General features: G+C 44.3%; 1 protein-coding gene across 1 annotated transcript; it reads right to left on the bottom strand.

The window, feature by feature from the left end:
- Positions 1-4,886: 4,886 nt before the first annotated feature.
- MYLIP (myosin regulatory light chain interacting protein) lies at positions 4,887-26,997 on the bottom strand. Its single transcript, XM_027040340.2, has 7 exons — positions 26,732-26,997; positions 25,409-25,599; positions 13,817-14,002; positions 11,891-12,088; positions 11,232-11,396; positions 9,884-10,304; positions 4,887-7,931 (listed from the first exon to the last, which is right to left on the bottom strand). The coding sequence occupies exons 1-7, from the start codon at positions 26,816-26,818 to the stop codon at positions 7,842-7,844; spliced, it is 1,338 nt and encodes a 445-aa protein (XP_026896141.1). The 5' UTR covers positions 26,819-26,997; the 3' UTR covers positions 4,887-7,841.
- Between the last annotated feature and the right edge of the window lie 33,951 nt (positions 26,998-60,948).

Raw genomic sequence — 60,948 nt, 5'->3', positions numbered from 1 at the left:
GGCCAGCTACAAACTGGCGGTTCCAACGACCCCCTCCAATTAGGGATGCCAATTGTGAGCCCAGGCTGTGACTGTGCTTCTGCCTGACTGGTTGTAAACCAGTGGTTCCTGTAACTCCTTCTTCAGGTTTAATTTGCTACAGCAGCTCACAGAACTCAGAGGAGCATTCTACTTACTAGATTAGTGGTTTATTATAAAAGGATAGAACTCAGATGCTTAGGGCAAGGTGTGGGGTAGGACGCAGAGCCTCCAAGCCCTCCCAAGCACACCATGCTCCCCACGTCTGCCTGTTTTCACCAGCCCAGCAGCTCTGTGAACCCTGTCCTTCTGGGATTCTATAGAGACTTCATTATAATAGGCATCATTGATTAACTCATTGGCTATCGGTGATTGACTCACCCTCTTGTCCTACTCTTTTTCCACCCCCTCCCACCCCCCGGAGTTCAGAGTGTAGGAATCACAAGCTTGGGTCACCTGGCAACCAGCCCCCCATTCTTAGGTGCTTTCCAAAGGTCGCCATTAACATGACAAAAGACACCCTGGTCAGTCTCATCTCTCAGGAAAAATTCCAAGGGCTTTAGGAGCCCTGTGGCAGAAACAGGACGAAGACCATATATGTATTTCTCATGATAAATCACAGCCTCACAATTACACTCCTGGTTCTCCCTTTTCCTAGCTCCGTGGCCTTGAGAAGTCACTTCATCTTTCTGGTCCTAATGTATAAAGAAGGTCCCAAAGAGCACCTGCTTCACGGGTATGGGGTGGGGATGGAAGAGACCGATTCCTGGAAGGGTAGAGGAACTGCCTAGCATCTAGTGTTGGGCCTTTATTCCCCTTGTGCATGCTGAGCGGGACCCTACCGAAGATTCTCAAGTTCTGTCTGTAAATATTAGAAAGCTGTCGGGAGGCTTGGCTTCTTCTCCAAAGGAAAAGAGCTTTCAAACATCACGGTGATATGGAGACAGGAAAGGCTTTCTAGAATCAGTTACAGGCATACCTCGTTTTGTTTTGGGTTTTTGGGTTTTTTTGCTTTGCTTTATTGCGCATCACGGGTATCGCGTTTTTTTTTTTACAAATGGAACGTTTGTGGCAACCAGTCCACTGACATCACTTGCCCACAGCATTTGCTCACTTTGTCTCCGTCACATTCTGGCAAGTCTCACAATATTTCCAACTTCTCATCATTCTTATGTTTGAATGGCTGCAATCTCATAATAAAACTCGAACAGCTGAGGAAGTGTGTGTTAGGGACGAGCAAAGAAAGTGGCTTCTGGAGATGGAGCGACTCCTGGTGACGATGCTGTGAAGACGGTTGAAATGGCAACAAAAGGTTTAGAATATTATAGAAATGTAGTTGAGAAAGCGGCGTCAGGGTTTGAAAGCAGGGATGGAGTCCAATTCTGAACGAAGTTCTACTTGTGGGTCAAATGCTATCAAATGGCATCGCATGCTACAGAGAAATCACTACGGAAAAAAAGAATCGACATGGCAAACTTCACAGCTATATTAAGAAATGGCCACAGCCACCCCATCTGTCAGCAGCCATCAATGTGAAGTCCAGACCCACCACCAGCAAAAAGATGGCATCTTGTCAAAAGCTCAGGTAATAGCTAGCAAATTTTAGTGGTAATTTTTTTTTTTAGTGTTTATATATTTTGAGAGAGCATGAGAGCAAGTGGGGAAGGGGCAGACAGAGAGAGGGAGAGAGAGAATTCCAAGCAGGCTCCATGCTGCCCGCGCAGAGCCCAACTCCGGGCTCGAGCGTGGGAACGGTGAGATCAAGAGTTGGAACCTGAGCCACCCAGGCGCCCCCCCCAGTGGTGTTTTAAAATGAAGGTAGGTACGTTTTTTTTTAGACATGTGCTATTGTACACTTAACAGACCACAGTAGGGTGTTAATAGAACTTCTATATGGGAAACCAAAACGTTCATCTGACTCACTTGATTGTGATATTCTCTTTCTTGTGCAGTGGTCTGGAACCAAACCCAGGTGAGGGGAGGTCATGGCTCCCTCAGACTAGATACTATGTTCTATACCTTACGTACGTACACCTTACACGTTCTCCTACAAAGAGGGGAAAGAGGAGGCACTGAGGTTTATAATTCTGCTTCCAGTTTCCTTTTCCAGTGTAACTGGTTCATTTGTGGAGGTTACACTTGCTTTGGTAGAGCTTATAGAACACCTAAAACCCAGGAAGGCCATGGTCAGACACGGTAGGGAGTTGGACTCAAATAGATAACCTGAGTACCATTCCGGAAGGTGCTGCCTTGACTCTAAGGGCCGTACCCGCCCAGCATGCGTGAGCATCGTTCCACACGTGTAGGAACGGCCCTTGAAGAAGCTTTCAAATGGTAGCCTTGCTGCTCTCCTCCACCCCGTACCGCTCACTCGCACGCCCTCCTGGCCATATGCAGCAGCGGAGCCCTGGTTTTGAACACAAAGGACATTTGTTGCGTGTAATCTTTTTACAAAGCCGGCCTACTTCCATTATGCATAATCATGAAATTGGGGGTGAAGGAGAAAGGTAACTCCACATTTGAAGCCACAAAAGGGCCGTGATTCCTTTTCGGTCTCTTTATTACGAGGCCTCGTCTGAGTTAGATAATTTGCAGTAAAGTTTTACCCTGGAGCAGGCTTCGTCAGTCATGTTAAATTCATGGGGGAAAATCCTCCTAGGATTTAGAACGGAGAAATAGACAGCTTTAATAACGGAAACGCTGAGGTAAAGAGCAGGGAAAGGCAGCATGTTCTAACCATTTAGGGGGAAAATGGGTAAGGCGGTGCTAATAAGCCCTGCTGTATTTTTATCTTACCATTTTCTTCATCTGAAGGAATATTGAAATGAGGTTTTAAATTCTGAATGATTATCTGACAGCTTCCATCTCTAGGGCAAATTATTAGCGAGAGCTCTATTCTGCTATTACCTTTACTCAAAGCTCAGAGGACGCACACTTACCAGAGCCCAGATGCGGAAATAAAACCTGCAGACGAGAGTGGTGTGACCAGAATCCCAGAACCCAGCTACTTTTAGGTTCCTTTGTGTGACCTTTGCGGACATTGACCTTCTTATCAAGTAGGGCTGGGGCAGGGATGGGCGGGGCCCATAGCACCCTCCTGGATGTGGTATGCCCCAACCTAACGTCATCTCTCACCATTGGGCCTCAATCCATCCCCCCACAGACCTGGAATCCCAATTACACCAAGCCACCCGCTGGGTCCCAAACAGGCCACCTTTTTGAACAACCTCCTCCCACCCACCTTTCCCGTCCGGGAAACCAACCTTGAACTCATCTTTGAAGGTTCATCTCCAATGTGACCTTCTTCCAGAAATCTTTCCAACCCCAAACAGAATTGATGGCATAGTGTCCTGCCCTTTCAAAATAACCCAGTACTCTTTTCACTGTGGACCTTAGTGTGCTGGAATTATTAGCTTACGGTGTCCCCTCCCCCTGGTAACCCTAGAGGGCAAGGACTTTCTCTCTGACATTTGTACCTTCTAGCCCAGGGTTTCTCAACAGCAGCACCATTGACATCCGGGGCTGGAAAATTCCTTGTTGTGGGAATCACCCCTGACCCCCACTCCCTAAATGCAAGCAGCACCCCGTCTCCAGTGTGACAATTAAAACCATCTCCAGACAGTGCCCGTGGCCTCCTGGGGGGAGAGAAAAGGGCCCCTGGTTGAGAACCACCGCTCCAGGCCTGTAAGAGAGAGCTTGATCTATCCTAGGTGCTTAATAAATATTTGCCGAGCTGATACATCAATGTCCAAGTTAATGAATAAAGAGCTGGGCGAATCAACAGAGGAAGAAAGACCTCACTACAGCTTTTACACACTTACCAATCAAACTTAAAACCTTTATCCCAGCAAGTCAAGGCTCTTCATGAACTGGCTCCACTTCTCCCTCTCTGTTCCTTGTCCCCCGTGCTTCTCGCCCATGGGCTCTTCCCCATTCTTGAGCTTTATTTTCCTTCCCGCCAACCTAAATTCTGTACCCACTTCAACACAAAGAACAACCTACCTACTTCAAAAAGCCTTCCCCAACTCACCCAGCCTACAACGATCTAAGTATTCAGCAGGATCAGGGAGGAAAAATGGTGAGAATACACATATATGTAATATACGTGTAACAGAGGTCTATACACACATATGCCTACGGGTTATTATTTTTGGTCTTAGAACCATTCATCTGTTTCACAAACACGTGTAGGAATTTTCGTCTCAACTAGAAGAATCGCTCCCTGATAGCGTCCTCACGCCTTCAAGGTTTTTCTCCTCCACAGCGTTCGTGCAAGCTTTATGAACAGCGGGTGTTCAGCGTTTGCTTGGAATGAATTTTTTCTTTAAGCCACGAGCACGTGTGTTAAATGTGTGTCGTTTGGGTGCTCCTGACGCAGTTTCGGTTTTAAAAGGCATAGGGCTAACTCTTTAATATCTTGCAGTCTTTAAACAAACCCATTTCAAAGAGCCTCTGCAAACATGAATAAAAGTCATCTGTGGTGTTTTAGAAGTTCTGCGAGAAGGCACTCGTGATAAGCAAGGAGAAAGACAAAAACGGCTGCGTTTTGTCTTAGATGGTGATTATACTCAAACTCCATCGAGGCTTTCTTCCACTGCTTGGAAGAACTGTACTAAAGCTTTGGCCTGAGGTGCCTGGGTGGCTCAGGCGGTTAAGTGACTGACTCTTGGTTTCAGCTCAGGTCATGATCTCGTGGTTCGTGGGTTCAGGACCTGCCTTGGGCTCCTCACTGACAGCGCTGGGTGGACTTGTAACCCTTGTAACTTGTGTCTTTTGACAGAACAGCCTCTTGAGGCTTCAGTCTCTCCATTTATTCCTCTCTGCCGTTTCATTTTTATTTGAGAGAGAGAGAGAGAAAGAGAGAGAGAGAGAGAGAGAGAGAATCTTAAGCAGGCTTCACGCTCAGTGCAGAGCCCAACGTGAGACTCGATCCCACGACTGTGAGATTGTGACCTGAACCGAAATCAAGAGGTGGACGCTCCACCAACTGAGCCACAGCGACGCCCTTCTGCCATATTGTTTAACTCAGCCTCTCCATGGCCGTCTCCTCTATGCCTACCCATGCCCTCCCACTGAAAATACAAGACCACAATGCTTCTCTGACCCAGCCTCCTCCTCCAGCACCATCCTGTTATTTCACTCGCCACCCAACGTGCGTTGGCCTCCACCTATAAGGTCCACATGCTTGTCTCACACGTGTCCACGGCTCACTATGGTCTGGGAACTTGTAGCATCTCCTCACTTCTCAAAATAGACCCACTCTTTCCCAGAACCCTGGACCTCCTATTGACTGCCACGTTTTATGCCCCCTTCTAGCTACTCCAGCGCCTTGACCCTGCCACAGCTCCTCCTCATAGTCTTATGATTTTGAGTATTTAACCTATGTGAAGTAGTGACAGATGAATCACGTCTTGATCCTCGTTAAATTTCCAGCATGCAAGAATAACTTACGTACTCAGTGAACGAAGGATTGCTAGAAATCGACGGAAGACTGAATCAGGTACAGGAATCGTAGAAAATGCATGCCCATCTCTCAATTTTTAAAAGGTTCTTTTCTGGAAATGATCGTACTTGTGCCAGACTGAACTTCTGTTGCAGTTGAAATCACATCCTTCAACTGCTACAGCTAATCATCAGTTACATATATAACGTGCCGCGTTCTAGACGACACCCAGCAGCACAAATGAGCACACCTGGGCATACTTACAGCAGATCCCAGCAGCAGCAGCGAGGCATCCCACAAAGTATATTCCCAGAGTCTGTCCCCTGAGACCGTTACTGTTCAGACCCCGACAGGTACTCATCTGTCCAGGCAACTAACTAGCTGCATCATCTGGGTCTAAATCGTTACCTTCCAGGGGCGCCTGGGTGGCTCAGTCGGTTAATCGTCTGACTTTGGCTCAGGTCATAATCTCACAGTTCTTGGGTTTGAGCCCTGCCTCGGGCTCTGTGCTGAGAGCTCGGAGCCTGGAGCCTGCTTCGGGTTCTGTGTCTCCCTCGCTCTCTGCCCCCACTCGTGCTCTCTCTCCAAAATAAACATTAAAAAATTAAATTGTTACCTTCCACTTCTGCCATTCCTCTCCTCCAACACCTTCTGGTCCCATCCCCAATTTTTACTTTGCATCTGCTTACATAGATTATTCCGTTTTCGCCTACATTTCAACCCTAGACCAGAAAGCAGAGGAGTGAATAAGTGGATGAATGTTCTCGATTAGAGCCAATACCCCCAACGTTTTCAAGTTTTCCATATATGACCACAATAGATACCAAGCGTGATGTCACCAATGCTTTTTTTTTTAGTGAACACAACTGGCTTCAATGACAAAAACTGTGATGACTCCAACAGCCATGTTTGCTTTAAAGTCTTTATTATCCTGAATACAAAAGACAGAAGTCCTTGAGGATATAACAGAGTTCTTTATGTGGAAACATTATTTTTTTTTACAAGTGAAAAAATAAATACCTCTTGGAATAAAGGCTTATATGCTAATATGTGCCATAAAAAAGTAGAGTTTTAATATTTGACAAAATGTCTGTGCAAAGAAACAAATGCATAAACACATTACTGCTACATTAAGGCAATATGAAAAGTATACTCGGAAATCTCAGTAAAGTGACAGTGTAGGTTCCTAGCTTTAACTTAGCTAGTATTGCACCCAATAAGGTCATCTAGGTGTCCCGACGTCCTAGAAAACCCACAAGCTGACCAGCGTCCAAAATGCCCAAGTGGGAGTGGATAACTTGATTCAGAACAAAGAAACGAAGAAGCTCCAAACCCCTCTGAGACGTAGGGAGGGGACAACTGAACGTTAATACGTAAGCACTTACAAAAAAAAAAAAAAAAAAAAACAGAAACAAAAAGCATACAATCTCTAAGATACCTATGATAAGGCTGTAAAGGCTCGATGGCTCAAGCAAAAGCGACCCCACCGGATGAAGCTGGAGTTTTGGGGAGAAGTGGAGAACCCCCCAGTTTGTACACCGGGAAGCTTCATCTCCGCGAGCAACACTTGGCTTTCCGAGGAACGTGGGTTCCCTCTTCAACTTAAATAATCTACTCCACCAACTCAAGAGCCCAAGGAGTGAGGACTGCTCCACAGAAATCTTCTTACCAGACCGGTAGCGTCTTATAAATCGCAAGACGTGGGGGTGAGGAGACGGGGAGGGAAGAGGAAGCCGTGCACACTGAGTGACGGGTTTTCTACCAGCCAGACCGGTTTACATCGGGCAACCTGGTGATCAACCTCTTACAAGTTGCAGAATTGATCTTTGCGCCTGTTTGCCTTCCAATCATTCTCGACCAAGTTATAAAAACAGAAATGACATTAAAATGACGGTTTCCTTAAGAAAAATTTCCTATTAAAATGTTCAGAGCTCCATGACCGTACAAAAAGAACCAAGTAAATTCTTAAAACGAATTCTTACAAAATTTGCTGCGAGTAGGAAACTTACCTTGGGATACATTAAGGAGACTTAACAATATCCTTTCCTAAAGGGTACCCAACTTTTTGGCTATGCTGCCACTTAACTGACATCAAAGATTTGACTTATTCCTTTACTTGATCATAAGAAGAATGAGCCCAAGGAACATGTCTGTGTCCCAGAACCCTTCCTGGTCCCCACCACTGCAGGTGCGGATTCTACGCACGGTTTGTTTTGATGGGGAGGAATATTCTTTTGAGTCTTCCTTTTTTTTTTTTTCTTTTTTAAACACCGCATGGCAGATGGGTGTCAGAGTACTTATTTTCTCCACGATCGTTTTTTAGTTTAAGTAATAGTGCAGTTCACAGAAACGTGGCTTGTCCAGTTAAGTGCACGACACGTCAGATCACGGTGAGGTTGAGGAGACTGGTGTGGGTCGGTAGGTAGACGTGTTGCACGTGTTCCACCCGCGACCTGCAGACCGGACAGGACTGGAAAAGAGAAGCCAACAGTATTTGTTAGGACACCTTCAAGGATGGGTCTTCAGTTTCACGTGTGGCGCCTACTCTGTTCCGTTTGCTAGTAAGTGGTGGTCACAGTTATTTCTAGCTCTCCACTGGTAGAGATCTTTGTTTTCTAACGGGCTTGAAATTCTACACCTTACAAGGGGCTCAGAATATTGGGGAAAAGTATGAAGTGCAGGCAATTAGTTAGGTTTGCAGTCACGCGCTGAACCAGGCACAACGAGTGGCTGCCGAAGAACTACTGCCATGCAAGAAGGCTGTGGTCCCTCCAGGGGCCGAATGTAACCCCTTCTGGCAGTGACGCAGGAAATCTGAGACCTTTCCGGAGTCTGGGCAGCTGGCTGACTCAGACCAGCGTCACTGGGTTAATGCCATGTGGCCAGTGAACATGGCTCTGCTCCAAGTCGCAGGTCACAGCGCCACATCCCCGGCTGGCTTCTCAGCAAGCACTGTCCCTCCCTCCCCCACCTTTCCCCCCTACCTCCGCCCCCCCAACCCCCCCCCCACGCCACAGGGGAGCCTTAGGCATGGGGATCAGACCAAGTAGGTGGAAAAAGGCAAATCTGTGACCGCTTCTGGAGAAATAACTCCTTGTAGTAGAACGATCTACTCTTCAGAAAGACAAAGGCATCCTGATGGCTCATTATAGGACCCTAAAAATAGTTCTGACATTAGCAGCTTTTGAAGGACTGGATATCTAGGGCTTTTTTAAATTTATATTTTTAAAACTGTTTTATTTATCTTTGAGAGGGAGACAGAGCATGAGTCGGGGAGGGGCAGAGAGAGAGGGAGACACAGAATCCGAAGCAGGCTCCAGGCTCCGAGCTGTCCGCACAGAGCCTGATGCGGGGCTTGAACCCGTGAACTGTGAGATCGTGACCTGAGATGAAGTCAGACGCTTAACTGACTGAGCCACCCAGGCACCTCCCCTCCTACTATTTAAAAATTTTTAAATGTATTGAGGGCTTCTTTTAAATAAAACCACACTGACATTAAGCAAACAGTTCTTAGAAATGAAAACGAACAGAAAAAATTATTGTAAGAGGAAATGTAAGGTGCAAGAAAGGAAAACATACATGACTTTTATTTTTTGTACTGATATTAAAATTAGTTTGACTTACTAAAGGCCAATCCAAGATGCCCCCTAGAGGCAATATGGAGCCATCAAAGAAAATTAATCACAGATAATCACAGAGCAAACAATCCACCCATGGATAACTACAAGGTAGCTATAACTAAAACCTCTTAAGTATTCTTTTTCAAGTATTTCAAGTAAATAATAAAGACCATCCTCCTGAGGAGGCTGGGTGGCCCAGTCTTAACCAACTTCTGACTCTGGATTTCGGCTCAGGTCATGATCTCACAGTTTGTGGGTTGGAGCCCTGTGTTGGGCCCTGTGCTGACAGCACAGAGCCCGCTTGGGATTCTCTCTCTCCCTCTCTCCGCCCCTCAACTCTCCCTCTCTCAAAATAAATAAATGAACTTAAAAAAATTTTTTTTAATTAAAAAAATAAGAATAAACAAACTTAAAAAACGAAACAAAACAAAAACCATCCTAAGCGTTGGGAAGCGGGAAGAGACACAAATGGAAGCTGCAAGTCCTGAACCAGTGGTCGGGAGGCCTGGGTTCTAGCCCCCGGTCACCCCACTGACTAAGACGCACTGCCCTGTGAATCTGAGCCTCGTTCCCAGAACCTGAAAAAAGCCTACGGTTTACGGCAGTTTCACTGTGGCAAATACTACGGCGATCCAAAATGTCCCCTTAGAGCAACACCTCTGGGGTCCCCGAACGCGGGGGCCCTAGCCGGGCGTGGCGGGGCCCTCCGGCTTGCACCTGGCACACAGCAGGCGCTCAGGAACCCCGGTCACAGCCGGGAGAGAGCCCGCCCGCCAGGGGAGGGCCGCCGAGCACCCCTCACCTGCAGCTGGGCGGCGCAGCCCTCACAGCACACAGTGTGGCCGCAGGGGCAGAAGGCGGAGTTGATCTCCTCCTCGCAGCACACCATGCACAGCATGGCCTCCTTCAGCTTCCGCAGCTTCTCCTGGAGCGCCCTGGTCTGCTGGCAGCTGAGGCCCTCACAGCTGGTGCAGTTCAGGCCGCTGTCCGAGGACTTGAGCGGGGAGTTCGGAGGGCTGGGGTCGCTTCTCGAAACGAGGTCCACGATGCCGGCGTTGTACAGGGCTCTCCTGGCGTGGTCGTACACCTCCTTAGACGTTCTTTTGATATCGAAGACGTACTTCTTGCCGAGGTTGATATTCTCATTCAGAAACAGAGACGCCAAGTGGCCCTTCAGGTCTCGGCTGTACTGCATCATGACGGCGCTGGTCACCGTGTCGCACCTGCAGGGAGACGCGGCACGTCAATACCTACAAGCCCGGGCACTTCTGTGACTCAGACCTTCAAATGCTGCCGTGAATGAGAATATTCTGTGGCAGCAGACATTTATATTCTTGTGTGCATGCCTGCAAGTAAATTCTTCCAGTGGTATCTGTGCTAAACATTTTCATGATTCTACCTCCGGGTTTCTCCAGTGTCCCCAAAGGACCTTGACGAAGGAGTGATAAACGCAGAAACAGTGAGCGCGCGCCCTCACCTCCGGGGACACAAGCAGTCGTCAAAAACAGCTTGTGGCGAGGAAAAAAGGACATTTTCTTCTTTCAAGTCCTGGCTTTTATGTTAAAAATTTCTACAAATTTTCCATTCTGCTCCAAGATTTGTGTGTCTACCTTAACATAAAAAAAGGTTAAGATGGCAATTAAATTTCTTAGCTTCAATTTCTCAAATATTTGGGTCAAATCACAAGTCTACCTTAAAGCACCTTCTGAAACGAGGGTATTGCTACTGTCAGTAAAAAAAAAAAAAAAAAATCCTTGTACTACGGAGTGAGGAATCGGGATAGCGGCTCCCCCACAAGGACGGTTAGGTCATCCTGTGGGGATGCGTTAAAGCCGTCGTGGGACGGGTCCAACCACTCAGAGCTCCCGGGAGAGGAGCTGCCGTGAGGAAAGAAGGCAAGAGAAGCGGGGGGAAGGGGTCTGTGCAGCTCACTCCCACGCACGTTCTGTGGTAAAAGCCGCACCACGTTGAGAAGGCCCCCACCGCCACGCAGAACAGAACGAACAAAATGTTCGAGAGCGGTGGATTTCTTGAATTCTGAACAAGATTCGTGGACACGGCGATACCAGAAACCGTAGGTCCCTTGGTGGCACCTGAAAACTTAGAGCTGCAGACAGACGCTCGGGCTGTGGGGACGGAGCGCTACGTGCCTGTAGAAAGCGTGCGTCTCCGTTATCGCTCGGTAGAGCCCGCTGGCGGCCCTGGTGCTGATCATCTTGAACAAGAGCACGACGCTGTTTCCGGACTCCTTGGTGACGGTCAAGTACACGTTCTTCCCCGACTGGGTGGCCATCTGGACCACCGGGTAAGCAATCCTGAAACACGGGACGAGAAGGTGAGCAAGCCCGGAAGGAGAGGCCCGTCATGGTGTGTGCCCTTTCGTAGGACTCTCCTGTGCTCAGGACCCCGCAGTAGAATCAGATCGCTCTAGGACTCCTAGTAAGCACTTGGCTCCCTAGTCATAGAGGCGCGTTGGAAACCACTTGTGGAGAGAAGTGTTGGGAGTGATGCGCGTGTGTGTGCACGTGTGTGTAGGTGGAAACGCGAGTTTTATAGCAGTGAACGTACTTAAAAAATATTAACTCTGCCACATCAATATACTTGAGTTTGTAGTTTAAAGAGTAATTCAATGGTTATCGAGGCCTGACTCAAATTAATATACATACCCAAAATGAAACATTTCATCCCCAAAGGATAACTAATTGTCTAGCAAATCCCTTTCCAGTTTTATCTATTTTAATAATCAGAGCTACAAAGGGATTTATGCACATTCGGGGCTGAAACAAAATGGAAGACGTAGGTACGTTACCTATTAATTGGGCAAAAGTCGTCTTTGCAAATGGAGATTCCTTCAGGTCCAACCCCGATGAGGAGTTTCTGCCCTTCACTGTCCCTCACGGAATGCCACTCTATGCCATAGTTTTCCATCGTGGACACGATTTGCAACACCTGGTATTCGGCAGAAGCCTGGCTGGTCCCCTCCAGCTCCTTATGCTTTGACACAATGCTGCAGGATGCCAAAAGGGCAGAGAGGCGTGGGCAGATTAACGCATGTGGTCCTTAGAGAGGAAATCTGTATCATTTTCCCTAGTGAATCATACAGACACTGCCATTTATGTGTAACACTTAAAGTGATATAGCAATGACATTTCATTTGTTTAGCAAATTTGTAATAATATACTTCTAAGACACTGCTCCAGATCTCAACTATTAGACATTTTAGTAAAAAAGCAAGTGGAGAGGCCGGATAGGGGTGAATTGGAAGAATTATGGAAAATCTCTAAAAATATACATGAGATGTTTTGTATGTAGGTACTTTTCGTGCAAGGGTCTACTTTGTAAGTTTCATTATAATATAGCATTTTAGGGGCGTCTGGGTGGCACAGTCGGGTCAGTTAAGTGTCCAGCTTTGGTTCAGGTCATGATCTCGCGGTTTGTGAGTTCAAGCCCTGCACTGGGCTCTGTGCTGATGGCTCAGAGCCTGGAACCTGCTTCTAATTCTGTGTCTCCTTCTTTCTCTCTGTCCCTCCCCCACTCATTCTCCCCACCCTCCTCAAAAATAAACAAACATTAAAAATATATATATAGCATTCTAAGGGGTTGATTAGATCATCAGTAGGATTTATTCTGTCTACTGCGGCAGACAGCCTCCAACATAGTCCTTGAAGATCCCCACCTCCTGGTATTCACACTCTTGTGCGAATCCCTTCACCTGAGTGCTGAGTGCCTGTTGTGTTGATCACTGGCTGGATTCATAACTTGCTTCTAATGAACAGAATATGGCAAAAGTGGTGAGATGTCACTTCTGAGATAAGTTCTAAAAAGACATTGACCTCTGTCTTGGGTGTTCTCTCTTGCTCTGACTTGGACTGCTGGTCCTGGGGGGAGCCAGCCACCTTGTTATGAAACAGCCCCTTCGAGAGGCCCATGCGGTGAGGGAATAAGGCCCTGCCAACACACCACAAGAATCAACGTGGAAGGGGACCCCTCCTTCGGCTGAGCCTTCAGATGACACTGAACTCTACCAACAGCCTGCCTGCAGCCTCGTGAAAGGTCTTGATCCAGAGAACCCAGTCAAGCCATGGCCAGATTCCTGACCCACAGGAGTGTGATATATAGTTATTAAGCCACTAAGTTTTGGGGTAACTTGTCCCCCAAGAACAGATAACTAAGATAACACCTATTTTGGCCTCTTTGTTTAGTCTTTGCTGGGATGAAGAAAATACTAATAGACATGACAGACTTTTGAAGAGACCTGCATTTTTAGATTTTTTTTTAATGTTTATTTTTGGGAGAGAGAGCAGGAGCAGGGGAGGGGCAGAGAGAGAGGGAGACACAGAATGGGAAGCAGGCTCCAGGCTCTGAGCTGTCAGCACAAAGCCCAACTTGGGGCTCGAACACACGAACCATGAGATCATGACCTGAGCAGAAGTCGGCCACTTAACCGACTGAGCCACCCAGAGATTTGCATTCTTAAGAGTTCAGAGATTTAAAAAATTCCCGTTCCATAGCATTTTATATAAGGGCATAGATTTAGGTGGATTGTTTTGTGCCTGTAAATCTCTCAGAAGGAAGGCTGAGACTCTTTAGAAAACAACTTGGCTAAACTGGGTAATGGCCTAGTCTTAACCTTACCAAATATCTGTATATATACCGTAGATTCATATTCTTTGGGAAATATGTATAAATTCACTAGATGTAGGAATGTAAACAGTCACCTCCACAGCAGCCTCACCTGTTCAAGGTGGCACTGGAGAGTTCCTTTGCACAGAGCTCCTCGTAGCTGTACTTGGCAGTGTTCTGATTATAGTCTCCGAACTTGGTTTGGGCCAGGAGGGCGCTGAGTTCCACTGCCTGCTCCGGGGAACACTGGAGGTGGCCGGCCAGGAGGGTCTCCTTGATATGCAAGAAAAAGATATGCCTGCAAAGCAATGTGACAATGAGGTTACCCTGGGGACTAGCCTAATGTCAAGCTCAACCGGGGGACTAGCTTGATGTGCAATCTCACAATCCCTTTTCGGTAAGGAACACACAGTCACTTAAAAAGCCACCCTGAAAACGCTCACCACTAAAAAACATTTTTTTTTTTTTTGTTTTTAGTATGAAGGCAAAATAAATCTAAGGACTTTCGTTTCTCCGGAATAAAAAGCGTAACTCAGACAAAACAAATGTGAGACAAGCTCAGGAATATTCAATTTAGCACATACAAAATAATCTCACAGAGGTTTCCGCATTTCATTTTTTTTAAAAGAAATTCTGTTCACATAAACTTGATCTTGACATGGACTTGGTATCTTAGATCCTCACCTTTATTCAAATGACCCCCAAATCTCTAGTCTTTGCCCCAACCTCTGTAAGCATCATATTCAGATGTCCAACTGCTTACAGACGTCTCCACTTGGATGTTCAGTATCCTAATTTCACTGTTCAAAACCAAACTCACTGTTTTCCCTCCCAAACCCACTTTTCTCCCAGTGAAAACCAGAGACTCGTTTATTATTTTACCCCAAGACCCACTTTTGATTCTTCATTTTATTCCCATCTACTTTCTGTCTCTGAAAACTCCTTAAATCCAGTTATACTCTTCCCATTTTTACCTCAGATGTCCTACTTGTGGCTCTCAACTGTCAGAGAATTTACAATCTCCCCAAAGCTGATCTCTCTCGACTCTGCTAATCTACCTTCCAAGCTACTTTCTTCTGGGATAAGCTTGCCATCTCTCCGCTCAAAATCCTTCAAGGGAGGGGTACCTGGGTTAAGCGCCCCACTTCAGCTCAGGTCATAATCTCACGGTTCGTGAGTTCTAGCCCCGCGTCGGGCTCTGTGCCGACAGCTCAGAGCCTGAAATCTGCTTTGGATTCTGTGTCTCCCCCTCTCTCTCTGCCCCTCCCCTGCTCGTGCCGTCTCTCTCAAAAATAAACATTAAAATAAATAAAAAATCCTTCGAGGGATCCCGACTGTTTGCCGAAGAAGCGTGCTGTTGGCATGTACCCAAGCTTCTGTGGGTGTGGCCCCCAATGTCCAGCCACACAATCCACCATTCCCTCCAGCCACTGTGCTCTGGGAAAGGGACAATTCCTCTTCCTGGAAAGGCCAAGCACGCTCACGTCTCCACGACTCTCGTCTTGGCTGTTCCCTGTGTCCTGCGGTGTATTCTTTTTGTCCCCTCACTTAGATACCTTTTTGTCCACATCACCTGCAAGCTGTTTATTCCTCTCTTACAGTATTTGACATATTCTGATTTTCTACCACAGTTAGCTGCACATAAGTGGATGTCTTAAGTGTCCCTGGCACCACAGAGCTCTACGAATGGACGTAAAACTGCACATTGCCTGTGGTCAGTTTCTTTCCCTACCTAAGTTGCAGTCCTTGTGTGCCTGCCCCAGTCGCCTATGATACTACGCTCCGTTCACTATGAGGTACGTCAGACTTAGAAACTCCTAGGAAACTCCACGTAGGTTGCCTGCCAATCCAGCTCCGCCAAGATTCTCAACGGAGTATCCAAACTGCGACAGGCCAGTCTAGATTATAAAATTGGTCTCTGGCAAACGTACAGGTATAACCTTCCTTTGATGACTTGTTATAGCCTCTCAAACTTGCTTAAATGCCACAATATTCCTTCCACTAACAACTGAATTACGACCAGCAGTAAAGCCCTAACACTGTTCTGAATAGGGCTCGTAAGCCCAGCTTCCCGCTTGAGCTGGGTATCCTTAACACTGCTTTTATGCTTTTATTTATACTCTCGTCTTAACGTCTGACATCCCCGGTGGAGGGAACAACATGAGCAGTGAAAGAAAAGCCAAGGGAAGAGGGGCTGAGACACACAAGGAAGGGCTCTACGGACAGTCTCACAATGTCAGGCAGGCAAGAGCCGTTAATCTTCCTTGAAGAGATGTTTGAATTCAATGTTTTGTGTGTTCTAGAATGATAAAGAAATATTTAAAATGATCACACTCCGCCAAATACTGCAGGGTTGTCTTTATCGAGAGCCCCGATGAAGAAATCACGGTAAGAATGCATAACAGCACTGAAAGGAGAGAAGCATGGTTTTTATTAACCCAAACATCTGTTAGTCTTTAAAGTATTTCTGACACGCTGCTAAACTGAGGAGGGGGTCCCTACTGGGGCAAAGAAATAAGCACGAAAATAACTCGTTCTGAAACAGCTATCTGAGCAGCGGAGGGCGGGCATTCCCCACGGGATGTCGGCGTCACGATGCGGCTTTGGCCTTCGAAAGCCTTTTTTAGATGACCATTTGGTAAACTTCATCTTGGTGAACGGATCTGTCTCTCTTCGCTGGGGCTGTGTTTGTAGGAGACACAAATCTGAATACGTGCTTAAAGAAGAAATGGTGTGCTGTAGGATTTTAAGGGGGAATCCAAAAAACAAGTCTTCTAAATCTGATCTCTGCTCGTGTGGAAAGGTCTTTTCACGTATTGCCCCACGATCAACCTAGAGACTAGTCTTCTGCTTTATGAAAGAGTTGTGTGTAGCCTGCAACAGAAGGCTTGCTAAGTCTATCCGATTTCTTTTTCCAAACTGTCCACACCCGCTTCTGGAGAGGCAGCGGCCGAAATCAGGCAAAAAAGCAGTAACAGAGTATTCACAGGTGGTCAGCAGGGTGAGACCGAACGCCAATCTTTTCTAGGCCTGTGGGTCAGAATTTTTTAAACGGAGGAGAACAACCGGCCTTTTGTACGTACTCCACATTCTAGGCCGAAATGCAATCGATACCCTGTGAGTGGAAGAATCCTCCCCTTTACTATTTACGTCAACTCTCCGATACGGTTCTTCCTGCATTTTGCCAATTTCATGGCTATAAAACAACCTTTTCGTTTTGAGTCAACAAATATTTGTCATTCATTGCCTCTGTGCCAAGCCCTACCCTGGGGTTACAGTATGAACATATCTGATAGATCCTTTTTTAGATGGAACTTACAGCTTTTTCGTGTGAAGGTGCATATCCCTATCACAGTTAACTCCAGACACAAACTGGTTTTTGGGTGACAAATTTTTATGTTCTCTAGGAGAACGTCACCATGGAGCAGTGACAGCAAAGGTCACCAGCTGTGGTGAGCCATCAGCAGACTCTATTTAACGTGCTCTTTCTAACAGGGAAGATGACAGAGCTTGGAGACGTTCCAATAAGGAATCCAGGGATGGCTCAACAGTTAGTGGGGTGATTTTTTTTTTAAATGTTTATTTATTTTTGAGAGACAGAGACACCATGGGGCGGGGGGCAGAGAGAGAGAGGGAGACACAGAATCCGAAGCAGGATCCAGGCTCTGAGCCACCAGCACAGAGCCCGACGCGGGGCTAAATCTCGTGAACTGTGAGATCATGACCTGAGCTGAAGTCGGACGCTTAACCAACTGAGCCACCCAGGGGCCCCTGGGGTGATTTTGAAACAAGTATTTTTTTCCCCATTTTCTCTTGAACCATCTGCTCTGTAACTTGTCTGGTTCATGGATTCTTCCCCATCCCTTTTTTTTTTTTTGTAAAGTGGGTGAAAGGTTACTGATAATATCAAAACAAGCAGATGTGGACAAAGAGGTCTTGCCTGCAGTGAATTTTTTTTAGTTTTTTTATCTAAAGATCAAAAGCGGTAGACCTATCTAATTCACTTGAGGCTACATGCTAGAATCACAAACAGAAGGCCTTTGGGGAAAAAAACTTCTCTGTCTTAAGTAAATGTCTGTGAATATGTCCTGCAGACATAGGCTCAAACTGCATTTTCTATTCTGGCTGCCTGGTTGTTCAAGGTTTTACTCAGTTACTAAGAAAGTGGATACTGTCCATGAGTGGATTGGTTGGAGGCCCAAAGTGAAACATTCTGGCTAACTTTGCATCATGGGTAGAAATGAACTCCCACGTGTTGTAGCCTTATGGAAGATTTGAAAACAAACAGTATGACGGAAACACCCCAGTCTCATTAAAAAAAAAAAGTCACATATCCTTAATTCATTTGTTTCAGAGTACCTCAAATTTCCTCTACTGTAAAAATTAATTCCTTTCCATAGTTTTAAGGAATACAGTTAGGTCATTTATGTTTTAACGACTGTAAGCAGAGAACTGTCCCCTGAACACTGATTTGTCTCATAAAGAAATCATCTGATAATCAAAGCAGAACCTTCTGCAAACCAACGGGAGTCACTGACCTGTCCACCATAGGCAGTTATGCCCAATCACTGCCCTCCAGTATCTTCCCAGTGACATCATTTTGAAGAACTTTCTTGTGACACAAATGTAAATCAACTATATCCACATTCACTATTAGACTCCGCATTTAAGTAACTAACCTAAAACATCTTTCAAATGGCTAAGAATCTATGAACAGCATTTCTTCCCGAGACCTGACTCACTGAACCTGGCCATCCCATCCGTTGGTGATGGCTGGTGTGTTCCCCACCCAGTTAGACCCCCTCTGAGATCATCCCGGAGTGTGTCTGCCTCAGTCCAATGAGCCATTTAACCACATCAGTTTGTTTTAAACCAAACTAACTGCGAAATCACACTTAAAAACTATCGAATAGAAAAAGGGGACACCTGGCTGGCTCAGTTGGTAGAGCATGTGACTCTTGATCTTGGGATCATGAATCTGAGCCCTACACTGGGTGTAGAGATTACTGGATAAAAACCTAAAAAAAACTATCAAATAAGAAAAAATTACTATACATGTTTTTGTTTTGTATCTTAAATTCCACCGAAACAAAAAGCAGTTCCTGATGCCCTGTAGGCCTAAACGTAAAAGTTAAAACCGTTAACACTTTGAGGACACACTGGAGAATAGCTCCATGACTTGGGGGGAGGAAGGTAGGCCAAGGTTTCTCAGGACACAGCAAGAATCATAAGGGGGAAAAGCTGATACATCAGACTTGACCAACATCAAACATTTCTACTCATCAAAAGGCATTAAGAAAACAGGCAAGCCCCAGGAGAAAATACATTTACAAGACGTATCTCTGACAAAGAGCTGGTATATATAAAGAATAGGTATGGCTCAAAAACAAAGGTAACAACTCAGTAAAAATGGGTAAATGACCTGAATAGATACTTCACAAAAGAAGATGTAGGAAAGGTCAATAAGCACGTGACAAAAGTGTTTGACGTTATTGATCAAGAGAGACAAATCCAGCGCACCTGGGTGGCTCAGTCGGTTAAGCGTCCGACTTCAGCTCAGGTCATGATCTCATGGTTCATGGGTTTGAGCCCCGCGTCGGACTCTGTGCTGACAGCTCAGAGACTGGAGTCTGCTTTGGATTCTGTGTCTCCCTCTCTCTCTGCTCCTCCCTCACTCACACTCTTGCACTCACTCTCTCTCTCAAAAATAAACATTAAAAAAAAGTTAAAAACAAAACTAAACAACCACCTCCTCTGCGATCCAGCTTTCCCATTCTTAGATTTACTCAAGAGAAATGAAGATACAGGTCTACAAAAGATTGTACTTGCAATGTTCACAGCAGCTTTACTCACAATAGCTGGAAAACAGGTGTTCATCAATAGAAGGACGGGTCAACAAACAGTAGTATATTCGTAGGGTGAAATACTATCTAGCAATGAACAAGCCATCGATATACATCAGTATGATGAATCTCTAAAAAATACATAATGAACAAAAGAAGCCAGACACTGCGTGATTCCATGGGTGTGAAGTAGATCTATGCTGGAAAAACAAACCCTGTTTGTGGAGGGGCGGGAGGGAAGGCGGGGGGCGAGGACTGACTGCAGATGGGCCTGAGGGAACTTTCTGGAGTGCCGGTAATATTCTACATCTTAATAAGGATTTTGTTTAAACAGACACATCTGTTTGTTAAAACTCAGCAAACTGTATAATTAGGATTCGTGCATTTCATCATATGTAAATATTTTATCAAAAGAAAAAAAAGAACTGTAGACAAATATGGAGCTCTACTTAATGATATGCATACTGAAGTATTTAGGGGGAAGTGTATGTATCCACAACTTATTTTGAAAAGCATCAGAAATAAACGTGTGATAAAGCAAGTATATTAAACTGATTAAGTGGTTAACAGTAGAATCTAGATGGGGGTATTGGTGTTCACTGCGAAAATCTTCAACTTACCTGCATGTTTGGAAATTTTCATAAGAGGTTGAGGAAATAACACTAGTGAAAATCCTTAGGGTCAAGGTTAAGAATTCAAATGAATAGCTTCTTACACCTCAAATGAACTATCAGATCTCTTCCACTCCATGGAAGGCTTGCAACTGAGAAAGAGTCATGGCCAAGTAATGACCAACCCAAGTCTCTATTCAGCTTAAGGGAATCCTTCTCAAAGCCCCAAATGCAAAATGGGAACCAGGGACAAATTCGCTTTTCCTAAGGTTCCAAAGCATTTAAAAGATACAGGAGTGGGGGGGTAAGGGAAATCCCCAACATCAAAAGCGATGACAACCCACACCAGAAGCACTTGGAAAAAAACAGGATTACTCGCTCACAACAGATACCTGACCCAGGCAAGCAACAATCCAGCAATCGTGTAGTTTAAAAGTGTTAGCTACAATCTCTCCCAAGGGTCTAGATTGTGGTGAGTGCCATTCTAGATTGAGGAGAGGTCTGGAGGCAGGCTACAGTGGGGGCAGGACTCAGAGAATAAGTGTGCCTGGTGCCCCTGGAGTCTGACCCTATGTGCCATCTAAAGAGTCAAGTTTTATTTAAAACTACATATTTAAAATTAAAAGTTCACTTGGGTTGCATGAAAAATCAATAATGTTCTTTGGATCCTTCATACAAATATACAAGTACGAGACATTGATGAAGATACTGAATGTGCCCAGATGGGAGATCTGTGGCTAACATAAACAGACAATAATGCAAACAGCTTACACTCTGAGCAAAAAGAAAGAGTTAATAGATAAATTAGAATTCAGAAATCTAATCAATTCTTTCTGGAAACAATATACAAGTTTGTCTTACTTTCCTGGGGCCTATTTTGAGTTTGGTCATTAAAAAAAAACAAAAAAAACAAAGGGAATGTGCCATTCTACTCTTAGGCACAGAGTTGATATGTAAAACACAGTGACACCTTTATAGCAGATAAATATTGTTGTGACATCCTACCCATCGTGAATCCTAAAAGGTAAATTATGTTAAGCAACCTTTACCAACAGTGACAATGTGTTGAAAGATCTCAAACATCATTGCAGGCCCTGGCTGAGATCCGTATGATTCGGTCGGAACACATTCAAGATTACCACCTCAAATCTGCCCATGGTTGCATGTGGCATTTGCTCTGTGGATTTCAACGATGCTATCTTCTCTAGATCTTGACATCTAAGTGATTTTTGTTGCAAGAAAGGGAAAAATTGGGTTTAGGAAGTGCTTAGAACCTATAAATTGGTTGAAAATTAGATTTAAGAGAGCCTCTAGCTTGAAAACTATCTGAACTTCACAGAAGGTCCAGGCAAGTGGTAGTTTATTTTAGATGAGAACTAACAGCCACAAGAAACAAATGGCTTGGGGTGAAGTGGAGAGGCCGAAGGAAGGAAGCAAAAGAATGCCAAGCACTGAGCAAATCCTTAACAGAGAATAATCCCTACAATACATTTTTTAATGGTGAGACGTCTCTCAGATAGTCTTAAACTTTTCAGTTCATAGAAGCAAACTGGCGAACATCAGTTCACTAAGAAAACTCATATTATCTGTGTCCGTTAACTCCATCTCTATTTATCTCTAATTTCTTAATTCATTGTTCACCAAATGTTTATGCACCAGGCACTTGCTAGACTCTGGAGATACGATGTTGATCAGTCCCCTGCTTCATGAATTTAAATTATTAGAGTAGCTGACAATAAACAAATTGTCACATAGGTAAACAGTAGCATTATACGCTCATTAGATGCTATAAAGGAAAGCTACGTGATGCCTTGGGACACTTCAGTCTCCTGAGCAGGGCCCAGCGGATGCTTTTCAAAGGAGTGATGAATGAGTGGAGCCTGGGAGACGGCAGGATTTAACAAGGGACAAGTCAAACTCAACACCCCTCGCTCGCATCACTGAAATCTTGATGAGACTCAACGCTCAGCATTACAGCATCTCCCTGAACAGTTAGTTCAGGACTCATGGAACCCTTGTATTGAGGCTGATTTCTGGGAAAGAATTCGGGTGTCGTTGAGTCTTAACGAAGCCCGAGTGCAAAGACCACAGAACTCTGCTAAAATGCGGCAAAGTTCCGGAGAAACAGATTTTATTGGCCGTGGATGGTATGATCACCATCTCTGAAGATGAAGCATATAATTCTCTAACCTCTGGCTGTGAAAATGTTGACAAAATCTGGTCTGAATTGCTGTGACTAACTGAGAGCCTCTGAAAGGCAAGAATTTCAAAGATCATTATTATTTCAGATCTACTTCCAGAATACATTAGTTTCACTTTTAGTTTCAATGCACAGCATGGCAAACATCTGCTGGATATACCTGCTTGCCTCTGTCTCTCAAATGTGCCAGCTGAGTCTGGACAAGACTCTCTGGTTACTTTCCAGACCCTCATTCAAAGGCAAACGTAATAATCTGGGTAAAGAATCTAAAATTAGGCCAAATCAGAGCCCAGATTAACTGTATCAATCTAAACAGACATGTGATACAGTTGGGTGTTTTTTGTTTTTTGTTTTCGGAAAAATATACTTAGGGAAACATGAAGGAAAATAGAGGGGAAGCAGAAGCAAAGGAAAAAAAATTACTGCTAGAGGGGATTTTAGAGACAAGCTCTTCTTGGCCTTTTAAGAGAAATGAAGTGGGGTGGGAGGGGGGTACTCAGTCTTGGAAGTCTGTATACCCTGGTAGTTGGGGGCTGGGCTGCACTGAGAATGCAGGGCCTCTGCCGCCCCCCACCTCGGCTCCCCCCTCCACCGCCGCCCTCCCCCCCAGTCTCCAGTTACAAACAGGCCCTCCAGCCTATTCCCCAGCAGCCTCCCTAGTCTCTTGCAAACTAACAGATTCACTGCCCCCACTTAGACCAGCTCTACTGTGAGTACATTGCTTTAATTCTCCACAGAGGCCAATTTGGCCAGGATATTTCAGCCCCATTTAATAAACTGTCCAGACACTTTTCAGTATACTAAACGTACCCTCATGACTTGACTTTGAGATGGTACAAAATCACCACTCATAACCGAACTGGCAAAGCTGGGCTTACGGACAACACACGCAGATCTATTTTATTTTCACGGCATTTTACATAAATATTTTATAATGAACTGTTAAACATCAAAAAGTTTACCAGCCAGCTTTATGTGGCTAACATGACGCTAGGGAAAATAAGTAATTGTGCTCTGTCATATCATGTACATAAAAACAACGCTAATTGTGACTTTTTTGGACCCAGGACAACTTCTCATCCTAATGAAAAGGCACAAATGCTAATTACAAATCGCTTTAGCTATTAAAAGCACAATGCTGTATAAACTTGAGGAGGCATTTTTCTTCAAATTCTGCATTTTGGGCAAACCTCCTGAAAACAAGTAATATTCGCCAATATTTTAAAAGCAAGTCAAATGCTTAGATCACACTGATTTTTCAGTAAGATTTCAAAAGGAACTAAGATCAATTAAAATTACCTGGGCTAACTAGGTATGTGCCTTCTCAGAGTGCTATGAGGCATGAGTCTCAGGAGTTAAAGTCAATTGAGTCAATGTAACAGGAAATTTTATTTCAATTCTAATTCACAGAATATCTTGCATAAATAAAATGGACTTGATAGTGGTTATTAACTCACTTGCAAAAAAAGCACAGGTAAAGACCATCTAGTGGCAAATTTTAAAGTCTGTAACCATTCATAATATAAATGTATCATACTATTATGACCGCAGCCTTTGTTTAAATGATGTATTTGGTCCTCTAAGCCTCTGCAGGTTTAAAAAATAAATTTGTATCATCAAAATGGATTTGCCTCTGGAGGCTCAGAAATTATTGCGAAATCATGACAGAACCACACAATGAAAACTCCAATATGTTATAATATATACGTGTGTTTCTGTATCCTTTTACTCTATTCCAATTTATCACACTGAAGGGCACAGTGGAAACTTTCACAAATCAGCTTTAAGTTAGACAAATACCCAAAACCAAACAACCCCCCCCCAAAACCAACTTATTCTGATTAATATACACAGCTAAGACATCCTTAAACATGCAATCATGTGAATATTTTTCAAGACATTTTCAGGAGCACTGAGAATTCAATACACTAGCTTGTCTCAGAAAACAAAAAAAAAATTGAACATCTCCTTCACCTTTGAAAGTGCAGCAACAAGGAGAGATTTCCAATTCAAATAGTATCTCAAAAGATGTTTCTATCAGTTCTTAAGTAAACAAACAAACCACATGCTAACAACTCTTAAAGGGTTTTGCTCACTTACCATTACTCAAGATTGTCACACTCACATTTCTCATGTGTAAGGGCAACTTTCCAAACCAAAGGATTATGAAAAATACTAGAATTTAGACCCAGAGTTTGTTGTGTTTAAAAGTCATTTTTTTTTCTTTTTGGTCATTGTTTGTTTGTTTGTTTACATGCCACTCTAAGATTTAGGTCTCTTGCATTTCAGCAATAAATACTGAACACTACTTTCCTAATTTGGCTCATCCTTGAGAAGTATTACAGTCAGTCCAGGAGAGAAAACATTTCTGTTGGAAAAAGGAAACCATATGCCCTAGTTGCCTACCACTACTGGTGGTTTTCTAGAAGATAAACTTAACAGTCTAAACAATCACGTGTAAACATGTTTGTGGGCTGGAGATTGGCTACACCTTACAAAGTTTTCTTACTAAGTTTTCAAGAAATGTAAAAAGTTAAAAAAAGAAATCTGCATTAAGTGGGACAGAGCTCTTTGCTGCATATTGTAATCTGACACTAGGCTGAAGTTGACTAAGTTTAAGTAACCCAAGAGGAACTGTTTCCTGCTTTCTGTTAGAACAGTCTACAATGACCTGTATTAACACTGCCGAGACAGAGGTTACTATCGGGCATTAGATGCTGCTATCAGGAAGTCAGTTGGGTTTCTAATTTTTTTCCCTCCTGTGCCGTGGCACTGATCCTGAGTGTTAGTAAGACTTCAACCCTGCTCCCTCGTTGTTTATAAAGACAAGAAAAACCACAGGAAGAGCTAGAAAATGCACCCCAGGCCAACTAGGCGGCTCCCTGTTCACCTCGACAAAAGGGCTGTGCCGTGCAAAACTTCTCAGTTATGAACCAACTCACTCTGCAGCAAACAAATTTGCCTGTGAACATCTCTGGGGAGGTGCAACGGCCCTTTCTCAACGGAATCAAAGGTCTGGTTGACATTGGTTTAGTTCAGCATCACTTTACCTAGTCTGCTCCTGTAAGATGAGATGAGGTTCCACGAAGAACTTGACTCTCAGTTTGAGCCGGTAAGGGGCTAGCCCATCCATCTGCTGGGAGATCCGATTTCTCAGATTTAGCCATAAACTTTCACCTTTGCTACCCGTAAACTGCAGTCCAAAATAATCAACTTCTATAATTCCCAACCGCCTGCACACCTAAAACAAAAATGAATGCAGCATGGATGAGCAAACAGTCCATGTAGTCAAAGCAAAACTCAAGGACTCCATCTGGGTCTAAGATCCCTGCCTACTTTTTGCAAAGTTCAAGGAAGGTGTTACAATTCCTGCCTTAAAGCTGTAACAACAAAGTTCTAAGCTTCCAGTGTTCCTACACTAATAGTGACGCTTGTGCTTCGGTTAACACCGAGGAGATGGTCGATTGCAGTAGAGAAAAAGGAGTCCTTAAAACCAGCCTTCCAGAAAGGCTGAGGAAAGGAATCTACGGGGTATTTTCCCTCTTATTCCCATCACGGGAATTCCCTCCACCAGCACAATCTGCACAGCTGATCTGGCAGATTATCTGGACAATTTTAACCATCTGGACTCCAAAAAAACAAACACGCCGAGGAAACACGCCACAAGTGTCAGCGAAGCTTGTTAAAAGAGGTTTTCCAAACATCTCAGGTCTGGGGGGGTTTTCAGGGCATGGCGTCCCACTGGAGATCAAATTTGCTGTCTGTCATACCCATATGCACTGTTTGGAACCATTCTTCTTTACTCCTTAGGAAACACGAGCTTTAAAGACAACGGAGGGGTGGATGACCAAAAACCCAAGGTCCTCTCGAGCCCCGAAAACCGGCAGGTGCAGGTGAACGGTCCATTTCAGAAGCAGCAAGAGACAAGGGCCGGGCTTGTCTGCCAAGCAACCCCAGGGACCAGCGCCGGCCAGCAGCCACCTCATCTCGGGACTCGGGTGGCGCTGCCAGGCCCCGCGGGGACCCGAAAGGCGGCATCATGCACACACCTGCGGCAGGTGGGCTGGACCGCCTTCTTCCGGGAAAGTGCGGGACTGGGAGTGGGGCGGGGGGCAGCGTGGGAGCTTCCTCCCCCCCCACCACCACGCGCTCCCAGCGTGCGGGGACCGCGTGCCCCACGGCCACGGGGAGGAACGGGGGGCGGGCCGGGCGCCTGGGGCGCGCTCCCCCCCCCCCCAAGCCGCCCCCCCCCGGCCGCCGCCGCAGCGCCGCCCGCCCCCTGGCAGGCGGCGAGCCCCGGAGCCCGGCGCCGCCGCGAGGCCCCTCCGCCTCGGGGGACCGGCCGGGGCCCCCGCCTGGCCCCTCGTCGTCACCTGGTTGAGGCAGTCCTCGCCGTTGGCTTTCGCCTCCACCTCCACCTCCATCAGCACCGCGTCCGGCCTCGTCACATAGCACAGCATGGCTGGGGCCGCCGCTGCCGCCACAGCCGCCTCCTCTTTGGTGTGCGCGGGGCTGCCGCCTCGCCACCGCTCAGACCCAGCCCCGGGCTCGGCGAGGCTGGCCCTCGGGAGGCTGCAGCGCCGCAGACCCGTGCTCCGCGCCCCCCGCGCCCTCCCCGCCACCCCCTCGCCAGCCCGCCCGCCCGCCGGCTGCCCGGGTCTCCGCGGCGGCGCCGCACTCCAGCAGCCCGACTGCCTGCGGCGCTACAGGGACTCCTCTGATATAGTGGCCCCGCCCCCCTCTGGCTGGGGCTCCCGCCAATCACGGCGGCCCCGCCCCTCCTCCGCCGCCCCGCCGGCCAATAGCGGCGTCCGCTCGGCCGCGGCCCGACCTGCCAGCGCCGGCCGAGTTTCCCCGGGCCGCCTGGGGAGGTGGCAGCTTGCGGACGCCGAGGGCTTGCGGGAGGAGGGCGGCCCCGGGACGGGAAGGGACGTATCCGCCGCCTCTGCCCGCTGGGCGACGCTGCTCGGAGCGGGCGGCCGCCCGGCGCGCGGAGGCGGGGGCGCCTCTCTTTCGGGCTGGAATGTATGGCGATGCGCCGCCTCCGAGCTGCCGCTGTTTTTCAGAAGCCTTGGGTCGATCGCGGAACGCATTTCGGGAGGTGAACATAAAAAGGAAAGCGAGCAACCCCAACGCCAAAAGCAAACCGTCTTCCCCTGGGGTTTGCCACGGTGGGTTGTTGGAAGGCGGAATGGCTGCTCCTCATTTTAGACCTCGTCCGTGGAAAAACAAAACCTGAGCCTGAAAGTTTTTGCAGTGGACCAATGAGCCAGGGAACTTGATCTAGTGCTTCTGTATAAATCCTCCCTGGAGGCTTCTATTTACTGGTTGTGCTCAATCAAAACACCTTACAGGGCTCTAAGGCCCTCTCTCGGGGTAGCGCATCGTGTCTCATGTGTTATTCATTCATTAAACGTTAATTGATCACTTGCTGTGCTGCCAGTCCCTTTTCTCAGGCAACCAGATGTTATCCCCATCTTGAAGGTTAGGGACTTATCTCAGAACCGAACAGGTGGTATAACCTCAGTAGTAGCCATTAACAATTTAAGGCCTACAGCTCTTCACTCGCTCCTCTTTGCCAGTGCATTAGTTAGCCTACCTCTTTGGTTTCTTTATAGGAGAAATGAAAAGATGGGGTTTCAGCCCTGGACCCTTGAAAAACCTACTTCATCTCTCTGAAGTTCAGTGTTCTCAACAGTAAAGTAGAAACCCCAATATCTGCTCTGCCCTCCCCTGCCCAGCATTGCTATGAAGAACTGCAGAGACATGTCCAGGAGGGCATTTGAATGACCCTGTATTTGCAGGGAGATCTATAATGTCAGCTGTTATTGCCTGCCAATGGCTTCTGTCCTTACCTCTTTTCCTGAGTCTCCATGATCTCTGTCCCAGTGGCCTTAATTGCTAAAGAAATAGGAAGGGCATCATAGCAGAAGGCTCCAGGGAAGGATCCTATCACAGTCTTTCACTAACACCAACTATGGGTAAACCTGTAAGGAGTCAAAGGTTACCCCCAGTACCCCCACCAGTGCTGCAGGCAGACAGGTGCACTGACGCTGCTTTCTTTGTGTCTTACGAACACACTTCGCTACACTGTGCTGTTGAAATATTCTCCTCTTGTGTCAACTCCTGTTCCTCATTTCCTTAATTCCAGTTTACTGACTGGGAAATTTATAAGAGAGACCATATTTGGATCATTGTTATCTCATCTATGCTTAATCACTACCAACTTTAGGACAGGAAGAAGAGTGAGGACCAAGATGGGATCCAGGTGTATTGGGTAATAGTTTTATTTATAGGCAATTAGCTGGCTCACCCAAAGCCAGCTAACCAAAAGTTGGCTCACTTAAGCAAAAGGCAATCGAGTGCACAGATTTTGGAAGCTCACAAAATCAATGCGGACAAGGTGCGGAAATGAATAGAAAGGGAGAAATATTGGTCGAAAACAAAGATACAAAACAAAAAATTTAAAAAAAACAGAAATAAAATAAAAACAACAACAACAACAACAACAACAAACAAAACCCAAGTAAGCAAAACCCAAAGCCAAATACTTGTTTTGTTGAGAAACTAGTTTAAAAATAACTTATATGTTTGGTTTTGGCAGGGATATATCTAATCCAAACCCAGCTTATGTCCTGCAGTGGATGGTTGATAAAGATTCCAATTGTTTTTGAAATTAAGAATCATTGGGGCGCCGGGGGGGTGCAATCGGTTAAGCGTCCGACTTCAGCCAGGTCACGATCTCGCGGTCCGTGAGTTCGAGCCCCGCGTCAGGCTCTGGGCTGACGGCTCGGAGCCTGGAGCCTGTTTCCGATTCTGTGCCTCCCTCTCTCTCTGCCCCTCCCCCGTTCATGCTCTGTCTCTCTTTGTCTCAAAAATAAATAAACGTTAAAAAAAAAAAAGAGTCATCAGGAAGGTGGGTGGGGGCATGGGTGAAATAGATAAAGGGGATTAAGGGCACTTTTGTCGTGATGAGCACTTCATAATGTATAGAATTGTTGAATCACTATATTGTACTCTTGAAACAAATATAACACTGTATGCTAATTATATTTCAATAAGAATAAAAGAATCACCAGATAAGACTGAGGAAGAGAAATATTTCTTAGAACTAAACAAAGCTAAAAACATGAAAATGTACTTGAGGAGGTGGAAGAAATCCTGACGACTGAGAAGAAAAATAATATAGGCTACTAGTATACGCAGAAAATATGAGACCATAATTTCCCCTTTCCCTTTTCCTCTCTCCCTCCCCCCTTCTCTTTTCTCTGTCTCTGGTCCCTCTCTTTCTTTCCTAATTTCTTCCTAGAGTAGAGATAGGGACAGACTGGTTAGTTAGGGAACAAGAAGGCTGGAGTTTGCTGGTGACTGGGTGGGAACGCACATTATGTTCAAAGACCTGGTTAGGGAATAGAAAGCCTACAGAATTACTTCCTAAGAGGATCCCACCATCTGGTAATGCTACTAAACGTCTGGAGCCAGTTTCAAGCCCCAGCTGGGTCTAACTGCAAAATAAGAGACGCTGAATACCTCGGCCTGGGGGTGGTAACTGCATTGGGTGATGCAGTGACTGAAGCCGATCTGAATTACCCAGAGAGGTGCTACCTCTTATCTGTGTCTGCTTTCTTTTGCTAGCCATTGGCTATCACCTTTTAAAGGATTAAAATTAACCAGCAAAGTAAAAGGATCATCTGCACGAAGGTAGAATTTTGATTTTTTTTAATGTTTATTCATTTTTGAGACAGAGAGGAGGGACAGATAGAGAGGGAGACACAGAATCTGAAACAGGTTCCAGGTTCCGAGCTGTCAGCACAGAGCCCGATGCGGGGCTCGAACTCATGAACTGCGAGATCATGACCTGAGCCGAAGTTGGACGCTTAATGGACTGAGCCACGCAGGCGCCCCTAGAATTTTGAAATAGAAACTGTAACTCAGTGGTAGAGTTGGCTAAGGCAGTGGAACCCTGGCTGTTGGAACACACCCAAGCACTACAGTTTTTCTGTCTCCTACACTGGGGCTCAAGACTGAACACTAGATAATATTTGAAGGATGTGATGTGATGGTTGACTGGCTGCAAAATTTTTCTTCTGGTTGGGCGCGAGGTCTGATCTGGCCCACTGGATACCTGTGCTTATTTCTACCCCAACACTGCCCATGCAGCTGCAGACACCCTCCGCTGGGTCAGAGGAAAGACCCTTCTCTTTACCTTTCCGCCTTCATCTGCGGGAGCGTCGAGGGAAAAACAGTGGCTTCCTAAAAAGCTGTCTTTCTGCTCTCGCACATTATTCAAGCTGATTATTCTCATAAGCAATGCTTCGTCAAGCACAAGTGGGTTAGAATGTGTTGAGTGAGCTGAAGTCTCTCCCATTTGAAATATTAGGCTTGTAAAATCAGGAGTGGTTTAATTTGATCCTGGCCTACCATCAAAGCGGAGCGTCTCGTTTCCAAAACTGTCTGTTTGAGTAGAGGAAAAACCGGAGACAGAAGAGGCAACGCCCTGTATTACAAAATCTGGAACATATATAATGGTTCCGTCTTCGTTACCGTGCAGTTTAAATGATTTTATTTTAGTTGTGAGAATGGTTCATGTTCATGGAAGACTACGTGGAAAAGACAGAAGAATAGAAGGGAGAAAAGAAATGAGGCGCCTATAACTTTGTCAGGCATTTCCGGTTAGTACTGATGTTTCACTTTCTTTCTTTTTTTTAATGTTTAGTTTTGAAGGAAAGAGAGAGAGAGAGAGCATGAGAAGGGAAGGGGCAGAGAGAGAGGGAGACACAGAATCCGAAGCAGGCTCCAGGCTCTGAGCTGTCAGCACAGAGCCCGACTCGGGGCTCGAACTCACGAGCTGTGAGATCATGACCTGAGCCGGAGTCCGGCGCTCAACCGACTGAGCCACCCAGGCACCCCTTGATGTTTTACCTTCATTCTTTGCATGCAATGTGCTGTAAATCTTGATTATGATGTCATCAAATATTGCCCATGAACTCCTGGAGGTGTATCAAGAGAGCAAGGGGCACGTGGGATGGGAAGTTTCCCATCTAAAGCTAATATTATGAAAGTCACGACAATCATAAACAGAAAGAAAAAACTTCGTGGAAAAAATTCCAACTATTAACGTGTCTCAGCTGTGTTTTTTTCCCCCTGAAATACTCCTCCTTCTTCTATGTGTTTTCCTTCTCACTGCTGGTGTGCCCTGAAATGTCACGTTTTGTGATCATGCTTACTTCTGTGGCATGGATCATTTAGCTGAGAGATGCTCAGAGCTGGGAAATCGTTTCCAACCCGGTACAATTTGGGTAACCACAAAAATGTTTTGTTTAATATTTTAATACCTAACTCTTATTGATGGGGACGGTCAATGGTTGGAAGTGTGCTTTTACAGTTGCCTCTCAAGTCCGGCGACACGCAGGTGCTGGTTCTCCCACAACAGGAGGGTTTGCCATCATTCTGAACTTGAATGAAACTGGGTGGATACTGGGGACGCAGTTGGGAGCCAGGAAACACAGAACAGACCCAATCAGCCCAAGGCTCAAACTCGCAAAGCTATCCCAACTGGTGGCGTTCTAACCAGCTGATCCGTAATGACACCTCTCCTCTGTCCCTCGTACCATCTGGGCATGCCTTGCTGTAAAAGACAGAGGGGTCACCATGATGCATTGTGTGCGTGGATGTGACACAGAACTTGGTGGGGGTGGCCGTTCCCAAGATTCGGTGGCACGTTTAGAGAGCACCAACTTTCCAGAGAAAAAGTGACGACTGTTAGAAATGTTATAGGAACTCCAGAAGAACAGGAAAATCAGCTACATCTGTCGGAGGAACCAACAATATTGAAAACAAGGTAATGAAAATGATGAGTGCTTTGGAAAGAGGCAACTTCTTACGAAACCTCAATTCCACCAGCTCCTCCCAGGACATCTGCATTGTTTATATCGCTTGATATGCAAATCTCCCCCCCCCCCCTTTCAGTTATTCAATATTTTGTTCTTGTGGTGTCCTCAGAGATGGTGATTCTTTGAAAATGACTTGAAAACAGGTCTAATTCCTCCCTGGCGGCCCCTCAGTGGCTATAAGTAACAAGCACGCTCCAGCATTGCCTTCTCCTCTTCTCTGTTCAGAATTCCTGGGAACGGGAAGCCATGGCAGGCCAGAGTGAGGGGAAGAAGTCCTGTTTCTCCCACAAGGGATCTGGACTTCAGTCCCTCGCCCTACGTTTCCCTCCACAACAGACATTTCAGTACAGGAGCTCAGAAACCCAGCAGTGATTAGGTGGGTGTTGTAAGCATTGCCCAGACCGGCACAAGCTGGAGATCCTGCCCTTCCTTGCTTCCAGGCTTCTGGGAGAAGAGGCATCCACGCGTGTGCTCCTCAGTGGTTGGTCTGATGCTTGGTGTCACCAAGAGCTATGCCTAATGGGTACCATGAGGCCCAGAGAGCAAACCAGGCCTTGAACTGACCTACCTAGTTTTTGCGTAGTCATGCTTGGTTATCTCTTGCCTATTTGTAAAACTTGCCCAAACAGCCAGCCCAGCCCTGTGCTAGCTTTATGCAGATTATGGTGAGAATGGCCTCAGGACTTCACTTGGGTCTGAGTTCTAAAGTAAATAGAACGCCCACAGGGCCAGTGTGGTGGCAATAATAGTAATTATAAGGGAATAATTCTAGACAAAGGTGAAAATTCCAGCTGCCCTCACTACGTGGGATGTTTACTCCTTATTTCTCATCTTGCGCGGTGTTGTTTGTAATTTTGGTCAATGTCTTAGTCCCCTCAGGCCATAACAACACACTATAGACTGGGTGGTTTAAGTGACAGAAATGCATCCTCTCACAGTTCTGGAGGCTGGGAAGTCCAAGGTCAAGGTGACAGCATGGTCAGTTTCTGGTTTGCTCTCTTCCTGTATCCACATGGTAGAGAGAGAGAGAGAGAGAGAGAGAAAGAGAGAGAGAGAGAAGCAAGCTTTCTGATATGTCTTCTCATAAAGACACTAATCCCATGATGAGGGTCGCACCCATCTGACCTCATGTAAATCTAATCACCTCCAAAGGCCTCACCTCCAAATACCGTCACATTGAGGTGGTATAGGGCTTCAACATGTGAAATTTGGGGGACACTATAACTAGTGTGGATTAAAATCCATAGCATTCAGAAATACAGCAACTCTGTATATCCCCACATGCATTTCCCATCTTAATCTATTTGCATATAATGAGTAAACTCAAATATATGTCTATTAATGTTGACTTGGAGAACCAGCTATGAAGAGCTCATCAATGGAGGTTTGGTTCAGATTTTCACTGAGCAGTGTAGTAACTTGTTAGCTAAAGTACAATTCTTTCTAGCACATGTTTACAGGATATGCAAGTGTCGAGGGGCAAGTATGCTCTGGAATTCACTACTGTGAATTGTATTTGTCCACACTAAGAGCAGTAAAAGGGTCAAGATAAGCAAACCAGCCAACAAGATACCTATAACTGATAGCTTGGGCAGTGCCAGGTTCATAAATTTGCTTATTGTTATTATTATTATTATTATTATTACTCCTCATTGCTACAAATCTTCATTTGGTCTTCAACATTCACTCATGTATTCAACAAATGAATGCTATGCCAGGCATTGGTGATAGAGCAAAGAACAAAGCTGCCTCGTGAAACTTACATTCCAGGAAACAGGCCATAAACAGGATAAGCAAGTAAACTATAAATGCTGAATAAAAGAGTGAAGCAGGGAAGGGAGACAGGAAGCAGGAAGGTGAAGGATGGGGTATGGTTTGCAATTTTGGATAGATTGGCCATGAAAGGCTCATGGAGAAAGTTACAGAAACAAAACTTAAAGAATGCAAGGGGTGCCCAGCTGGCTTAGTCAGTATAGTGGGTTCATCTCTTGATCTGGGGGTTGTGAGTTTGAGCCCCACTTTGGGTTGTAGAGATTACTTGAAAAAAAAAAATCCCAGGGATGGTCAGATGGACGAATATCTGTGGGGAAAGCCTTCCTGGAAAAGGAAGTGTCAGCACAAAAGCCTTTGAAGGGGGTGTGGCCACAGCAGGGGGAGAGGAGATGAACTTGGGGGTAAGGAGGGAGTTAACCAGACAAGTGACATCGGAATCTGAATTACATCCGTTATTAAAAATCACTGCACGTATTTCCCTCAGATTTTAAAAATAAAGTCCAGGAGACTTAAACATACAAATAATTGTCAGATTATCTCGGTTCGAAATCCTTACATTTGAACCATTTTCCCTTCCATATACTGAAAATTAAAATCCATTGTTACTTTCTTTCTTTTCTATCACCCTAAAAAAACCTTTTTTTTTTTTCCATCTTTTTCTCAGAATCTGGCCACCAATGGTAAATACAAGGAAGAAAATGTTTAAACACCAAATCTCTTTATCTCAGGGTATAATTTAGACGGAAAGACTTGTAATACAAAACTCTAATTAGCTTCATTGTAATAGATTAGGGCAAATAGTACTCATAAAAACAAGATTCCACTTGGGTTGATATCACTGTTCTTGTTGTGGCTAAAAGACATCTTGATTTATCATAGACCGATTGCCCAAGGCAGGTGTCAGATCTGAGGATTGTGATAGATGAAGAATCAGGAGTACTTCTGGGTGCTTTGAGAATCACACAATTCTCCTCTCCCTTTGCCAGCCCCCATCAGGCAGAGGTCTTTCTCAGATTGTAGTTATTTTTAACCAGCTTTAAGTATACATATGTGTGTGTGAGTGTGTGTGTGTGTGTGTGTATAATCTCATCTGTAGTTATTTTTAAGCAGCTTCATATATCTATAGCTATATATTTTATTTTATTTTTTAAATTTCATCCAGCTGTAAAAACACTTACTGAAAGAACTGCAAACCTAAGATAGAACATGAATGCAAGGTATACAATGAAATAATATAGGCAAAAATACTCAGAAGAGAAAAAGTGACATTCAGATGTACAGCGGGAAAATGATATCCCCTTAAAGTCTCACCTATGTTGTGTGTCTGTAGCATCCATTTGGTGTCCTGATGTGTAAATCAGTTCTCTTGGGGTATAATTCCTGCTACCGGATCACTGAGCAGATTGGAGACATTCCTAGAGTCAGACGAGTTAGATTGTTACATATTAAAGATGTAAAATTGTTTTGCCATTAGGATTTTGGTGTATGTCACGGATAGCAAAACATATATTATCAACAATTAAAACTATCTTTAGTATTCGCAGCGGTGCCTTGCAATTCGTAGGTAATGTTAACGAGGCCCTTTAACACATTCTTTAAGGTTTTAAAAATTAGGTTTTATTACTGAAAAATTTTTATCTATATCCCCAATAAGGATATTATCTTACAGAATCACATGCGATTATCCTAACCAGAAGTTCACATGGGTGCATATCTATGGTTTAACACCCAGACCTCATTCATATTTCAGCAATTGTTCCATTACTGTCTTTTCTGGCAAAAGAAAAACTCCGGATAATGCATTGGGTTCAGATATCAAGTCTCCTTACCTTCCTTTGACCTGGAACAGTTTGTCAGTGTCTCATGGGCATGGTGAAGAGTACAGATCTTGTAGAATATCCCTCAATTTAAGAATGATCATTTTTTAGGTAAAAGCAAAAAAAAAAAAAATTCCAAACAACAAACAAACAACAACAAAACCCAGCATGTAACCATATAACACCATGTAACGTATGTAACACCATATAACATGCATTCAAAAGAAGGGTAAACATTTTATAAAAGCCCATGGTGTTTTACGTGCTTTTGCTGTTTTCTAAATCATTTGTCATGTAAGAGGCTTTCAGGCTTGGACTCTTACTTGGAGTCCCTAAGGAAAGAGGTTAAGATTTGTGCCTTTAATTGCAGTGACAATTTGATGGCTGTGATCAAATTCCAATCAGACGGGTTGAAAGTCAACGTTGTTGGGGTTGGCCATTCCTCACTGGCCTAACCTTCAAGACGCAGCGTTTTCAGAGCTACACAAGCCCTCACTGGATACTGTGATTAAACGAAATCCAACCAGGAGCGCCTGGGTGGCTCAGTGGGTTAAGCATCCGACTTCCGCTCAAGTCAGATCTCAAGGTTTGTGAGTTCCAGCCCTTGCGTTGGGCTCTGTGCTGACAGCTCGGAGCCTGGAGCCTGCTTCGGATTCTGTGTCTCCCTCTCTCTCTCTCTCTGCCCCTCCCCTGCTCACATTCTGTCTGTCTGTCTGTCTCTCTCAAAAATAAATAAGCATTAAAAAAATTTAAAGAAAAAAAAAAGAAATCAAACCAGGAAAAGACTTCATTGCTCACCGTTGCTTCTCTCATCACTGCGACTATACAGATCCTGTGGTCTCAGGAACTTTTCCACCTTCCCTGCTCAGGAGACTGTGGCCAGTTGATAGCAATGCTTTGCTGCCCCTCGGCAATCTGCTTGTGTTCCTGTTTTCAGCTCTCCTTCCCCTCATTGTGGTCATGGAAAAGGAAGTGTCACGTCTGCCTCAGAAGCAGGAAAAGTTTGCCAGCATCACTGGCCCAGAGTAGGCAAGTCCTGTGTAGGTGGTTTTGAAAACTGACTCTCAGGCGCTCCCAGCCTTTGCTTCCATGTTGCACAAAGATGAGGATTCTCCTGCAAGCCTCTCGAGAGTCAACAGTACGGGGTGGGGGGCTCAGCAACCTCCAGAGTCAACCAGAGTAACGTAAGAAGAGAACAGACAGGATGCCCAGACAGCACTGGCTCCGAGTTGCCAATGGAGCCGACAGAGCCTTTTAGGATGACCTTTCTTTTTAGGACTCTTTCTTTAGGATGCTCCTTTCTCCCTTCTTCACTGCGCATCCAAGGTCAAGAACCAATAATATCAGTAGAATGTAAAACACACACCAAATCCACGCAGGAACATAACCCGGGAGGAAATACACCCAAACGTGGGCTGTGATTGTCTTGACTGGCAGGAATTTATAAGAAGAAATTATAATAGAAAAGAGCTACCTAATAGTCTTTATTTTAGAACTTGATTTAAATGAGTGGCCATTGCTTCTGTTATCTAGAAATAATACTTAAAGATAGTGGAGTGTTATACTTCCATAGCATTACTTAAATAATTAATGAGGTTTTTAAAATTTTTTTTCTTTTTAATGTTTATTTATCTTTGAGAGAGACACACACACGGAGAAAGAGAGAGACAGAGTGTGAGCAGGGGAGGGGCCGAGAGAGGGAGACACAGAATCCGAAGCAGGCTCCAGGCTCCGAGCTGTCAGCACAGAGCCCGACGCGGGGCTGGAACTCACGAACAGCCAGACCATGACCTGAGCCGAAACTGGATGCCCAGCCGACTTGAGCCACCCAGGTGCCTCTTAATGAGGTATTTTAAATGAACCAAAGAAATAAAACTTGGATATGGGCCTCCACTATGCATAGACTCAAATTCCATTACTTGCACTTCAAAGGATAAATATTAATATTATTCTACCTGATCTGTCAACTAAAGGGTACTAATTAAGTATTCAGGTTACTTCCCCAAATAATGCCTAACAGGTATTTATACTTGGACAAGTAGGTTACTGAAAAAGTACTAGGGAGTTCTTACAGTCTTTAAACTCTACTAAACTCAGGTTTCTTTTTTTTTTTTTTTTAAGCACCATACATTCTAATTACCTGAAAATCCTTTGAACCCTGTTAATTATAATAATATCATCTCAGTGCCCCAGGACAGATATTAAAGCAGGACATTTGGGGGTTATTCCTATAACACCCACATGTAGTTTCAGGTAAAAAGGCAGGACCAAGCTCGATCAGGCCAAAGAGATTTTCACGTTGAAGGCTGTGTCTTTATATACACACATACACCAAGTGTATATCTTAATGTGGCAATGCCTCCCATTTCTTCGGAGAGAAATAAAATGATGCTTTCTCTAAGGACTTATGAGCTAAGATAAGCAGTAGCTCATTTGTAATCTAGCCTGCTATAGTTCCTGTTCCTTGACTGGAAGATCATTCTGCGGCAAGTTCTCACTTAGAGTCTTTTATGCAACACCCACACAGGTAAATGGAAACATGGTCAGCATAGATTGCTAACTTTCAGCTTGATGGGCGAGGACGATGCACTCATGTGGATTTTAGTGCTGACCCTGCAAGAGGTACCAATGTCACAACCTGAGGCTCAGTTTTCAGAGCTGTAAATGGAGTCATACCTGCCCTCTGTTGATACTGGGTTGTTATAAGATTTAAATGAGATAAGTTACATGAAAGCGCTATTGAAATATAAAGCAGACATGTTTTCCTTAAGGTACAGCAGAAGATATACTTAAGATTCTGTTTCTTTTATTTTTAAGTGTATTTATTTATTTTGCGAGAGAGAGAGTAAGAGCGCAAGCAGGGAAGGGTCAGGGAGAGAGGGAGAGAGAGTCCCAAGCAGGCTCCATGCTGTCAGCGAGGGGCCGGACACAAGGCTCAAACTCACGAACCATGAGATCATGACCTGAGCCGAGATCCAGAGTTGGATGCTTCACTGACTGAGCCACCCAGGCACCCACTAAAAGTTCAGAGGATTAAAGTACATAACGGAATGTGATAAAATGATATAAAATTATAAAATATGCTCTGGATGATATCATATGCCATGTGCATATCCTCTTTAAGAGTCATAAAGGATGCCAGGTTCTTTCCGCCAAGTCTCTGAGTGACCACCATAGAGGCATCGGTGGCCTTTAGAGGAAGCTCCACCATCCCGCACAAAGGAAAAGTGACAATATTTCCTTTCAGAAGAATGAATTACATAACATTGTACGAGGCATAAATAAGACTTGTTTTGATGTTGGAAATAAATTACCATCTTTTTTTTTTTAATTTTAAAGGAATTACAAACAGACCTAATTCTCTTTTCCATATTGCTGGATTTGATTTTATAATGTCATGTAAAAGATTTTTGCATCTATGCTCATCAGGAATATTGGTTTACAGTTGTCTCTTCTTGTAATATCTTTGTCTGGTTTTGGTATCAGGATGACACTGGCCTCATAGAATGAGATGAGTATTGTCCCCTCCCCTTGGTAGAATTGGTGTTAATTCTTCCCTAAATGTTTGGTAGACGTCACCAGTGGAGAGCTAATTTCTTCCCTAACCAAGGCCAAGGTCCCAAGTCTTCCTACATTTCATTACAGCCAACTTCTGGCCCTGCTCGCAGAGTGGGGTGAGCACACAGCAATGGCTTCTTTTCAAGAAAGGAGCTACTCCAGAGCACAGCAGATCTTTCTAGACGTCGGGGATCTTCAGGCCCGTCTTCCTAGCGGGCTATGGTTAGACCATAATCTTCCGATCTCACTCTGTGTTCCCTTCCCTTGAACTCTGCTGGTTTCACATTTACATTTTCCTTTCGTTTTTAAAAATTATTTATATATTTACTTATTTTTAAATTTATATCCAAGTTAGTTAATGTATGGTGCAATAATGCTTTCAGGAGTACAATCCAGTAATTCATCCCCTGCATATCACGCCCAGTGCGCATCCCAGCAAGTGTCCTCCTTAATGCCCCTTGCCCGTTTAGCCCATTTTCCTTGCATTTCTATTTTTTGAAACAGCTTCAAAAGAATGAGTGTTAACTCTTCCTCATCTGTTTGGTAGAATTCCCTTGGAGAGCCATCCAGCTTTCTTCCTGCTTCAGTTTTTGTAGTTTATATGTTTCTAGGAATTTATCCATTTCTTCCAGGTTGCCCAATTTATTGACATATAATTGCTCATAATATTCCCTCATTGTTGTTTGTGTTTCTGCAGTGTTGGTGGTGATCTCTCCTCTTTCATTCTTGATTTTATTTATTTGGGTCTTTTCCTTTTTCTTTTTGATCAAACTGACTAGGGGTTGATCAATTTTGTTAATTCTTTCAAAGAACCAGCTCCTGGTGTCATTGATCTGTTCTACCATTTTGTTTTGTTTTGTTTTGTTTTGTTTTTGTTTTTGTTTTTTTCAGTAGCATTGATTTCTGCTGTAATCTTTATTATTTCCTGTCTTCTGCTGGTTTGGGGTTTTATTTGCTGGTCTTTTTCCAGCTCTTTAAGGTGTAAGGTTAGGTTGTGTATCTGAGAACTTTCTTCCTTCTTTAGGAAGGCCTGGGTTGCTATATACTTTCCTCTTATGACCGCCTTTGCTGCGTCCCAGAGGTTTGGGGCTGTGGTGTTGTCGTATTTTCGTTTCATTTTCTATTACCACGTGAGACAACATTAAACCTGGGCTACATTTGTTCTTATTGGATTTGATTTGTCATTTTATTGAATGTGATGCATCTGTCCTAAAGAACTTCTGCCTTGGGCTCTTGGAAAGGGGGTCTGTCAAAGGTATCCTCCATGGGGACCCCAGTTCATTCAGCAAAGTCATGGCTACTAATGTAATCCAAGTAGGTGGCATGTTAGCTAAACAGCAGAAAAGCACTTTCAGGCCATATGTAGAAACTATAACTCAATCTAGATAAATCTAGATGATTACATGGACTGTAGTTCTATACCAAGGCTATTTCTACTATATAATTACTTAAAAGAAATCACTAAACCATTATGATGGCAGTCTCATTATTTGGGGACTCAGCTAGACTTTTAACTTTAACAAACAAAAAAAGGACCTATAGCAAGATGGACGTAGGCTAAATGGTTTCTTTGAGCTAGCACTACGGACCTTAAGGGTAAATGCAGGGTTCTATAATTACATAATTCTTTAAAATTATTCCATTCCCAGAATTTTCCCCTCCTATTTTATCTTTTCCTATTAGTAAAAGCCCGTCATTCCTTTTTCAGTCCTGATTGTGACTTAAATTGTACATTATACAGGTTTTCTAAAGGGTGAGCCGATGCACATTCTAAAGTTATACAGATGTGAGGAAGCAAAGCATCTTATCTTTGTGACCTTTACGTGTGGTTAAAAAAAAGAACAGCTTTCCCCTCTCTTTGTGAAAAAGAATCTAATAGCCTGGCCTTTTCCCCCTCAATCAGAGGTTATTTTCTGGGCCACCAATCCAACTCTGAATAGTTGATATTCTTCAAAACTCTTAGTGAATAGAATCATTACTGATTGTTATTTTACATCTGTAGTTTCATTATCTGGTTTCCTCCACCTCCAACCAAAGCTTACAAAAATTTTTCTCCTCTGGTCTAGAATGTAGAGAATGGGATGTCATCTGGGCTAATGTAATCTGAGTTCTCATTGTTTCGTAATGCATTCAGCAGGCTAAATTAGTCCTTTCAGAACTATTTGACAAATAGTAGGGGTACATTAAATTATTTTTGAGTTATTAAATGTTCAGTTTGCAAAGCAAGTTATATTCTAGCAACCTCATGAATAGATTCCTATTAATGGAATCATTTTAAAATAAACTTGTTATTTTAGAATAATTTGCAAAGATAGTACAGAGGGTTTCCGTATACCCTTTACCCAATGTTAGCATGGTATGTTTGTCACAACTAAGAAACTGACATTGGTACATTTCTATTCATGAAACTGTAGACATTTTTTTTTTCACCAGTTTTCCCACTGATGTTCTTTTTCTCTGCCAGGAATGCCTTTACAATGCCACATTGCATTTAGTAGTCATGTACCCTTAGTCTCCCCTGATCTGTGAAAGTTTTTCTGACTCTCTTCATTTTTCATGACCTTGACAGTTTTGAAGGGTGCTGGTTGGGTATTTTGTCGAATGCCCCTCAGTGGGAGTTTGTCTGATGTACAGAGGTGAAGTGCCAATCTCATTGTATCATATCAGGAGATACAAGATACCAACGTGGCTTACTGATAACCTTAATCCCTTGACTATGATCATGTATACCAAGTTAATGTAATTATTTTTAATGGAAAAAAAATAAAACTATCAACACAGACTCCAGAGATAGCAAAGTTACATATTTGCCAGCATGAACTTCACACATACAAAGAATTAAATATTAATTACAATAATTGCATAAAACATTCAGATAACGCTGCGCCCTTATTTCAGTGATATTTCCTTCTCTCCTTTAAATGAATTATTAAATGTATTACTTATCTTAAAATGTCTGTGCAGAGACTGCGTGAGAATGTGTATTAAGATTATTTCTGCGTTTCCTTTTCCATATTAAAGTAAAAAACTTCATACAAATAAAAATGTCAAATCACCTTCACAATAATGTTGAAGAAATATATTAAGAATCCCCAGACTATAGCAAGTCACTTCGGTTGCAATAATTTAGTGGATATGTATAATTATCCTCTGCTTTTCCAAAGACAATATTTTAAAATGTTTTTGGCATCACACCATAGGCTATATGGCATGCAATCTGAAATGGCACCTTGGTTGGGTTTTTTGCTTGTTCTTTTCATGTTTATTTATTTATTTTGAGAAAGAGAGAAAGTACGAGCAGGAGAGGGGCAGAGAGAGAGAGAGAGAGGGAGAGAGAGAATCCCAAGCAGGCTCTGCACTGTCAGCACAGAGCCTGACACGGGGCTTGAACCCATGAACCGTGAGATCACGACCTGAGTCAAAACCAAGAATCAGACGCCTAACCAACGGAGCCAACCAAACACCCCTGAAATGGCACCTTTGTATAGAGTGAAATACTGAAAATTTGGTCCAGCATACTCATTTAATTTTCTGATTCAGCTCATTCAGATTTGTTATCTTAATGAGTAATACATCCTCAAGCTTTTAAACATTTTGTCTTAAGCACTTCATTTTCCCCAATGGCCCATCTCCTCAATTTTGTAGGCTATCAAGTAGGATATTCAAAAGTTTCCCCCAAGTTTTAATTTTTTTAGCTTGAAATAATTTCAGAAATGCAGGAAGTTGCAAAAACAATACAGAGAGCTCCTTATACAGAAACTGTTCCGTTTGCCCTTCAGCCAAATTACCCAGTTGTCAGCATTTTACTGTATTTGCTTCATTAGTCTGTGTGTGTGTGTGTGTGTATGTGTGCATGTGATATTTTTTTATACTATTTGAGAATAGATTGCAGGCATGTCCCCTTATCCTTCAACACTTCATTCAGTATATATTTCCCAAGAACAAGGGCATTGTCTTAAATAACCACAGCATAACTCATTAAAATCAGGAACTGAAATTAATAAATATTACCTAATCAACACACTTTATTAAAACCTTGCCAATGATCCCCATAATGTCCATTAGAGCAAAAATAAGATAAAATAGAAGAAAAGAATCTGGTCCAGGGTGCAATCTGGGATCATATACTGGCAAATAGCTTCAGCTTTTCTTTAATCTGGAGTAGATCCCCACTCTGTACATTCTATGACCTTGATATTGTTGACAAGTACAGGCCGGTTACTTTGCAGAATGTCTCTCAATTGGGCATATCTAGTGTTTCTTCAGATTAGATTGAGGTTGTGCATTTTTTAGGATACCACTATAATGATGTCACGTTCTCGATGCATTCATTCAGAGGGCAGGATGTCAACCTGTCCCATTATGGGTGATGTTAATATTGGTCACTTTGTTAAGGTGGCGTCTATCCAGTTTCCCTCTATAAAGCTACTATTTCCCCTTTGTAATCAGTAAGTATCTTATGGGAGGATATTGCGAAATTATGTAGATATCCTATTCGTCACCAAACTCTCACCGGTAATTTTTAGCATCCATCAATGATTCTTGCTTGAATTAACCACTCATTGCTTTGCCGTTTGTCCAATGATTTTTCTACTTCCATCATTTCTTCTACATTTATTTGTTGGTATTCTACTACAGTGAAGAGATTTTCCTTCTCATTCATTCATTCATTCATTTACTTACTTATAACGGTGGAGACTTGTAGATTCCTATCTCATTCAGCGGTTCACGATTTGTTATTAATATTATTTATTTCAACATTAAAATTATGCCAGAATTGGCCAGTGGCAATCCCTCAAGCTGTTTCATGTGTCCTTTTGATGTGGTCTTATCCTTCTTTGAACAAACACTTCTGTCTGATGCAAAATATTTCAGGCTCATCTTTTATTTTCTTTTCCAACCCTGGAATTGGCCATTTCTTCAAGGAGTCCTTATTCGTTTTAGTGGAGAATAACAGCTAAAAATATATGGTCACGAGGTGTGCTCACTGTTACTGGGTGTCTTTTCTCCTTAGTCATTTTAGCAGACAGAGCTAGGATGTGTGTGTGTGTGTGTGTGTGTGTGTGTGTGTGTGTGTTGCAGGTCGAGTTCCCTGAGAATCAAACCCTCAGACGGGCGCCTAGGTGGCTCAGTAGGTTAAGCGGCTGACTTCAGCTGAGGTCATGATCTTGTGGTTCATGAGTTCGAGCCCTGCGTCAGGCTCAGTGCTGACAGCTCGGAGCCTGGAGCCTGCTTTGGATTCTCTGTCTCCCTCTCTCTGTCCCTCCCCTGCTCACACTCTCTCTCTCTCAAAAATAAATAAACATCAAAAAAAAAAAAGAAAAGAAAAAAACCCCGAGACAGACATTAGGGAGCAGAAAATTTAACAGGGAGCACTCTAGGGAGGAAATCCTCTGTATTGCAAGGGAAGCAGGATTGTGCAAAGGGAGAAACGGGCTCCGATGTGGTATCTACAAGGCCTCAGCTGACCCCAGGGGAGCGCTGATGCTGGATAGTCCTTCAGAGTTGCTCTGGGCGGGGGTGAGAGGTTCAGCCTTTATATCCTTCCATCCATCATTCAGTGGACACAGGCTGCCCAGAGAAGAGGTCATGAAGCCAGGCAATTCTGAAGAGGGCTGACAGCTGAGAGCTGTTAGTCAACAGCATTCCCTTGCATTTTTGGCAATAAATCCCACAGTGCTGAGAGGAGTCTGGGCAGCATGGAGTGTTCATGCCAAATCCACATACGTGCTTATCTCTATCGATCTGCCATCCATCCATTCATCCATCCACCCATCTACTTACCTATCTTAAAGTCTATAGTGATACCTCCAATTTCAATCCAGCACCACAAGTCTCAGTCTGTAATTTCCCCTCTTTATTTGTAACTCCCATTTCTGATAATGGGAAGCCCGGCACCCACTGTCAATCTAGGCTCACTCCTGGAATTCACTGGAAGTATGGCCGAGCCACTATGAAACTGGCTGCTTAAGTCAAGTTAACAAATGCTTGACTGTTCTGCCCCCCAAGGAAACTCTGGTTAACCTGATTGATTCACGAGGCTTTTTTTTTTTTTTTTTTTTTTGCATAGTTGACCCATCAGCAACAGGACTAGCTATGACTGGAGCAAAGGGGGAAGAATTCTTGCAATTGAGCAGAAAGGACCAGGAGTGAAGGAAAGTAACCTCAGTGACAACACGCCCTGAGCTCCACTGCCCTGGTCACGCTTCCATTGCCATTTGACCAACCTGTATCCCGTGAAGAGCCATGATTCTTGAATGCACATGCTCCGAAAGGAGGCTCCGCCCTTTCCTCCATATCCAATCAGCATATTCCATTCTACCTACGTACCCAATGACATCATGACCCTTATGCTTAAATACACCCAGCCCCAACCCTTAGGGGAGGTGGCTTTGAGAAACTGTCTCTCCTCTTCTGGCTTGGCGCTTTGCAACGTATCTTTTTCTCTGCAAAAGGGCGGAGCGACCATGTCTGGTCCTTCCCCTCTGCTCAGTCGCAATTCCACTGCAAAAGCAAACCTACTAACCCGAGTTCAAAAACATTTTTTTAAGTGTATTTATTTCTTTTGGGAGAGAGTGAGAGGGAACAAGCAGGGGGCGGGCAGAGAGAGAGGGGGAGAGAGAGAATGCCAAGTAGGCTCCACGCTGTCAGGGCAGAGCCTCATCAACCGTGAGGTCCTGACCTGAGCCCAAACCAAGAGTCCAGCGCTTAACCGACTGAGCCATCTAGGCGCCCCTAGAGCCCAAAATTTGTTTAGAGCTCCTTCTGTCTTTAGATGGAGAGTGTATAATCGAAACACTGTGTTCAAAAGTTCGTAGGGTTGTCACTCCTCCTCCTTCCTCCCACCCCCCTCAGGGTGGTTTGCTATTCATTTGAAATGCGCGTATGTTCCTTTGTGTTTTCCTTTTTTTAGGGCTTTCCCTAATATGATTCATTTTCCCCGTATATGTTTCCCGTGTTATTTTTGCAAATCAAACAAGTTCTTATATTTATTTTTATTTTCCTTGTTTCCTACATAAAAAGTAACGTACTGTAGGACATTGTTTTACACTTTGCTGCTTTTGCTAAAAAACATATTCTGCGTATCCCTCTTTGTCAACCCATAAAGGTCTTCTCCATTCTTTTTTTGCACAACATAATTCTCTCTTGCACAGATATACCAAAGTTAATTTTATCACCTTCCTATCTGGGCCTGCAGGATGTCTCCAACATTTTGCAAACAGAAACAGCACCGCCTATGTCCTCTCCTAATGGGGAAGCCTTCTGCGGTTTTTAAATAGGCATCTTTTGGGGTGCCTGGGCGGCTCAGTCGGTTAAGTGTCAGGTCATGGTGTCACTGCTCAGAAGTTTGAGCCCCAAAATGGGCTCTGTGCTGACCGCCTGGAGCCTGCTTCAGATTCTGTCTCCGTCTCTCTGCCCTTCCCCTGCTTGTCCTGTCCTGTCTCTCTCTCTCTCTCTCTCTCTCAAATATAAAATAAAACATTAAAAAATTTAAATAAGTGTCTTTTGTCTTTTCTCCCCTCCATTCATTCTCCTGATTGTATTATTGGCTTATCATTCCTGGAGCCGAGGCTTTAGGGCATGTCAAATGGCAGTGCACAGTCCCAGGATTTCTGTTCCCAACAGACAACTCTCTGGGGAAAATCGGGCTTTAGGAGACCACTCGGCCGCCAACCGTATACTGATAAACCACAGCGTGTCAACAACAGCAGTATTTGTTTTGATGAGACTGTATTTGTCACGTTATATCGCTGTTCCTTAAATGACGTTGATATATTTATGATTAACATGTGTTTATGCTGTCACCAAGGGCGAGTAATTTTAGTTTTGCTGACGGCGAGTGGGACCCTGAGGAAGTCACTTAACCTCTCCGTGCCTCAGTTTCCTCATCTACAAAGTGGACGTAATGATTGTCTATCTCCACTAGACTGTTAGGCATCTCAGACTTAACGCATCCAGGAGCAAAATTCCTGATCCTCTCGTGTTCCCGCTCCCCGACCATTCCCGCTCCTTCCTCAGTTTCCCCAGCCCAGTGATTGGCAACGTCATCGAGTGCTTGGGGGGAGCCCTGGAGTCACCACCGACTCTTTTTGTCACACCCACACCTAATCTATCTGCAAGTCCTGGGCTGTAGCCGGCTTTCTAACCATCTTTCCTGCTGCGTTTGCTGCCCCCCACTGTACCCTCCATAAATAGCCACAATCGTGCTTTGAAAAGCAAATCTTTTAGAGTCACTCTCCTGCTCCCAACCCTTTAATGGCTCTCTGTCTCCCTGAGAAAAAAAGCCAGAGTGCTGGCAGTCCCCAGTGCTCCCTGACCCACTTCCTACCACTCTTGCTAGGGTTCACAGCCCTGTAGCCGTGCTGGTCTCCTTGCTGTTCCTGAACTGGACAGTCGTGCACCTCAGGACCTTTGCACCAGCTATGCCTTCTGCCTAGAGAGTTCTGGCATTAGATTTTCCCATGACTCACTTCCTTATCTCCTTCAGCTCTTCTCTGAAAGCCTTCTCTGATTCCCTCTTCAAAGCGGCAGGCCCCAAAGTTGACATCCCATACTCCTTTCCTGAACTTCCTACAATCAACACACCGTCTACGTTGCTTGTTTATTTGTATAAAATAACAGACCCTCCAAAGAGAGTGGAAACTCCATGGGGGCAGTTTTGCTTGCCTGTATATCCCATGCTGCTAGAAAAAGTGCTTGGCACACGGGACACACTCAGTGATCACGTGTGTGTTGGGGGTTCCCAAGACCGCTCCCGGGTTTGGTGATTCACTAGGACGACTGGCAGAGCTCAGCAGACAGTGAGTACTCACCGCTGAGACCGACCACAGCAGTGAAGGGATTCCTGGGACGTGGGACAAAGTCGGGGGAAGCCAGACACAAGCTTCGCGGGATCTTCTCCCGGTGTAGACACACAGGCTGTGCTTAATTCCTCCAGCAGTGAGATGTCACAGTACACGTGTAATGTTGTCTCCCAGGAAATTTCACTACAGACACGGTGCCCAGGCTTTTTATTGTGCTTTGGTCCCCTGGGCACCCTCTGCCTGGCAGGTACCAAAATTTCAGTCTCCCCAAAGGAAAGCAGGTGTTCAGTATAAACCATATTGTCTGCATAAGAAATATGGGCACAGAGTCGTTCTTACTAGAGCCGGGAATGGTGGGAAACCCTTTCCAAATCCAAATTCCCAGATGTCAGCCAAAGACCCACCTTGCAAGCAGGCCTTTCTGAAGATAGCAGCCTCAGGCCTGCTACAGTAAACCTCTTCTGCACAGTATGTTAAAAAAAAAAAGTCACTTTTTAATTGACAGAAATGATGCACGTTGGAGCTCACGAGCAAGATAAGATCAATTAAAGAAAATGTTTCTTTGTCTGCACGTTGGATTCCTGCTATATAAATTTTGACCCTATTTATACACATTAACACAGTCTACAAATTTTTTTTTTTTTTTTTTTAGAGAGAGAGAGAGCATGTAAGTGGGGGAGAGGGGCAAAGGGATGAAGAAAGAATATCAAGCTGGTTCCACACTCTGCGTGGAGCCCAAGGCGGGGTTCAATCCCACAACCCTGGGATCATGACCTGAGCTGAAATCAAGAGTCGGATGCTCAACTGACAGAGACACCCAGGCACCCCCCACGGTCTGCCCATTTTTCACGTAGCTTGGCATGGAAAGAAAATATGGATAGAGGCTCGCATAGTGTTTGGACTCTACACATTGCAGGGTCGGCTTCTGAAGGGAATGCAAAGAAGCAAAGTGTAGATGAAGCTAATGTGCATGAGAGGGTGCCTGTGACAGCCGTTGCCATAATTCATTCATTTATTCATTTATTTTGAGTTTTGGTGTTCCAGTACTGAACGCTCCACAAAGTATCTAGCGTATTCAAAGAATGACATGAATATTGGCATGCTGCATGCACAATGCTACTATCGATGTGAAAAATGGTTCCATTTTATAGGCATGGGAGTAGAATTCCACTCAGATTAGAAATAATTGTGACTTCCGGCAGGCGCTGAGTATAACTTCGAGGCTGGTATTATAGCTACTGTGACAGGACAGGTTACGCTATTTTTATTGAATCTTATCTGGGTACGTTGGAATTGTAACTAAATAGTTGGCATGTACTGCTTTTGTTTGCTTAAGCTAAAAAAAAGAGGGGGAAATACACACATGTGTGTGTGCACACCTTCCCTCCCCCCCCCCAAAAAAAGTCTGGAGTAGTGTAGGGTTGGGGGAAGAGAGTCCCTGCTTCTCCAAATCTACGCTTGCTTTACAGCAGCCTTCTTAAATGTGAGACTTTCCTAATGATACGGAGACCGTGGGGAACCTTCTCAGGACAAAATCTCCTAGGAAACTCAGGCCAAATCTTTTCACAGCTTGTCAGACCAGTAAAAGCAAGGCTGGTTTACTGGGGTCTGAAATGAAACGGGTAGAGATTTAAGAAGAGGGTTTAATGTCTTGATTGCCATACGGTATCTTGTGGTTTTAGACCTTTGCCCGTTGACGCTTCTGTTATATAAATATGATATGCTTTGCCTGACACATTGTTTAGAGCTTTATTTAAGTGGGGCGTGGTAATTTGCTCTAACTTCTTGTAAAAAAATATTTTTAACGTTTATTCATTTTTGACAGACAGAGAGAGACATAGCACGAGCAGGGGAGGGGCAGAGAGAGGGAGACACAGAATCCAAAGCAGGCTCCAGGCTCTGAGCTGTTGGCACAGAGCTCGATGCGGGGCTCGAACCCAAGAACTGTGAGATCGTGACCTGAGCCGAAGTCAGATGCTTAACTGACTGAGCTACCCAGGTGCCTAATTTGCTCTAACTTCTGATGAAAATTAGAGTGGCTTTTATACATACACATACATATGCGCATATGCACATGTTCATGCATCCATATGTGTGTGTGTATTAACCTCCTGTGATTGGTTAAAAATGTCTACTTACCACTAACCTTGTTGTAAAATCCAAAATTTACGACAGGAGGGAGAAACATTCCAGAAGGGTTGTCTTTCTCACGCAGTCAAACCCTACCCTGGGTCACCATTGTTGCCCGCTGGCTGACATAGCTGATAACAATGTTTTATTTTGTTATTTGTTATTTTTATTTTGTTTGAGAGAGAGAGAGAGAAAGAGAGAGAGAAAATATTAAGCAGGCTCCATAGTCAGTGCAGAGTCTGACACAGAGTTCGATCCCACGAACCAAGGATCATGACCTGAGCTGAAATCAAGAGTTGGACACTCACCCGAGCCAGGTACCTTAACAATATTTTAATGTTCAAAAGTAAAAGGAAGAAGAAACAGTCTTATGAAAAACACAGTGCAAACACGCAAAAATGTAGAGTTCCACATTTCTGCCCCGAGGGACTGTCCCTCTACAATATTACTGTGGAAGTTCCTCTATGCAAAAATTGACTCAACAAGCAACAGGAACTTGGAGAGTCTATTTCTAGATGTAAGACTTGAAAATGAAATGCCATACATTTTTTCCAGGCTACAGTATAATTAGGTATTCCTAGAGTTTTAGAGCAGAGTCTCATCTTAAGGGGCCCAGACATAATTTCTCATTGTTCAGACCGGGAAGCCAGGCCTACGAATTGAGATGCACTTGGCTAAGATCCATGAGTTTGGGACCACCCGAAGAACCATGGCTCCCAAGTCTAGAATTGTCTCCAGCATATCCGACTGCTTCCTTCCATCTCCTCAGAAGGAATTCAGGCCTTAATCACCTACCATATATGCAATTGTATAGGAGTTTCTGAATTAACACAGCTTTCATCCGAAAGTGATTTTAATGCCTCTTAAGCTGAAGTGGTCAGGCTTTCCTACATGATGCCACTATTAGGTTGCACTCAGTGGAAACAGCTGGGGAAGGTGCACCTTCATTGGTCTTGCCACGGGAACTGGTATAGTAAGACCCCAGTTTGCGAGCATAATTCATTCCAGAAACGTGCTTGTGATCCAAAGCACTCGTATATCAAAGCAAATTTCAAGAACCATTGGCTCAGTTGTGATCATGTGACGTTCGGCATCAGGTATGACTGGTGTTGCAAGACATCGCTCATTTATCCAGTTAAAATTCATTAGAAATATTTGCTTGTCTTGCAGAACAATCACAGAACAAGTTACGCATGATCCAAGGTTTTGCTGCACTCTCCAAAAGTCCGTTGCGACTCTAAAAACTTTGATGTTAACTCTGTGTCTTGGCGGAAGAGTCCTGAGAGTTGGCCGTGGGGGGGCCTGCATTTTTCTCAAACAAATACCACTTTGTGACAGACTTCTTTCCTTTGGTGGGGAGACTATCCTGATTTAGCTGAAGCTGGGAAGCCTAACGTATACAGCCTACAGCCTGCCCGGGCAGCTTGAATCTAGGGCAACAGTTTAAATTTAGTTGCAAATGCTATATTAAAACCTGAAGAGTGTGTTTAGCGTATAGCAATATATTCACAAAAGACTGGTGGATTGCTTATGCCTGGGGATTCTCAGTGACAAATGACTTCGTAAATAGGGAGAATTAGTGGCCCTCTCTCTCCAGGACAGACTGAGGTGATAAAGCTGTCACCCAGTCTGAGCCGCTGTGAGGCACCTGCCGAGACCTGTTGCAGGGGTGCTGAGATGTGCCTGCTGGCCTTCAGGATGGCCCCCCCTCCCACCCTCGGCCTGCTTGGTGTCTCTACTAGAGCAAGCCTACTCTCTGAGTACAACCTTAGCAGCTTAGCGGTAAGTAAACCTACTCTTAACTCTACCTTGGAATGAGGCCGTTAGTCTTTAATGACACAGGCACAGTCTACGTGGTTTATAAATAAACCCCTGAATTCATGTAAGGATCACTCCTACCCTCCTCCTTCCCCTGTCAGATCAGGTTAGTACATTTGCAACACATGATTGTCATAATACAATACTTCATTAACTTGATGTTCATCTAGGGGCAGCAATTAAGACAGAAATTAGCATGCAGAATTTTGCTTCTTCAGGCAGAGTGAGACCAAATCACCTTGCAAGACACAAGAAGATCGTTCTCTTATTGGGTTTCCTTACCAGAACCCGAAGGGCTCAACAAAATTCTCACTATCATTGTTGCTGCACCCATAACCAACGATTCCCAGTCTACTTCAGGAAATTAACATTCCTAAATGCTAAAATAAACAGTGGCCTGAATAAAAGAGAAACTTCTTGCCAGCTATGATTGTATCAGTCACTGCTTTGAATTTGCCAGCAATAAAACTCAGTCCTCATTGGAAAAGACTGTCATTTGCAAGCTGGAATGACAATTCACAAAACCTCCAGCTGGGACACCCCAACGTGCACTGATTGAAATCAGGTCACAGTGTGATCAGACCCCTTGTCCCATGCTCCAGAGACCCAGGACCAATAGCAAACACTGAACATCAGAGCATCAGAAACACTGAACGTCAGAAATATGCCCAGGTAACAGACTTACCATGTGCTTCCTCAGACATCTGCCAGAACATCTGTTGGGGAGGAGGCCAGCGAGGTGACCATTTAGTCTGTTCTTTTCCATTTACTATACAGAAAATAAGAATAGAAATGACCGCACAGTATGTTTCTGTGATCTGTATGCTTGTACCACAACAAGTTTTGACTGATAATGTTTGGCTTTTTACGCCTGCCAAAGAAAAATATTCTCCCACCCTTTAAAGCACTATAATGGAAAACATTCTCATGGTGAATAAATAGAAATAAATAATTCATCTCCATATATCACATGTTAGCCTGAAGGCAATGATGAATTAAGATATCATCTAAAACTCACCTTGGAATGGTTCCCCTCATTAGCTACCATCTACCTGACTATAATATATATGTGTGTGTGTGTGTGTGTGTGTGTGTGTGTATGTATGCATGCATATATATACATACATATATATACGCATATATACATATATACACATATATATGCATATACACATACACACATATACACATATATATGTATATACACATACACATATATACATATATATAAACTATAATATATATAAACTATATATATAATATAAAAACTATATATATGTGTGTGTGTGTGTATATATATATATATATAGAGAGAGAGAGAGAGAGAGAGAGAGAGAGAGGCTTGTCAATGCCTAGGCTTTAAATGCTTAATAAAATGCTTATTTACAATCTTTATTCTTTCTCTACATGGTAAATTTTAGTCGGTTCCCCCTTAGCCATAAATGTCAGCAATGTATTAGATTAAAAGAGAAAACACAGGATGCCTGGGTGGCTCCATCGGTTAAGCATTCGAATTCGGCTCAGGTCGTGATCTCGTGGTCTGTGAGTTCGAGCCCCATGTCGGGCTCTGCGCTGACAGCTCAGAACCTGGAGCCTGCTTTGGATTCTTTGTCCCTCTCTCTCTGCCCCTCTCCTGCTTGCACTCTGTCTCTCTCTCAAAAATAAATAAACATTAGAAAAAAAATGTTTTAAAGAGAAAACAATGCAGTTTTTTTCTTTTTAAGAAAGTTTTTATTTAAATTCCAGTTAGTTAACATACAGTGTAATATTAGTTTCAGGTGTACAATATAGTGATTCAACAGAAAACAATTCAGTTTTAAGACAATTCTAGTCTCCTAATTTAGAACGATGTTTTTAAAAGGGGAGGTATTCTGTGCTTTCAGATGTTTTATTATTTGTTCTTACAAGAGTCATGGTTTTGTTTTTTGGTAAGTTTTATCATACGAAAAAAGTACCAATAATAGGTTGGCTTCCTGTATAAGTAACTGTCTTCCTTTGGACATTTCATGTGAGCATAAATACATTAACAATCTTTCGAAGGATCTAAGAAAAGCTAAAATGTTATATTTTCAACTGACACAACACTTTCTTGCTTGGTCTAATGTTTGTGTGTTAATCATGCTGATGCCATCTGAAAGATCTCTGAGCGTTAGGGAAAACTAAGTTAAGAATTTCTTGGAATAGATTCGGGACATGTTATAGACTGAATGTTTGCGTCTCCTCCAAAATTCATGTTTTGAAATCTTAAGCCCCAACAAAATAGTATTAGGAAGCGGAGCCTCTGAGAGGTATTTAGGTCTTGAAGGCAGAGTCCTCATGAATGGTATTAAGGCTCTTTTAAAAGATCCCAGAGGCTTCCGTCCCTTCCACTATGTGAAATTGCAATGAAAACAGGCATCTGACCTGGGATGTGAGTCCTCACCAGACACTGATTCTGCCAGCACCTTGACCGCGGACTTCCCAGCCTTTAGAATTGTAAGAAATATGTGTCTGTTCTTTGTAAGACTCTTCATCTACGGTATTTTTCTTGTAGCAGACTAAGTAGAGCAACATCAAAATTTATCTCTTACCTCTTACTGTCATGGTTGACATATGTCCGCCAAAGCTTTGGCTCTGACTTTCTTCTTTCATTCGATAGCGGTGGTGAGACCTTTACCCTACTAGACTTCACACACCTCTTGGTCTTTCGTTGGACTTTCAGTCTCAGCTTTGAAGCGAGATTGACCTACAACTCTACCGTCTATCGGCTTTAATCTTTGGTAGGATGACTTCACACTTGTACTTGAGATCAGATATTGTTGCCCAACTGGGCTGAAAGGTTGGTATTGATTACACCTTCATTTGGTCAAAGTGTTTTGATGTGAATATGGCCCTTCGGAAAGGTCCTAAGCAATTTGAAAGTACCCAGTGAGATACGGATGGGAAATACAAGTGAATTACTCCTTCCAAAGAAACCCATGCTGTTTGCCTTTTATTCTTCTCCTGCCATTTACAAAGAAAGGCTGAACAGTTATATTCAAGCCAGTGACACAGACACCGGGGCTCCCTTTCCTTTGATTATCTGTAAGATAAGATCATTTTCACAGCAATTATACTAGTGCCTAAAGTGAACTTGGAGAGGTGAGTCCCTTTATTTTCATAGATTTTAAGACGACTTGCCAGCGAGGGTTACTACCACAGGCTTTTGGGTTGTTGCTGATCTGGATAAAATGGGTACAGCTGCTACAGGCACCTGGTCTCCATCCCCAAATCTTGATGTGTGCTCACAATTCAGACTTCAGATTTCAGAATCCCAAAGTGATTCTTTTTATTTTAAATAATCAGAAAGACTGAAAATTATGCGTGCAAATATTTTGATATTTTTAATGCCCTGGGTGTCTTTCTTTCCACATGTTATTTCTCATGACGGGCAAAGAAGAGATTTTTTTAAATGTTTTTAATAGTTTTATTTATCTTTGAGAGAGAGAGAGAGACAGACAGTGAGCGTGGGGGAGGGGCAGAGGGCAAGAGACATAGACTCCGAAGCTGGGTCTAGGCTCTGAGCTGCCAGCACAGAGCCTGATGTGGGGCTCGAACTCATGGACTGAGCTGAAGTCCGACACTTAACCAACTGAGCCACGCAGGCACCCCTGAACATAGAAGAGTTTTACGGAGAAGAGGAAAATCAAATAATTGAGGTGTGGCAATGGACATCAACCTTTGGGTGTTGACGAGCATAACCAGGAAGTCTTACCCATTCTGACCTAAAGCTAGAGTGTTAATTCAGACGCTTGATTAGGCTTTAATAAAGACACCATGGGGTGAACCCCTTGACCTTCTCCCTACTGGAACGGGGCAGCATCGGAAGAAGACAGCATCTTTCACGGGGACAATTTCCTACCCCACAGGGCAGCAGGGATTTCCATATGCTCTTTTATTTTCATGCTGTGAGTCAAGACAGAACCAAGGGAAGAAGATATAGAGATGGCTGGTGGACAGCACTGGGTCCTCTCCTTCAGAACTTGTTGAGGAAAAAAACAAACAGGGAAATAAACTCTTACCCAAGATCCTGCCAAGCGCTGCTCTGATTTCAGAGGAATTGGTCTGAGTGGTGCTTAGGATAGATGAACTGAGCTCAGCTTTTCTATGGGACGTGCTCTCTCGTCTCCACTATGCTTTGCCAAGGCAAAGGGTAGAGGATATTCCACGGAAGGACATCAGACGCTGAACCGAAACAATAACTGTTTCTTTGCCCGTCTATGTTACGGTTTGGGTGGTAGATAGATTAGTATATACAGGAAGATGCACTGAAGTCCTCATCCCCAGAACCTGTGAATGTGACCTCACTTGGGAAAAGGGTTCTTGCAAATGTAACTGGGTTGAGTTCGTCCTCGACTGGGGAGGGTTCGATTCCAGTGACTAGTGTCTTTAAAAGAAGAGAACATGGACAGACAGACAGACAGACAGACACACACACACACACACACAGAAGAGAACGCCTTCTAAAGATGGAGACCGAGAGTGGAGTGATGGGCCTACAAACCAAGGACAGCTGAGGACCCCAGCAACCACCAGAAAGTAGGCGAGAAGCATGAAACAGAGTCTCTCCAGAGCCTTTGGTGGAAACCAACCCCGTCGGACACCTTGATTTCAGACTTCTAGCTTCCAAAACCGTGAGAGAATGCACGTCTGTTATTTTTAGCCACCCGGTTTGTGGTGTTGTGACAGGCGCCACAGGAAACGGATACACCCCACCACACGGCGAGAGGGTAACTGCTTCAGCTTTCGCCCGTCACTTCCTCAGAGCAGCAGCTGGAGGAAAGGGAGCTACAGGGCCCCTCTGCTGCTTAAAGAGAGCAGAGCGGGGCTTGGGCTCTCGAGTGCGTGGGCATGAGTCGCCACCACAGTGGCAGGGCCACCTCCCATTGAGTGCTCGCCACATGCCTGGCTCCCTGTGAAGGGTTATTTAAGTCAACAGCCCTGTGAGGCGGCCCGCACCTGACAGAAGAGGAATCCGGGCTCAGATTCAGTGACTCGACCACGTCACAGAGCTCACGCGTGGGGAAGGGGGGAGACGGACTCTGGCTCTGCTCCTCCAGCAAGCTCTGCCCTCTTCTGAGCGATCATACCAGAATATTCGATGGCTTGTCACTGAGAGGCACAAGGAGGTGGTTTCCGAGGGCAGCAGTCTGTGACCAAAGAGAACGCAATCTTGCCATTTGCAATCATGTGGATGGAACTGGAGGGTATCGTGCTGAGCGAAATAAGTCAGTCAGACAAAGACCGGTACCACATGATTTTACTCATATGTGGAATTTGAGAAACACAACAGATGAACATAGGGGAAGGGAAGTAAAAGTAAGATAAAAACACAGAGGGAGGCGAACCACAAGAGGCTCTTAAAATTTTTTTTTTTAACGTTTATTTATTTTTGAGACAGAGAGAGACAGAGCATGAACGGGGGAGGGTCAGAGAGAGGGAGACACAGAATCTGAAGCAGGCTCCAGGCTCTGAGCCGTCAGCCCAGAGCCCGACGCGGGGCTCGAACTCACAGACCACGAGATCATGACCTGAGCCGAAGTCGGCCACTCAACCGACTGAGCCACCCAGGCGCCCCAAGAGGCTCTTAAATACAGAGAACAAACTGAGGGTTGCTGGAAGGGAGGTGGGTAGGGGATGGGCTAGATGGGGGATGGGCATTAAGGAGGGTGCTTGTCGGGACGAGCACTGGGTGTCACAGGTAAGTGACGAATCACTAAATTCTACTCCTGAAACCATTATTACACTCTATGGTAACTAGCTTGGATTTAAATAAAATGAAATTTAAAAAAACATTGGCCCTCACTCCATTTTTTAGGGAACTACAGAGAAAATGGAAAGGTAACACACGAAACTAATTGTGGAATTAAGAAAAGGAGTAAGGAGAAGACAGACAGCAGTGGTGACATTTCTACATTTCCTTATTTTGGTGACATTTTAAATGATACATTAAGTTTGCTGTGAAACATGAAGGATTTAGCTGTAAAAACTAAAACCAATAAAACCGATGAGCCAGGAGGCTACCTAGTCAGTGACTGCGTGTAGGACAAATAAGTCTAAAACCACCTTGAACAATTTGGGACGCTCTGATTTGCTGTAGTGAAATGGCCTTGTTCCTCTCGTGAAGCCCCTGGTATGTCCTGAAGGAGCGATCAACGTGATCCATGCTCGAGATAGGCTTTTGATTTGTAAGATGGCCAAATAAAGCCGTGAAATAAAAGCCATGCGTAGTGATATAAAGATAGTACATCTAGGAGCTCATATAAAAAGCATCTAGCCCCGCACGGTGAGAGCCCGTAGATTATACCTCTGAGTTTCCATGCAGATGCATGTGGTACCTCCTGTGTATTTAATTAAGCATGTACTTAAGCCTTGTGCACAAGTCATAGATGAGCTTTTACTTATATTAGAAGTGCCCACAATCTGAACAAAGCTGTGAAATTTGTTAAAGCGCAGAACGGTGGGGAAACCTTGAGCTACTCTGAGTTACGTCTCTTCGGTCTCACTGTAATCGCGGCCAAACACATTCTGTGGAAGGAATTGAGTGGTTTGTTAGCATTCATCAGAGTATCATCTGGAGTAGGCACGCGGCAGAGTCTTGGGGCTGTTCCTCCCAAGTCCACTTCCTCCTCTTCCTGGGTGTACTGCTGGACTACATTTCCCAGCCTCCCTTGCTGCTGGGGGGGGGGCCCGTGTGACTGAGTTCTCACCCTTGGGGTGTGGGCGGAAGTGACAGGTGCCATTCCAGCCACAGTTTTTGAGAAGTGCATGTTTGCCTTCCAACTTCTTTCCTTTTTCCCAGATGGATCTAGTCCAAGAACATGCCCTAGAGGATGGTGGACCCAAATATGGAAGGAACCTGGGTCCCTGAGTCACCAGGGAGAGGACAACCGTGCACCAAACGGGAGAACCCACCTCAGACAGTCAAGTGGGCAGTGAGTGGGGAACACACATCTATTGTGTTAAGCCACTGACATTTGGGGACTGTTTTAAATTTATCTTGATCATAATGTAGCTGCTTCAAGTGTAGTCCACAAACGAGCTGATTGATGAACCCTGTAATTATTGGTGAACAAGAAAAGACGTACAGAAATTTGAGAGGGAATTTGCTTGTTAATACCAGCTCTCATACCAATCTGACACCATTATATTTATGTGGGTGATGAGTGGATTCATTGCACTGAACAGAGTATAACCCATTTGAGTACTTACAAAATCACGTGGTGAGTTGCATATGGTACAAGCAACATACTGTCCCGTGCAGTGGGCGGAATCCCAAATTGTGTTTCACACGCTGGAAATAAAAAAGGAAAAACTCGTTCTTCCCTACAACTGTGCGAGAAACACCAGCCTTGCCTATCATGGTGGGTGCGAGCCACTATCTGAAACACTGTTAGGTTACCCTGACTTTCTGCTTGGCAAACTGCATTAGTCCTCGATTGTTGCAAAGCCTGTCAATCCTCCCTCCCAAATATTTACTGAATGCATATTCTTCCTTCCCGAGCCTTAGCTTAGGCCTCAACCTCTTTGACACTGATTGTCTCTCTGTTTCTTCCCCCTTCTAACCCGGCACCCCAGAACGTCACCAGACTGAAGTTTCTGAACGAAAATCTGACCGGAGCATGCCTACTTGAAAACCTTCCACAGCTTCCATTGCTTCGAAAGTACCTTTGACTTAAGGTTGGATATTAACTAAAACTTCAGCCTGATCTATTGCTACTCTCTCCTTTGCACACTTTGTTCCAGGGATAGTGGAAAATTTCATAAATGTGCCACGCTGAACCTTGTGTCCATGCACTGAAGCATGCACCTGTCTCTGTCGAGAATCTCTTCTTTCCCTCCCTCTAAAATCCAGGGGAAAAATTTCTCATTCTTTAAATCAGTTGAAGTAGCCAAAGGTCTTCTCTGAGTAATTTCTCCCGAGTGGAATTAAGCAATCTTTTCTCTGTGCTACTCTTAATAAAAAAAAGTTTGTTTATTTTTGAGACAGAGCAGAACGCATGCACGTGCAAGTGAGGGAGGGGCAGAGAGTGGGGGGGGGGGAGGTGGACAGAAGATCCAAGACAGGCAGGCTCTGTGCTAATAGCAGAGAACCCAATGGGGGGCTCAAGCTCAAACTCTAGAACCGGGGGATCACCACCTGAGCCAAAGTCAGACGTTCAGCTGACTGAGCCACCCAGACGCCCCTGGTGCTAGTCATGTTTCATACATCTTTCCATTATTTCACTTGTCATTTAGAACTTTCAAAAGTTATTCCGTGTTTCACCTTACCAGCTATGGTGCTGGGTCTGGGGTCTGGCCCACGGAAGGCAACCTGTCAATGTCGAATGAATGAATGACTGAATGATGTCATAAACAACAGGACTTATTAAGTGATTTTGCCCGTTGCCCTCACTCTTGCTATTGAAAAACCTTTTGAGCCCGTCTGACATTGACTTTTACCACCTTGTAATGTGAATGTAACTTTCCAAGGGGAATGGCTTTCCACACCACTTTTTTTTTTATTTTTTTTTTTTAGCGTTTATTTATTTTTGAGACAGAGAGAGACAAAGCATGAATGGGGGAGGGCCAGAGAGAGGGAGACACAGAATCTGAAACAGGCTCCAGGCTCTGAGCTGTCAGCACAGAGCCCGACGCGGGGCTCGAACTCACGGACCTCAAGATCATGACCTGGGCCGAAGTCGGCCGCTTAACCGACTGAGCCACCCAGGCGCCCCTCTCCACACCACTTTTATTCACACCTTCGTGCTTTGGATTTGTGAGCATGTTAAGTAAGCTT

The sequence above is a fragment of the Acinonyx jubatus genome, chromosome B2 (assembly GCF_027475565.1).
Source record: "Acinonyx jubatus isolate Ajub_Pintada_27869175 chromosome B2, VMU_Ajub_asm_v1.0, whole genome shotgun sequence".
NCBI classification, from domain to species: domain Eukaryota; kingdom Metazoa; phylum Chordata; class Mammalia; order Carnivora; family Felidae; genus Acinonyx; species Acinonyx jubatus.
This window is presented reverse-complemented; position numbering and strand designations above follow the sequence as displayed.

Coding starts and splice junctions, on each gene's coding strand:
- MYLIP (XM_027040340.2), bottom strand. CDS start 26,818: ATGCTGTGCTATGTGACGAGGCCGGACGCGGTGCTGATGGAGGTGGAG. Junction 11,397..11,890: donor GACTTTTGCCCAATTAATAG/GTAACGTACCTA, acceptor CCCGTGTTTCAG/GATTGCTTACCCGGTGGTCC. Junction 10,305..11,231: donor GAGACGCACGCTTTCTACAG/GCACGTAGCGCT, acceptor GTCTCCCTGCAG/GTGCGACACGGTGACCAGCG.